The sequence below is a fragment of the Prinia subflava genome, chromosome 3, assembly GCF_021018805.1.
Source record: "Prinia subflava isolate CZ2003 ecotype Zambia chromosome 3, Cam_Psub_1.2, whole genome shotgun sequence".
NCBI classification, from domain to species: Eukaryota; Metazoa; Chordata; class Aves; order Passeriformes; family Cisticolidae; genus Prinia; species Prinia subflava.
In genome coordinates, this window is record NC_086249.1 from 44,435,991 (window position 1) to 44,491,149 (window position 55,159).

Below are 55,159 nucleotides of genomic sequence, written 5' to 3' on the forward strand. Positions count from 1 at the left end.
CCAGCCGGGACTACACGTCCCAGGATGCCTCGCGGGGCGGGGGCGGGACCGGGGCGGGAGGGGGCGGGACCGGAGCCGGGAGGCCGCGCCACGATTGGCCGGCGTCCGGCCGCCCTCCGCATCACGTGCGCTCGCGCCCCCCCGTTCTCCGCCCCCCCACCCCTCTCCCAGTCACTCAGCAACGGCGCGCGCGCGCCAGCGGCCCCCCCCTCCCCTCCCCGCCCGTTTCCCCCCCTCGCGCTCGTCACGGAGCGCGTCCCGCTTCCCTCCGCCCCTCGCGCGAGCCGCCGCCGGGAGCCGCCGGAGCCGCCTCGCAGGAGCCGCCGGGAGCCGCCATGGCCGAGAACGCCGCCGCCACCGGCCTGGAGAGCCACCGCATCAAGAGCTTCAAGAACAAGGGCCGCGACGCGGAGGTGCGTGTGGGGCCGGCGGGGCCCCGGCCGGGCCCGGCCTCCGCCTCCGCCGGCGGCCGCCAGAGGAGGGGCCGGGCCGGGCCGCGCTCGCGGCGGGAGGAGGCGGCGGGGGGAGCGCCCGAGGGGGGTTTTTTCTTCGCCGTCATGCGGGCGGGCGCGGCCGGCGGGGGGCGGAGGCAGCGGCGGGGGGAAGGGTTGGCGCGGCCGGGCCGCCCGCGGGCCCGTCCGCCGCCTGCCCGGTTCGCCGGGGTCCGGGCAGCGCCGCCGGCGTGCGGCACCTTCTCCTCCCGCGGCGCTCCCCGCTCCCACCCCGGCGGCCTCCCCGTCCTGCCGCCTTGCCGGGCCCGGGGCTCGGATGAGGCCTCGGACAATGGTGCCGGCCGCCTTTTGTGCCGCCCCCCCCGGGGCGGTGGCGGCCCTTCCGCCGGGGCTCGGGGCTGCCTGCCCTCGCCCCGCCGTGCCGCTGCCGCACACGGAGGCCTGTGCCGGTGCCGGCGACCGCTCCCGAGCTCTGGTGAGCCTTGTTACGGTGTGCTGTGCTGTCCCGTTTTGTTCTGTGTCCGACGGTGTATCAACCCCTTTTTTTCTTTTCAGTTTTGATATTCTGTTTTCAAATGCTGCTAGGCGCATCAATAATGGTCAGCTGGGCGTCTCCGTCTAAATGGGAAAGGAGTGCGGTGCTCGGTGAGGCTAATGGAGTAGTAGTTTAGTCCCCCGAATTTGAGAGTTTCAGGGTTATTGGGAGTTTACTCCCTGGAGATGTTCCAGAGGTCTTCGAATCTGTGTATCATTATCGGACACATCTTCAGTTCTACTCGCAGTTGAAAGAGGAAATCCCAAATCTCATGTTTAAGTTTCTGTAATAGGAAAGGAAGGGGGAGGGAGCTCTGAAATCAGGCTAGGATTGAAATCGGCTTAGGATTCACTAGAGTGAAAACCTAAATATGTGTCAGATTACTTTGACTTCACCTGAGGGTGTTTTCCGTGCCTCTGTTGATTTTATCACTTAACTTTTGTAATCAGTAGACTGGAATTTTAGTCCTCTGAAAGCACATTTTGTATTTTAGCAGAATTCACACTTCTGCTGCTATTGTTTGGGTGGAGACAATTTTATGCAGGTCAGGCTTAGCGGCAGCAGTGTCTTTAAGATGACATTCACAGTGTAAAGTAATTTTAATTTTTATTTAACTCTGCGGCAGTGAATCTTTCTCACAGAAAATATTGCATGTAAAGAGTATGATAACTTCAACACTCCTGGCTAACGTTAGTAAATGTTAGAAAGTAACTAAAAATTGCCCATCCTTCTGTTTAGCAGTTGCTTCTCAGGGTAAGGAGGGGGCGTGGTGCATGTCTTTCTCCCCTTCTCATCCAGTGAGGCTCTTCCTGCTGCTCCTCATTCATTTTGTCCTTGTCTCATCTCTCCGTATTGGTTCCCGGTTTTGTTGCTGCTTTCTCAGTCACTGGCCTGAATCCATCAGAGCTCTAAACAGGGAAAGGTTAGGTATGTTCATGCCTGGCGTGAACTGATCTGTCATCCACGCTTGCTTACATTATAGCACACCCAGGACTAGGGGAATTAAATATCTGCCTCCATGGGGAGGAAGGAGGGAATGGACCGTCTAAGCTTTGCTGAGATTACTTCTGCCACACCAGCTAAGGTAGTTTAACTCTCATTTCCCCCTGAAGGGGAGTAATTATTTTGGAGTAGTGTATTTGCTCTTTTGGAGAAGTATATCCCTAGGGTTGTCTTACAGTGTGCTCACTGAATTCCTTACTGTGGCTGAGCCCACGACTGGTGCAGAGCTCCAATAATGGTCCTGTGGTTAAAGCTGTCATATCTGCTTTTGAAGAGGGTTAAAATCTAAGTAACATGTATCTTTTGCACGAACAAATAGGTAAAAGGCAGAGGTATTTTAAAGTTGTCTACCCATGGAGATATGCTAAAATGAAATATAGCTTCATTTAAAGGACTTTCAAAGATCAGAAATGTGTCCGTGTCCTTCAAAACAATTAAATTTGTATTAAATATCTGAGATTTTCTACTAAACCTCCATTTTGACTCTTTTCTAATCCAGGCATTTAAAAGTTCAAGTTGGAAGTACCCTTCTGGAGTAAACTTTATCTAACTTAAGCCTCTAAAAGTAAAACAAAGTAAGTTAAGTTTAGAGTGGAGAATGAATGAGCACAGCAGAGCTGTATAATTGCTGTGCCTCTCTTGAGGAACTGGTACACAGACTGACCTGCTGATTGCACAGATTGTCTCTATGTAGTGAAAGTTATTGGCTCTTCACAAAGAATTTGTTTTCTAAATCAAATATACCTAATTCCCAACTGTCAGCAGTTAAATACACTTGGTTTGCTCCCCATAGTGCAATAAAGAGTTTTATGTAGAGATCCTGCCTCAGATTTTCTGTATTCAGCTTTCGAAATCAGGAGGCATCAGTGCTTTCTTTGGCATTGATCTACATCTTCTCATTTTGTCAAATTCCGCCAAAGAGAAATGAAGTGTTTGGAACTATGGCATAATAAATCATGGTCTGATGTCTAGGTTATATCTTCTGGAAGACTGAAAATATTCAAAGCTGTACAGTCTCAGCATCAGTTTGAAAACAGTGGCACTTGAGTCACCTTCTGCCTGGAAGCAGTCACTGCCTTTGAACACATCAGGCTTGAACACATTCCTTAGTAATCTTCCTTTGACTGGTATTAAATACTTGGGAGTTACTGTTGATCCCCTCTGGGTACAGACTTTTCTGGCAGACCAAAATACTTACTCCTTTAATTTGTAGTTAACTCATATTTGATTACTGAGTTTGCTGGGCCATTTGTCTTTGCTTTTTCTTAATACAACTTTAAGGGAAACAAAAGATGAGTAAGTACTTTTGGATTTTGTTATGTACCCCATGCAGCTTCTCACTGTGCTTTTCTAAGAGCAAAGGAACAGATCTGTTGAGCCAAAATCAAAGCTTCTGAATCTTTGACCTGCACAGGTTCATTCTCCTTTTTCTAGTGTCAGGTTTGGGTGGAAGTTCCATACCTCTTTGTTGTCTTTCTCTTTTAGGGAGGTCGAGTTGTTGATACTGAACTGGAATTCTGATTTTTGGGTATTAATACCCCAAAAAATATTTAGCCCTCAAAAGGGATAATAGCAAAATCAAATGGCAGAAATTAAGTGTTCTTCACTTAATATGAGTTTCTGTTCTTTCTTTTATTAGTGAGATTTTTCTATTTTTATAGGTACTGACATGTGATTAGCAGCAGACAAAGTTAACCTCAACCTGCAGACCTGATCAATAAGGAGCCAAGACACTCGTGGCTTCTTCTGGACAAACATCTGCCAGTTCTCTCCTCACAGCCTTCTGAATTCTGTGTTCTCCAGAGATGTGAAAGAAGTTTTTGAATTGTTATGCATAAAATGAGAAGGCTCTCCTGTGTTCATCATGGACATGAGTCTTAAATCTCAGTGATTTATTTTCTAAATATCCAGCACTGATTATTCTAGTACAGTTGAAGCTTTACAGGACAAAACTAAACAGTTGCAATCATTTAATTTGTGACACCCATTGTAACTGCAATTGTTTATATTGATACCTAAGCTAGCCCAGCTTTTAGAAAACCTAATTTCAACCTTCTGATTTTTGCACTTCTTCAGGTTCATTCTTTGCTTAGTAACATCTGTCTTAGCCTTATTTACTCCTTCAATGTCTTAGATTAGAAATGTTGCTATTTCTTCATTACAATAGCAGGCACCCATTTGTTGACTCAGTTCTGATGTTTTAGGTGATGGATCAAACAATCTCTTTCTGTCAGGATTAGTCAGCATCCCTAACTAAAACTGAGGAGAAATTCTTGGTGAGCAGAGGTGTTATAATTTGTAGGGCTGTCTGCATGACTTGCTGGTGGGTTTTGTGTGTGTTATAATGAGACTGTGTGGTCATGTAATTAGCAAAGTGCATACTAAATTAAAACTTTATGTGCACTCATTAAAAAAACAAAACAACCAGCCAGAGAAAGAAACCCAAGACCTAGGAAGGAGTTAGTGTGTTATAAACTGAATAACTTTATGTAAAAACACTTCAGTGGCTGGGATTAAAATTACCTTTTTTGTATACTTGTCATACACCTAGTCATAAGTTAAAAGAGGACAAATCCTTGATCTTCTGTTGGTTAGGCTGTAGGGTTGTCCTGCTGAAATTTGTAGAGGGCCTTTTACAAAAAGGAAGTATAGCCTCTCTGTCATCTTTCACCTACTCCTGCTCTATTTGATTTTTAGTTTCTGAAGTTCTGATCACAGATGTCCTTTCCCCCGTAAAACTCTTTATTGCACTATGGGGAGCAAACCAAGTGTATTTAACTGCTGACAGTTGGGAATTAGGTATATTTGATTTAGAAACAGGCAGTTTTATCACCTTTTAGTTTGTGTCACCTTTGGGATCAGGAACTTTGAAGGATACATTTTTTTCTCTACCTTCGGCGTCCTCACCCCAAACGAGGCAGAGAAAGAAAGTGGGCTTAGCCCAGATCTCCATCATCAGCTCTGGCAGATTCAGTGTATTTACTGCTCCTGCATTGCTAAAAGTGAGGATCTGTTTTCTGAGGATGCTTGAATTAGTTCCCATTTTTCTATCACGCTGCCATGGATTTTCTTGCAAGCAGAGGAGTGTCATTCTGGGGAGGCCAAATCTGTGCTGTCTCTGGGCGTCTGGGAAGAGGTAGAGGTTGACTTAAAGCCATGTTCATGTCAGGTGTCAAAGGCTTTTTGCAGTGGAGGCTCCATCCCTGCACGGTGTTAGCGAATGAGCACACTGCTGCTGCCAGCTCATTTCTGGATGCTCTTCTGTGCACTGAGTTTTTGCTGTCTCCCTCTATTCTCCTCCAAGACTTCATGAAACAACTAAGGGTTGTAGCAGTCCCAGAAATTCTGTTACTCCCAGCTACTTTGTACCAATGCCGTTTATTTCAAGATTTCACACTACAGGTTGATCAGTTCTCTATGCCTTTCACTTTGACACAGGAAAAGATACCAGGAGGGATTAGGGCTTAAACAGCTGCTTTGGGTCGATTATGGTACTATTGGACCTGCTGTCCTAAAAAGTTCAGTGCTTGTTGAGTGAAGACACATGTGTCAGGTAGCTTCCTGTTGGGAACGAGATGTAATACAAGATCCAGTACTCTCATGCAGAGTTTTTAATGCCAGCTGCTTCTTTATTATCCTTTAAACCTAGTGTGTGTGTATATATATATGTGTATATACACACATACATACACACTCTTGATGGAGCACAAGTGTGTTCTTGACAAAGCTGTTACCCTTGGAAAGAATTACATGGGTAGGAAGTAAGATACGGATGTGAGAAGCCTCCTTGGTTGCTATTGCTACAGAATTTTCCAAGCTTTAGTCTGCAGGTAAATGGTACAACTCTGTGAAATGTTTGTGACTCTTGGCAGAAAGAAAACACCTAATAAGTCCATTTAGATCTACTATGTAGTGTTTTCCTTGAGGTTCAAAATCAGTTAAATGCATTTCATTTGAGAATATTTAAATACACAGATACATTAGGAAATTGTTTATTTCAAAAATACCTATGGAGAAAGCAATTTGGAGATGGTATCTTGTGATGAACATAATCTTCGTAAGCTGATTGGGATCTGTGCTTGCTGTATTGAGGCCCAATTATTGCTGTTTGCTGTTGTGATATACCGAGCCTCTGGTAATCTTCCTGTAATTACAGAATTTGTTTTTCTTCATTCTTGTGTATTTCTAACACTACAGCAGTGGCACTGGTATCTCTAAAGCTGCTTTTATAAAAGGATTGATTTTTAATTTGTAGAATATTGACGTCTAGTCACAGCTGGTAGCAGTGTAACAGTCAGACTAGTTTTAAAGGGCTCTTTAGCTATTTTCTACATAAGTTCTTTGAGGCTTTTATAATTGTATAGTTCCAGCACATATCCAAGCAGGATGTTTTGTCCTCTAAAACTGTGTTATATGAAAAGACAGCAATTAGGAGGATGCACCAGCTACAAGTAACTGATCAGATTTGTATTTGTTGTGAGATTAGAAGTGGAATGAGGCATCTAATTTATAACAGGTTAGAGGAGGCAATGAACTAGTAGATAATGGGTTGTGTCATGAAGTAGCAAAGACAAATTGTCAACTGACCTGATTTGAAAAAGAAATCTAAAACCTGTATCTCTTCCAAGAATAGAGACTGTCAGTTGTTTGCAAAATACCTGCTGTGGGAAACTGATACTGAATTGATGTTCCTGATTACTAATACAATAGCAGAAACTGGGCTTTGTATTCCATATCACAAAATTTGGTGTGGGTAGTCAAAAGCACTGGTTTCTTCCAAAAAGATAGTCATGCATCAGAGCTGTCTGTGCCTTGGAGTGAACTAGTTGCAAAGCTCTTCATATTTCTTTAATTTTCTGCTCCTTAGCTTCCTGAGCCAGCCCTTCACATCTGGAGAAGACCAGTGGTGGCTCAAAGAGGTCAGTGTGAAGGGGAGTAGGTATATTTGTCTAGTGGTATTTAACTGCTGGATTGTTATCCCTTCACAATCAGATTAACACCGTTAAATCTGCTGGGGAGGCTCCTCTGGGTCAGCTGACACTTATCTCCTTTCTCAGGCTAAGCAAACGTTTAAACTTGATTTTGTGTCTGTTTAAAAGGTACAGCAAGTACAGAATAAGAGTATATAATGTACCAGTGTCTGCAGAACAGGAGACCAATTTGTATCTTCTTCATTCAAACACCTGTTACTGAACTACTCATTTCCCCCATACTCTGTCTTGTCTTATCAGCTGAGGACCTCTTCTTGAGCTTTTTTAACCTTTGTAATTGTCAGATTCAGTGACAGGTGGTCTTTGGAGATGGTGATGGAGTAAGTCATTTGCAAAATCAGTTTGGCAAAACAGCTGCCTTTCAAGACTTGAAAGTGTTGATGGACGTGTGCTCTATTGAGTGTTCAAGGCCCACTACAAACTTGCTGGTGTGGAACACAGAGCTTGTCGGCATGAGAAGGTTGTCAGTCGCACAGGGTGCTCGGCTGGGTTGTGCTCAGGTTTTCAGAGGTGCTAGCAGGGGACTCCTGACCGGGTGCAGTGTCAGATTTCAGGTCTGCAGTTCTTGGAGTCCTAGCCCTTGCCTCTTCTCAGTCAACTGCAGTGTAAGTCAGAAGCTTGATGAAGTTCTGTGGAGAGACAGTGTTGTGTCTTGCTAAGGTAACTGAAGTCTCCCTAACCAGCAGATACTCTTCATGCAGCTTTTTGGCATCAGGGCATCTCACTTCTTTTCAGGCACATGTAATGTGAGATGCAAAGTCAGTGGTAGTGATTTCTCTGCAATAAAAATCTGACTTTCAGCCAAATACAGAAGGCCTTCCTCGTCAGGAGAGGGTCCTGAAATGAGAGATGTGCTGCAATTCATCAGGATCCTGTTAACCACTGTTCACCAGGTGTGCAAGAAGAATCTGTAGTCTTCATAGCACTGATCAAACAGCACTGGGGAGCAACCTTCCAGACAAGAAGAGACATTAAAGGAGTCCTGACATGTTCAGCCAAGGTGACAGCACCTTTTTTTTAATGGGAGGATGTATAAATCGAAATTTTGAGAAACCTAAGGAATCCTCAAGGAGAGAAGTATGATACCCAAGGTGTTCAAGTAATGTAAGCACACGGATTCTATGTTTCTGTCACATTAAAAAGTGAGGTAGAAGCATCTAGAATTCAGGATACCAAAATGATTAAATCAGAAGGGCAGCTGACAAGGTTCATAAGATTGTGGGATGTTGCTAGAGTGTATTTTCTAATTCCTAATGCTCCATCTTCTTCCTGCGTTGTCAGCTGGGTTTGTTGTTTTCTCTTGCATCTTGAGCAGAATGATCTCTTCATAGATTTAATTAGGCAGCTAGCACATGTTTAATCTTTTTTTTCTTTTTTTTTTGCCTTTTGATTATATCTTTCAAAAAACAGCAAAGAAAATCTGATTTCATTTGAGCCATGTAATATTATACAAAAAAGTTTGCTGTGGTTGAATATAGCCTAGCTCTCTAGGGACTTGATTTTTTGGGTTTTTTTCATGGCACCCTGTAAATGTATGCAAATTGCAATTATTTTCCCATTTTATAGATGGAATAATGAAACTTTTTTCCCCACTTCACAGGGAGATGCATATAAATATATCATGAATTCATAGAATGATCGTCTGAGGTACTTTGGTATTACAGTTGAAGACTGTTAAAGTATCTGAAAAGGGAGTGTCTTTATTCAAACACAGATTGCACAAGAAGGTACCTGGGTAGTATTTATAGACTTGTATGTTTTCTTTTTTTTCTTCCTAAGGGAAACAAGTATAAATATTTGGCAAGCTTAAGAATCTCTGGTCTACTGATGTTGCCCCAGAAATCTGTGAAGCCTTTCTGACCAAACACTTAACTTTGTAATGAATTTCTTGAAAGTGGTGTTATCTACTGTTTCATGTAAGTTTTTACATTTGAAAGTATTTAAATCTTTATGTTGATCTGAAGATTAAAATTCTAGTCAGTTGTTTGCACCTAGTTACCACGAAAGGTCCTAATTCTGCTGTGCTGCTTTGATGTGCTGTACACCAGTGGATATGGTATTTTGTCTGTGAAATATGGTATTAGGTGGTGGGTTTGGTTTCTGGTAACATCTGTTAGTAAGAAAATGAAACTGTACCTGAGTTGGTGTTCTGCACTCTTCAGACTCTTCTAGTCTTGTGGACTGTGGAAGGGAAAAGGGCCTTCCTGTCTTTTGTGGAGGCAGTCAGGTTTTCTGCCTGACTAGACAGGTCTGCTGCTTTCCCTGCTCAATAAAGGGATGAGAGGGATGCTTGCTTAGGAGAGGACAGAGGGGGTGTCGTGTCTTGGGTGAATTGTGTAGGTACATCATTTGTTCACCCCCAAGGACAGGTTAAGCTTCTCTTTCCAGGAAACTAAAGCATTTACTGCAATGCTCATGCCTTACAGGAAAATAACTAATTACCTTTTTAGAAGTTTGTGTATTGGCAAAAGCAGATTCCTGTAATGCAAAAGTACAAAATCTCAAATCCTTGTACCTACTTAATGTGTCAAGAGGCCTTAATCTTCTAACTTGCAAAAGAAGTGTGAATAGGAATCACTTGTAATTAGACTATCTTGGTTTCCACTATTCTTGGTGTTTATGTGGTGTGTTACAGTATTCAGGTAAGGCAGAGCTGGCATCTTTGTGAAATCCAATATGCCCTTCTTTCCAAAAGATACGGGAGAAGAAAAACTCAATGCAGGTATCAGTTGCTTTTGGGCTGCAGCATAAATGATGAAACACTGCAGTAAAGTTTTTCAAGGTAGACCTTTGTCAAAATGGAGATGGTAAGTGACTGCATTGCTACTGCTTTTCGTCACATTCTGTGGAGAGTTTCCTTGCCCTGTTAGGACCACCAGTCAAAAGTAGAACTTGGAATTAGTTGGTGATCCTTGCTGCCTGCCTGTTGGTTTGTGCAGACCAGCTGTGGCGCAGTGATGAATTTATCTTGGGATGCTGGTGAATTACCTGGAAACTTGATTTTGCCTTCAGGTGGAACCCAAATGGGTGCATTGTGGTCTTTGGTCTGATGTCAGTAAAGGTGTGATAAACAGTGTTAAGATCTACATCTGAGTGGAAATGCTGTAAAACTTTTGTCAGGATATATTGTCCTTGATTCACACAACAGCAGTAACTAGCAACTGACTAGATGTTGTATTCTTTCCTGAAGTTTTGATGTTGAATAGAGAATTCCAGCTCTTTTATTCTATATCAAACCAGGAGATAACATATTCATTGTATTCCAGACTGCTTCATGTCCTTCGGTATTGGTGCAATTTGTGTTGAATGCAGCCAACTAACTTGTTTCCAGTCCAGCCTTCTGAGGGTTGTTTAATAGGTTTGTACTTGTAAACTGGGTAATTGGTATATGGGAATGAAAACATGAGGGTTCACTTCTTGCTTCTTTGCTGGTAGTAGCTCAGTAGTTCACAGGTTGAACAATTGCAGAGTGGATATCAAGACCTCGAAGAATATCCTTACAAAAGAGCTGGTAAGAAATAAACACAGCACTTGCTTTTCTGCCAAGATCTTTTGGAGTAGTAGAGGCAGACAGTGTGCATGGGCAGCTCTGTCTGCTTCCACAGGGCTTTCAGGTTAGTCAGCATCATGAGCAGGAATAATTGGAGGTTTGTGGTTTTCCATATTGGCATGGGAGTCTGACTTCAGTGAGTCATTACCCACCACTAAGTAAAAGAGTTACGGTAGATCTCTCATTCATCCAGTTTGCTGAGGCTAGCCAGGTTCACATACGTGAATTATCTTGTCACAGGCTGGTTAACAAAAGGCAGCTGGACTTGATTTCAGGGGCCCCAAACTGGGGATTAAAACAAAGTGTGGTGGCTCTAACTGCAAAAAGATCTAGTTTTCTTTTAGTGGCCTTTATTAACCCTGGGGAACATAGGTCCCAGACAGATGATGGCATAAAATACAGTAGCATAAATACTGCACTCTGCTCTTCATGTTCCTAGCACTGTGTTAAATGTTACAAGCCAAAAGGAAGCTTTAAAATATTATGGTCCTGCAGCACACAGGGAATCTTAACTAAGTTTTAATACCTTCTGCAAAATAATACAATGCTTACCTAAAAGAGGTGCAAATACCTTTTGGGTCAAATAGTAATCAAATGAAATAAAACTGTCTTGGAATATCAGATGAAGGTATAGACACACTTTAAGTTTGTTTGGCTGCTTTGGTAAATCTATTGCTTGTACTGTGGACTCCATCCCCCCACCTGCATTTTTAGCTGGGTCAGCATAATTTAATGTGGAGCTATGATAATAAAGCCAGAAGTGAAGTTGTTCTAACTTTGTAGTCTATACAGCTGGGAAAAAATCCCTTTTTTTTTTCCATAGAAGGACAATTTGAAGCTTTATATAGGCACACTTGGTAATTAGGTAATTTGGCTTGGGGAAGAAGAGTCTGCCTAGAACATACACTGGTTGGGGGGAAAAAAAGATGGGTAATAGTACATGATGCTTGTAGATAAGGGAATAAACCTAGCTGTAAGGGTTAATTTGGACTAAACATTTGGTTTACTTTGACACGGATGTCAAATCTTTTTGCACGTCGAAAAGAACTAGATGGGATTGGTGTCCAGAGCATCGTTTTTATTTCCTCCAGTTGTGATTAAGTAGTTGCATCCAGGTCATCATGATGCAGTCCCAGAATTCTTCCCTCCTGTATTAAGATATACTTGCAATTCTCAGAGTAAGGGATGTGCACTTTGAAAGTGTGAACAGGTAGAACAGCAGTGTCACCTCCTGTCAGTGTTCTTTGTCTTAGTTTTTATCTGAAGCCAGCTGTTAACCAGAACGAGTAGAACAATATCATCATTTTAAGCCTCAACTTTACACATACTAATTATATGCCTATGCAAATTAGGAGTATTTAGCTTCTGATGTTAACCAAAGACAGGCAGCTGACAATCTTAATCATCCCATCAATTGTATACAAACAAGCATTTTGATGGGGTTTTTTTCTGCCCCAAACCAGCCTGGCTCCTGAGGCTTCTGCATTTTCATGTGCATTGCAGTATTTCATACTTGTTGAGAGGTGTCAGGGAAGGAATAGGGAAAAAAGGCCAGTAAAGCAGTTTTTAGGGAAGAACATAAACATCACCTTTTATTGTCTTGCACCTGCACCTATGTTGTGAAGTATATAAATTGTACTCAAGGATATGCTCGTATCCAAGAGGGAAGGCATTATTAGTTAAATCCAATCCATCTGTTGGAACTGGGCCAGTTTTCTTCTTTCAGTTAGGCAGGTGGAAGTAGTCTAGAATTGACTTGCAAATACTGAGTTGTTTGGGCACCCTGTATGTTTAATCAAGTTGCTTTATTAACCCAGCTATGTGTTCAGGGCAGCTCTTTCCTCTAAGCATGTAACTTCTGGTTTTCTGAGACCTGTTTCTGTAATGCTGAGAAGCAAAAGCAGAAATAAAGAATTTAATGATGTTTGCAGATTCAGAGAAATTAGAATTGGTCACTGAATTTGTTCTCTCCATTTAAAAGCTGAATTTTCAACGGAATTAAATGCACATCTTCCTAAAGTTTGTGCAAACATGACTTCTGTATCCACAGAATAGCCAAAGCTGACATTGGGCTGTGGTGTTCATCTTGTCAAGATGATCCTGGATTTTCCACTTCCATGGGCTAGCTCGAGGCTGCTGTGTGCTGGCTGACCTGCAGCAGAAGTAGGCAGCTGGCTGGTCGTGGGGCAGCTGGCAGTATTGATGTGCTGTCTGCATAAAAACATCTGCTTCCTGCCTCTTCACTTCTGATGGTTTGTGGACTTGCTTGCTCAAGTTGTAATGGAAGTGATCTAAATGTGTTGATTAAAAGTTGTCACTGCTGACGTATCCCGTTTAATGAGGTAGATGCTCAGGATGAGCCCCACAGTGAGCTCCCTATCTTGTTCTTACAATGGTAGGTAGATTTTAGTTGTTAAATGCTGGTTATGCCTTTAATCTTCCTTCTGGCACAATTGGTATAGCTACAAGTAGTTAAAATTATTAAAATTCATACCACTTACTGTTGCAGCATTTGATTATTTTTTCTGTGCAGAGAATGTACATTATTAAGCACCCTGTACATGAAACTTAGTTTTTAATTTTGTTTAAGTATTCTGTATCCCACCATACAAATTGAAATGTAATGACCTAACCTTTTGACTAGTTACATCACCCACACATTTAAATAGTTTTGGTTTGCTGATTTGTACTGTAACTGGGGATGAAGTAATCTTACAAGTGGCCAGAATTCTATGACTCCAAAAGTGATATACTTTAAGGAACTTGAAAGTGTTTTTAATCAATTAAGAATGATTTTTAGATATGAAGTAGAAACTTAAAGTTAATAGAAACCCTAAGACTAGTTCTAATATTTGTGGATGAGATTGAGCTTGCTTAAAGTAGCAGCATTGTTTAAAAACATGTTTTCACAAATGGAGGACTATTCTGATTGCTTTGTCTAAGTTGTGATTTTTATCCTTTTGGATAGCTTGATTTTTTTTTTTTTTTTTTTTTTAAAATTTTTTTTTTTTTTTTTTTTTTTGTCTGCAGCCTTGTATATCTATAAGTAGGGTTTGCGTTTTTGTTCCTTCCCACTCTGGTACAACACTTTGTGTTTGCTACAGGGGATTTTGAAAAATGTTTTGTTCTTATGTACAAGTACAATTGATATGTTTTGGGGTTCCTGGAATTCCTAGTTTACAGAAGCTATATGGATTGCCTTTTCGAGTAGTTTAATGTATTATTCAGTTAAGTGTTTCTTATGTTAAACAGAGGCTCGAGAAGCTTGTTAGACTTACCTCCACAGAATCTCAGTGTTACTCAACACTTCAAAGTAATCCTTTTTTTTTTTTTCCAAGTAGGTCTGCATGGCTTGTGGTAAGGCACCAAGTGGCAGTGTGACAGTGGTGGTATTGGCTCTTCAGCACATAGTGGGCATCCTGTGATATAAACCTCATATGCAGTTTCACGAATGGGACTTGTGCAGCATGTGTGGTTCACAAAGGTTCCCAAATATTTGGTCACTGAAAAATCTTTGAATGTGCTGGCAGTACAGCTTATGCTGATAATTCAGAATTTCAGAGGCCACTGCTTTTTGATATTAAGAGTTTGATGCAGTTTTGCGTTCTGTCGTAAAACAAGTATCAACTGAAAAACAGGGAAGATATTTCCCTTTGCCTCAGGTGGCTGCAACTGAACTTTTGAGTTTCTTGTCATCTTGTTGAGAGAGATAGCACCCTTGTTGAGAGATCTGAAGCACTGATCTGATGAGGACAGCTGTATTCTGTGTTTCTTCTGTCAAAGGCAGTTTTACAGGGACTGTGGCATTCTTTTCCTCTTTTTTTTTTTTTTCCCAAGATCTAGTCTCTTAAATCTCTTGTCTTTTGTCAGCAGCTTAGCATTTTTGTGTTTTGTATCCCAGTGAAACAAAGTTCCCTTGCAGCCCTTAATACAGCAGCCCTAATCTGTACAGTCATTTTCCTCTTTGGCATATGAAATTAATTTCAGATTTGAGGGAACTAGGAATTACTTTTCCTTCAAGTGGAAGGTGATAAGGAGAGGTTCTTCATATGTAACTGTATCTGACTTTGGAAGAATGTTCAGAAATTCAGAGTAGAAGTGAAACACTGATTTATCTAACATCTAGCAGATCTTTTGGGGGTTTTTATGCTTTATTTTATGAAATAATAAAATGCTGAGGAACTTGAAATTAGAAATACTTCTCAACATCTACTTTTGACTTGTAACAAGACTTACAGTACTTGGCACATTACTGTGGTTATATCAGCCTGTCAAAAATACTGGTAAATAATTGTTCCTTACATATGGCAAACTGGGGAGAAGAAATGTCTTGTTATAAAAGCCTCATGAACTTGAGTCTGCCTTGCATCATGTGTAACAACTGAGATGTTATGTTGTAGCACAGCTTGATAAGTGTTGTGTTCTTATTTCTTAACACTGACTGGTAGTTACTAATTTTTACTGTTTGCACGTAGTGCATGGTGCATCAATACTTTGTGTTTAGGAGTGTCCTCATGGTTCAGATGCTGCAGCTGTCATAGTTTTTGTGGTTTGTAGGATTTTGCCTGTGCCATGGTTTCCCTGTCTGAGATTTGGAGACTGTCTTTTATTCAGTGAAACAGTTCAGCCTTGGCTTGGGGGTCAGGGTTGAGATGTGCTGCTTCTGTCTTCCATGAAGTTACTTGTTTGAGCACATTATGCTGAGACATGATCATAGTCAGAAGCTGTGGATGGCAAACCCTGTGTTAGATCCATTGATAACCTCTTGCTAGGCTTCAACTGTGTATAGACTTCAGCAGATGTCCTCCCAGCCTGGAAGCTGGGAATGAATCCTGAGTTAAGTCCAGAATGATTTTGTCTCTTCCCTCTGTTTTATCTGACCTATATTAGCTGGGGAAAATGTCTAGCCTTTCTACTAGTGTACGAATCCATTGTAAATGCCTGTCAGGTCCCTGCATGCTGGGTGTTGCAGGTTGTGTAAAAGCATGTTATTCTGCTTACAGTGGTAATGATTGCTTGAAGAGGGGCTAGCAGTGATAGCTAAGACTGCTTCTTTTATATTCTGTTGCATCATAATGTGTGTCTCTTCTGAGACTGTAGGAAGGTGCTGATGACCTGCTGTATTTCTAAAATTGTTCATCTGAAACACAAGCTTTAAATACTTTCCTTTCAAGAAATGCCAAAACAGGACAAAAAATTATCTGAATCATTTGTTTTTTGGGGAACAAAATTAGCTTTGCCAATCTTCCTGTCCTATCCTGTCCCACTCTCCCCACCTCACTCCATCAGATAAGATTGGAAATTGTGCCTTTTGGTCTGCAAGTTTTAAAGTAAAGCTTCCAAAAGTCCAGCAAGAGTATGCTGAATATAGAACTATATGTATACCTGCATTTCTTGTAATTAGATGAAGTTGAAACATTTTTTAGGTCTTTCAAGGCAAGGATGACTAAATTGTGGACATTCAGAGTCTTATCACAGATCAGTCTGTCACTAGTGTATCAGCTCCAGTGGTAAAGAGGAGAAAATCAAGCTGGGCAACAGTCTGGAGAAATTCTCAGAAAGCAGCATGAATAAAATTAGGTAATCAAGCCCTTGTAAAGTGCATTCATGTGTTTTTCATGTACAGTCTATAATTGCCACAATTGACAAGTATGAATTAAGTGGAATCTGTGGTCTTAAACACGCTGATGTGGAATGGTCATCTCATGTGTCAGGGACACGAAGTGTTGGATTAGAAATGGTGTCAACAGGCATCAGGCAAGGAGCGCTGACCATGATCCAGCCATGGCAACCAAGTTGAACTGCCAGAATGCAGCACAGGCTCTTTGACTTCAGTCCCGTGTGCTTGTAGGAAGCCTCTAGCCCCAGCATTGTATCACTGAGTCTTGGTGATCCTGATGACCCTGACAAACTGATTTTTTTAAAGATGCTGTGCCTGCAGGAGACCCTGTAAGACTGGGAGCCTTTAGTTTAGTGGGGGGCAGATTATACTCACTGTTTCCATGGAGTTAAGACTGATATCCCAGTTATCCACCTACTTGCTCTGTGAATGGAGAGACAGCATTGGACTTAGTGGTGAGTACTGCCTGTTCTGCCTTTTAAAGGAGGAAGGTAAAAAGAAAATGTACCAGAGCTGCCTTAATAGAGAAAGCACTCATAGTAAGTTTAAAATGAAATACAAAAGACCAGCTAAAAGAATAAAACCCAGGTAATATGGAGATTGTAATAAAGAGTATAAGAGTTGAGAAAATGTATGAAAATCTCAGAAAATCATGGTACTGGTCAGCAAAAATGTCTGCAGAGGTGATAACCTTTTTATAGATTTTTCTAAAGAGTGGTAGCTCTCTAAATGAGGAAAAGATGAGAGATTTTTGCACATTAAATGTGAAAACCATAACGGAATAGTGAAATATTTTGAAGATCAGCTTGATAAAAAACAAGGAAAAAAGTAAAAAAAAAAGTTGAGACAGAATTTAATAGGATAGAATCAGAGAGGCTGAAGTAATGGAAGTATGAAACAAAGATAAAACCCTAATGGAAAATCTGAATGAATTATTTGCCCTTAGAAAGAAGCTTGGAGTCTTCCCAGCAGAGACTTCATGGATGGCTGACTCTGAGTAACTGTCTTTAGTCAAAATATTGTTAGAGAAGGTTTTAGAGTAAATTGACGAAATGAGTAGTAAAGTCTTGCCTGAGACTGCACTGTATTTGGGTTTTATCTAAACCAAAAATATCAAGGTGCTGAACTGTTGAGCACAGCATATAGTGTTCCTTAGATCTGCCCTGCATCCAGAAGAATGGTACATGATACATGTTATCATTGTCTCCTAAAGAATTTCAGACTTATTCTGATTTTTCTGTTCAGTATAAGTGTTCTAGAGTATTCTTGCATAGATAAATGAGTAAACGGTAGGTAGGAAGCAAATCTAAAAGTGAATTGTGCCTTGCATCTGTTAAATCACTGAGACTTCAAATTTGGCACGTACAATATTGGATTTTGGAGAGGGAAATTGTAGTGGACGCTCGAGTTGATTGATTATGCTAGGGTACGCCTTAAAATTTAAGATAAATTAGGAATAAAAAATGAGGTTTTAGGGGAAAGTGGGATGGTGTTGCTAGTAAAAATTTCAGTAAAGAGTTTTGGTGTCTAGAACACAAAATAATCAAGAAGAGGAGACTTCACAGCATTGTCTAACTACATTTTTTATTGAAATGCAGAGTTACAGAATCATAGAATGATGTGAGTGGAAAGGAGTCTTAGAGATCTAGTTCTAGTTCCAACCCTCCCTCCCACCTTCCACAAGGGTAAGGGACACCTTCCACAAGACCAGGTTGCTTAAAGCCTCATCCAACTTGGTCTTGAACAATTCCAGAGTTGGAACATTCATGACGTTTCTGGGAAGCCTGTGCCAGTGCCTTACCGCCCCCATAGTAAAGAATTTCTCCTAATATCTAGTCTAAACCTGCCCTCTTTCAGTTGAAAGGCATTCCCCCTTGTCCTATCACTGCATGCTCTGGTAAAAAGTCTCTGTCCAGCTCTCTTGTATCCCCCTTTAGTACTGGAAGGCAGCTGTCGTGGGGAAGAAGTGTTGAAAGACTTCAGGCTATATGGTGTCCTTAAATTTGACACAGTTATGAAGATTATTCAAATATAAAGTTCTAATAGAACAAGAAGTTTGAATGACTGGTCCTGCTAATTGCATGTGATGACATCTTCATTTGTTCAGACAAATGAACCCACCCAATGTCCTCCCATTCCCCAGCTATCCAGTCCTTATGCTGAGCTCTTGCAGCAGGCTCAGATGGTCACAAGTAGCCAATGGTTTACCAAAATGATGAGAGGGGGAAATATGTGCAGTTCTGGTAGATGCTGTGGTGCTGGTGTTCTTTTACCTAAAGTAAGGAGGACTTTCTTAGTCTAAAGTAGTAGAATTCAAGCCTGGAGATGTAAAAGGAGAATTTTGTCCATATTTACATGAGTGAGCTGGCTAATCAAGCAGTGGGCAGGAAGACAAGCCATCCTTCTCTCCAGTGAACCCAAGGTAATGAATTTCAGAGCAGAGATGACAGCTTTAGGGAGACCTCATTGCAGCCTTCCAGTACCTTAAGAGGGCTTATAAAAAGGAGGGAGAGAGGGTTTTTATATGGGCAGATAGTGACAGGACAAGGGACAAGGTTTTTAAACTGAAGGAGAATAGGTTTAGATTAAATGTCAGGAAGAAATTCTTTACTGAGGGAGTGGTGAGGCACAGGTTGCCCTGAGAAGCTGCTGATGCCCCATCCCTGGCAGTGCTCAAGGCCAGGCTGGATGGGGCTCTGAGCAACCTGGTGTAGTGAGTGGCACCCCTGCCTGTGGCACTGCTGTGCAAACTGGCTGAGAACAATGAAGCTGTTGTAGTTATGTCCTGTGTGTATTTGTGGTGTGAAATCTGCTCATTTTTTCTACCTGTGTTTCATCTTTAGCATGTTTGGTATTTTCTTAGCTGGCTGATGGGGAGTGCTGGTGTTTACTGTATACTGCTGGTCTTCACTGGTATTTTTTTGCTCAGGGAGTTGTTTGCCCTAACTCAAGAGGAACATGATAGTGAGTGGCAGTGAAGGTCAGTAGCAAGGATAGGACATAGAAAGTATTTTAAAAGGCTAATTTTAGTTAGTGTGGGTGATCTTGCTGGGCTGCCAGCAGTCTTCCAGTCCTGTTGTCCTTTGAATTGCATTCTGATGGTTCTGATGGTGCATGTCTTTTCCAGTGATAGTTCTATGTACCTAGGGAGATTGCCTTCAGTAGGCTAAAATTCTTTTTCAGTCTTCTGGTCTTTCTTATCTAAGAGGTGCAGCAGCATTGTCAGGAATGCATCCTGAGTGCCCAGTATCTTTAAGGAGCCAAGATGCTTAAGGGCTGGTTTTCCTTTGCAGGGTTTAGGCTGTAGATCCTAAGGAGACTCAGTACCACTCTATTACTTTGTTCCCTTTTTCCACAAGCGTGATTAGTCTTGTTAAATTGAGCTCAGTCATCCTCTGTCAGTCATGACTGATTTTGGTCAGAGAACTGGTATAGGTTATGTGTTCAGGTTTTGAATGTGATTATATGGGAATACGAGATTGTCTAACCTGGATTTACTGCTGCCTTTCGTCTGCACATGTGAACACTTGGAGAGTCATGTCAGCAAAAACACCTGGAGAATCATTGTAGTGAAACTCCATGGGGAAGTGGATTATTTGTACCTTTGGGATACTTCTTGTGGTTTATGACAAAGCCTTCTGTAAGATGTATGATTTAAAAAAACAAAAAAAAAAAAAAGAGGGAAAGCAAGCCAAACAGACAAACAAAAATCCAGCCCAAGCAAAACATCACAAAAAATTACATCCTCCTAGAAACGATTGAGTTATAAATTATGCACAATTTTCCGTGTCTTGATGAATAACTGCACTTTTTACGTAGAAACAGCTGATTCCAAAACAGAACACTACTTTCTTGACATACTTTTTTTTTTTTATTTACAGACTATGAGAAGACACAGAAATGAAGTTACAATTGAATTGCGGAAGGTGAGCCTGCTTTTGTTTATCAACTGTGTTACTTTGCTAATAGTGCTCTGGTGTCTTAATTAAATATTTTTCCATAAGCTGTGCTTTATAGCCCCAAACTTGCATAGAAAAGGTGTAAATTTGTTAAATACTAATTGTGGTTTCTAGTTTATTTTTCTTCTCCAATTTGTGAAGCTCAGTATAACGGAGTAGTACTGCTTTACTCCAGTGTGTCACTTGGAAATAATCCATATTCAGTTTCTGTACCAGTTAGTACAGTGGAGCTGTCAGCTGTTCAAATGTTTAAAATCTCTGAATGGGAAAAGGGAGAGTTTTAGCATTTCGAAGTTGAGATTTTTCATTTATTTTGTTTTCTGAAAATTATTGCTTCCATGCTGTACATGGAGTTAATTTGGGGGTCAGATTTTGGCTATATTGGGTAAATGTCAGTATGATTGGGAAGATCATGAGTATGAGAGCTGATCTAATTTACTGCTCTGCCTAATTAGAGCGTTTGTTACACCCTCGGCCTTCATAACTCTTCCAACAGTCTGTCTAGGCACCTCAAAGACTTGCTTCTGAAGCATGCTTTAGAAGCTAAGAGAAAGGATAAACTTTTATTTGCCTTTGGGTACCTTTAGTGTATTTAAGGACTTCATACTGGCCCCTTTAGCTTTATCCTGTTAAAATGTCTTCAGTTCTTCACCCTTGTCTTGAACATTCTCTTTCTTAGATTTGATTTGTTGGTGCTTCTCAGGTTCAAATTGCCTGTATTTTGCTGGAAGTATGTGAGTCTGAAAGGATGCAGGCTGCAGCTAAGTTTTAAATGGAATATTGAAAAACAGTTCCTACCACAGCATTCTTTATATTAAATATGCATACTTTATATTAAGTATGTTGTTGACAGATATACAGTCTTTGTATGCTTTATACACTTCCTAGAGTACCACAAAACAAATATAGTTGCTTTGTTTGTGTAGTTAAATAAATGCAGATTTTTTTTTTTTTTTTTGCATTTGGCTTCTGTCTTCTGAATTATATCTGCTTTTTCCAGGCTTTCCCATTCTGTTCCCCCAGTATGTCTCAGGGCCTCTGCAGCTTGGTATAACCTGTATTTTCTATTATTTTCATTAATGATCTGATAGGTGTTTGTTTTGAATATTCTCAGTATAGCCCAAGCTCCTTTTGGTCTCCCATTTGACACTTATCTCCAGTTTGCCAGCTGAATCCTTGACAAGTTTGAGTGGTGCTTGCTTAGGAGTGCACATCCACCAAATTCCATCTTTTTGTTTTCATTATTTGCAAAATGAGAAGACAAAATCCTTACTAAAATCAAAGTGAAGGGTTTGTAAGTAGAAACTATGTTGGTATAAATCAGTTTGACTTGTTTTTGAGAAATTTAGTCTGCACTTATCACCTGACTGTGTAGGAGCAACCAAAAAATCTTGTGCTAGTATTTTCCTGGGATCCTTCTGTTCCTCTTGGAAAAAGCGACTGTTTTTTTCAGGTCATAGAGAAAAACTTCTCTATCTCATTGCAATATAAACAAATATTTCTAAGATTCATCCTGGGTCTATAATAATTAGTCAAAGAAATCTAATTTGACCCAGATGACTGGAAAATGATCAGCAATGGAAGTTTATGCTGACATGTTAGAGGCTCTCTTTGTTCAGAGGTGGTGTAAAACTCTCTGTGTGACTGTGAAATCTGTACTGGGAAGATTCATTCATAGTGCTTGGGCAGCCTGTGCCTGCTAGCAAAGCAAACCTGTAAAAGATGGCTTAACTAATGCAGTATATCCTTATACAGCTTGTTAAATTGAGATGGGATGAGTATTCCAGTATTCCAGTGCAATCTTTGGCGAGAAGTTTGCTGTGCAAAGTGAGAATTTTAATTTTAAATTAATTCTTATGATTGGTTTTTGTAACAGGTCACAGTTTCAAGGCCAGTTTATTACAGAAGCGTGGTGGGGAGCAAGTCAGACACTAAAGGCAAGGGATTGTCCTGTGTGGAAGGAATCCAGCATGGGCAAGTAATATGTGAGTGAAAATGAGGAGGAAGCCTATGAGCTGCCAGTGACTTCCCACTGAAGACTGTACATGCAAAGATCAGTTACACATTTAGAGGAGAAGCCTGAACACTGGATGTAGGTCAGACTGTAAATCAAGAGTGAAGCAGCTGCAGCACTCTTAAAGACAGGAATTGGTGTTCTTCTAGAGTGTTGGTTAAACATCTTCACTGCAGAGACCAGAAAAAAAATCTGCTTTAATAATAAATTCAGTGTGTGTCAACTCAGCTGGTGCTGGTGGGCAGCTGGTTTGCTGTGGTAACTCTGGCAGATGAGAATCTTCTGGTACAGAATCTGCTTCTGGTACAGAATTGAGACTGAAATGCTAAGGGATATGTTTTATCAAGTTCCAGCAATCCAATAATATCATTGCTTCAGTCTTTGCAGTTAACGCTGCTGCTCTAGCATGAGTATGCCAAATTCAGGAAATTTTTGGCATGACCTTAGTAATCCACCAGTGGCTCTTCAAAGGAAAGGGGTGTCTTCTCTTTGTCCCAACTACACAGATGCTGTGTGTACACCTGGCTTTGAAGAAAAGAGATGAGTTGAGTGTATTCTTCATCCGTACAGTTGAAGCACTACAGAGTCATGGGTTTGTCTTTTGAATCAATGTGGATATAAATATTAAATGAATGGATCTGATGAAATTGCTCACATATCTGTTTAGTAAGATGGAATAAATAAAAAATCACAGCGTTGAACAGTAGTAAACAATTTCTGCATGCATCAGTGTGAGGTGTTTATTCTCTTGAAATTACAGACATCAAGGTGCACTTGCAACACATTCTGTGTTTCAAGAACGTATCATCTCTATTCACAATCTTCACACCACAGCACTTATTCAGGAAGAAACTATTTCTTCCCTGGTTTTTATTTCCCAATAATTTATTGTTTGTTTAGGAGTTTAATTAACGAAGATTAACAAAGCTATCTGACATGAAAAGGTAGCAGTAGTCTGGCAGATTCCAGACTCCATGGGTTGGCATCATGAGCCAGTCAGATGACACTCCTCATGGTCAGGTGCCCTTTTACTGATTCTGTATTGGCTTTGTGTTCTATGCATTTTGAGAATGGATCTACTACATTTCTGGAAAGATAATTTTGGTCTCTGATTATATTGTTTGTACAGCAACAGGTCTGAGAGCCTAAACAATAGCCATCTCCCTTTCCTGACAGATAAGTGTCAGTTTTGACACTGTCACTGTCAGGTGATGGAGACTGCATCAGGATTTGGAATATAAAACTTTTCAGTGCAGCATCTTGACGAAGTCTGATGCAGTGTTTATTACTTGGTTTCAGCATCCCAGAAACCTGAAGGCTACTCTGTTAGTAACAGGGACCTTGGCATTAATTGGCTTCGTCTCAGTGTAAAGCAGCATATGGTGGATGAGCAATGGTTAGGATTCAGTTTAACGTTCTATATCTAAATGAATCCTGTAACTCCACTGCTCTGAGACATCCTTTGATTCTGGGTGCCTGGCTTTCTCTGAGGATGAAGTTTGCCTTGGGCCACTTGTGTGCCTACAGAAGGGTAGTCGTTAGCCAGGTCAGGGACACGGTCATTGAGTTCAATGTCACCCTTCAAAGGAAGCCTTAGCACTCCTAACCTCAGCAGAAACACAGCATACTGTCCTGCTAACTAGAATCCTAAGAACTTCCATGATCTCTCACAAGGTTTATTTTTGGCTTTCTTGGCAAACTCAGCTGCCCCTGAGAGCTCATAGACATGAGCTTATGAAAGCTCTAATTGCCAATTAAGTTTCGTGCAAGGCAAAGCAATTATTTGCTAAGTAAGTGGTGGATTAAAGAGTCACGGGCATATGTCTTTTTTTACCCCTTTCCGTGGCATACTGTCCTTGTTTCTACTCTGATCTTTCTTAAATAAGATTGCTTAGTTCCGTGATAGTTCCTAAATAAAGTAGAAGACTCCTTGAAGAAAGGAACCTGTCTTCATGTTGCTGGGAGTGGTAGGGTGAAAAAAATATTTTTTCTGATTCTCAATAAGTCTGAAAATTCAAAAGAAGAAGAAAATACTTAATTTCAGGATAGTAAAACTTACATCAGTTAAGTGTCTTTTCCAGTTCAGTGTGTATGTATAGCTTTTCATTCACTATAAAGAATATATTTTAGTATACCGTGTAAGTCTACCAGTTCGAAGAATGACTACAATTACAGACACTGAAGCACTATTAGTATGTTCTTCTGGAGGCTTCCCTATCAACTGTTAGTAGCACAAATTCTTGGAAAAGAATTTCCATTTACCCTGTCTGAATTGGTTCATTAAAAAAAAATACCCTAAGAGGAAAACTACATTCTTAATGGTTTCTTTTAGAGGCTTAGTTGAAAAGGACTATGAAGAAATTCTTTGGAGGCTCGCTTGAATCCATTTTGGTGAGATCTTGCTGTTCCCTGACTTAAGAGGTCTCAGTCTTTGCAATCCATGCTTAGGGCTTAGGCCATACACTGCTGTCTACTTACTTTTAGTTCATCTGCTCCTCTTCTGAGACAGATGAGCACTAACCAAACAGGAACGTGATGATTGCTTTGTTATCACAAAGGTGAATTAGCAGAACTCAAATGTAGGAAAGTTGCCTACGTCTTCTAACTCTATATCTGTAGCTATATCCTTTATCTGAAGAAGAATCTTGGAATCTGACTTGGAACCAGTGGTAGCTTAAAAGGGATGTCCAAGAAACCTGAATCTACCTCCATCACTGGCTTGAACCCTTAGTCTTTCCTTGGATGTAATTGCAGGGGCAAGACCTGCATGTTGCCATCTGTGAGTATATCTATTACTGGCTAGTGTTAGGAACTCCAATTTCTAATGCTGAAATATTCTTGAAGTTCTGCTTATTGTTCTCAGAAGACTCAGAAGTAATTAACTTTCATGCCACAAGAACTTCTACTGGCTGCTGAGCTCCTAAACTTCCCCTAACCTGAAGAAATGCCTTCTAATTGTTACCCGCAGGCAAAGATTTTCTTGGTAATTTCTTTTCCCTTTTAATCTTGAAGCCTCACAACAGCTGACACTCGTCACAGAGCTTTTCTGCATGTCCAGTGCTGAAAAATATGTAGAAATTCATATTTGACACCTTTCTCAGTTCCATTAGAGCATCCCATTGGTCATGTCCTCTAGAACTAAGTGCAGTGCAGCACAGAGCTTTTTGGATGTTTCCTTTACCCACAAGGAGTCTTCTGTTAAATCATGTTTTTGAACATTTGAAACTTGCTTGCATTGCTCTATACATTTTTTTAATCCTGTGGCCATCTTCCAAGAAGATAACCAAAAGAAGTACCAGGATCTGCAGGATTTGAATAATTACTGTTCATGTAGCTTGACCATCCCACTCTCAGTGAAGCAAATGATGGATATCTGTCATAAAAACGCGACAAGAAAGTTCACTCCTGCTATTATTACTGTTATCTATTCATTTGGCATGTTTACCAATACCTGTTGTTTGTACAGAAACCTTTGTAGGCTGCTGGAGTGCCATCTCTGCCACAATGTTGGCAATGCTCATCACCAGCGGTCAGCACCTGTTTATGAACTTCCATGCTTATTGTACATAGCACACAGGGTTTGGACCATGTTGAGGATCTTCCCTTTAGAGGGAGACCTGCTAGATTTTGTTAGTTGACAGGGTTTTACCCTTCATCAGACATTCCACTCTGATGCCTCTGCCTTTGAAGGCTTTGAACAGGACAGCTGTTTCCAGGTATGTTCAGTTGTCTTTGTTTTTGCCACAGGAGCCTGCAGAAGAGGTCGGTGCTTTGATTTAGGCAAAACCTTTTTGAGTTTGCTAAAATATGTCAAAATACAAGCATTTTAAAGCCATGGCACGCTGCAAATCATCTTCTTTCACCTTACGTAGGAGAGTGATTGGCCTGTCAAATTACTGAGGAGAGCAGTTTAGGTCCAGTAAGTTAGTTTAGTCCAGGGATTGGACTCTCTTGCAGACGGACAGAGCTATTTCAAATAGCCTAAGAGATACTATTTAGGACTGAAAGGTTTCATGAACACTTTGACTTTATAAGAAATGCTAATTAGAATAAAAACTTTTAGTACTTCTCAGTAAGTACTAGCCTCTCTGCCTCAGGCTGCTGTGGAAGGTACTCTATATTGGTTCTGACAGTTGTTTTTCAGCTCAGTCACCTGCAAACAGTGAGTAGCTACAGGAACATTCTTGCTCCTTTTTTCTTTCCTTGGCTGATTTTTTTCTGGAGCCCATCACACCATATAGCAGATGGCCTGAAGACATTGCCTGCACTCACAGAAATCTCAGCGTTGTTCTGTGGTCAGTCATGTGGAGTTTCTTTGTCTCTCCTTAGGGGATGTAATATCTTGGCCTGAGAATATGGACTGTTACTCGTACCTATTTTGGTTAAGGTTAACAGTAGGAGGCATGCTCTGAGCTGTGCTCATGGTGCCAAAGGATTGGATAGTTGTGTGTGCAGGTGTAGAAGGCTTACTGGAACAGGAGAGAGCCAGGCTCTTGTTCAGCTGGTGTGGGAAAACCACGTAAACGCTTTGTAATGGTATTTGTGCCATTGGTGCATTACAGTACATTACATCTTTGTGGTGAATCCATCAGGTAATATGCTCCTGCCTGATGCAGTTGGTCTGCATAATGCTACTTTCTCAGTGTTTAACTGGCTCCTCCTTTCCATCTTCCTCCTCTCCAGGTCCACTTGCCAAAAAACTGCCTGTGGTGCTTGTCTGTATGGATGTGATCCATGTGTGCAGCCGTTACTGCACGGCTCTGGAAAGGCTGCCACAGCCAGTCTGGGGGATCTTGTGCACTCTTGGAAGATCTGGTTTCTGTACTTAAAACCCAACTAGAATTAAACGATGCTAAGTCTGTGAGATGTTGTCTTCTGCATTAAAGGGTTATTCTCGTGCTTGTTTGTTGTTCTAGCTTTGTCTTATCGGGAAAAAGAATAATATATTGGTTGGGAGGATTTCAAACTTGTTTTAAGTTCCTTCTAAGGTGTCTGAAAGGGAAGCAAGTCCCAGAAATTTTTGACCTGGAATTGCTGGTTTTTATAACATAACATAAAATATTGGGGATCCTTCAACACATCATTTTGTTTAGAGGCTTTTTTACGTATTAAAAACAAGGTGTGATGTAATAAAATCTCATTAATGAATACTATGGTTATCAGATAGTTGAACACTTGAATTAAATCTTAATTAGCTTATAAAAAATTAAAACCAAACCTAAAAAGGTGTTCAGATATATGTACTGCATCATCATCTTCCATTGTCCCTTCTGTCTTTGTATCTCTAGACACACCAAACAAAATATTAAGTCTAAAATTTAGAAGAGACTGTTTCATAGTTTTGGTATAATACTTTTAATACATTTTAAATTTGTAAAAAATGTAAACAATTGATGATTTGTTTTCTTTCTTTTTAAATTACTGTTTTACATCTTCAAATTCATTAAATTAGGAATGTTAAAATGAAGTGTTAAATGGGTATTTTACCACTGAAAGGATAATTTTATTCTTTTGTAATTCCTTAGAGGAGCTAAGACTGGAGGGTGTCTTAAGTCAGAAATTAGGCTAAAAGTGTGTGTGGGAAATACTGGAAGTGCCGGTGTGCATGGAGCATGCTACTTGACACAGAAAATGCAAATAGATGTGACCAGGGAGCTTCAAAACAGGTTTTGCTGAAAAATAATCTTACACTGAAAAAGAATTTCTGTTATGTGTAGCTAAATGTTAATGTCATGCAGAGCTATGAGTATTGTGAATTCCTGTTAGAAAACTGATCCCCAGACTGTAAGTTTTAATTAATTCAAATGTCATGGATTGTCATAGATCTGTCTGATTAGCAAGTTGCCAGATTCTTACAGCTAAAATACTGCAAATTCTATTTGTAGTTACAAATGCCTTTAAAAAAAGGCAGCCTTATCTATACTTACATGTTGAAAAGGTCCACTGTGTATCACCACCCTGTACTAATAAGCATTAAAAGTGGCTTTATTTTTTGTCTGTTCTTTACAGAACAAAAGAGATGAACATCTTTTGAAAAAAAGAAATGTTCCTCAAGAGGAAAGCTTAGAAGATTCTGATGTTGATGCTGATTTCAAAGCAGTAAGTTCCTTAATTCTGGAATTACTTCTAAAACTTCGGTGATGTCTCTAAACAATGTATTTTGTTATCTTGCAGTTATTTGAGAGCAGATTTATGAACTGATACACTGTTAAAATAAGTTTGGTTGTATTAAATGTTAAGTAGGCTGTAATTTAACAGCAAAATTACTAAAACTTTTTTTTTTTTTTACTTTTCAAGCAAAATGTAACACTAGAAGCTATACTTCAGGTATGTTACCTTTAACTTTTTTTTTGGCTAAACTAGAAGGGTGTGTTCTGTGCATTTTAAATTTTTACTGGGTTTTTAAATTATTTTTTTCAGAACGCCACAAGTGACAACCCAGTGATCCAGCTGAGTGCTGTCCAAGCTGCAAGGTAAAGATAAATAAAGATATAGAAACATAATTTATACTTTTTTTTTTTTTGTCATGAAAGTTACTTACTTTTGCTTTTGATTTCACAGGAAACTCCTATCCAGTGACAGAAATCCACCTATTGATGACTTAATAAAATCTGGAATTTTACCAATTCTGGTAAAATGCCTAGAAAGGGATGATAAGTAAGTATTCTTCTAAAAATCTTCACTGTTACTGGAAATTTGTATAAAAAAAAAAATCAGTTTTTGAAATGAAACTGAGGATTTCAGCACCATATAATCTGACACAATGTGGATCCCGTTCCATGAGAGTAAATCACAAGTTCTCCAGGAATATTTATTCTGCCACTGAATTGTCATTTAATTTTTTAGAGCTTGTTTGAACATATCCAGCTGACAGAGAAAACCTTACTACATTTCTCATTGGTTTATAATATTTCAGCTTTTTGCCAGCTTTTTAAGAAGCCTGCCAGAGACTTGATGTGTCTATTAGTGTGAAGGCAGAGAACATGCCTAGTTGTGAACATTGATCTTTTCCAGAATGCATTTGTCTTTTCCATTAAGATTATTAGTTAAATTTCTGATTTCATCTTACTGCAAGGTGTGTTTGCTTCTGGCTCTCTGCTGCTCTCTTATGTGATGGTAGAACATGGTGAGCATGCTCACCGAGTCTTTATTGGAAAATAAAGAGCTTCAGTAAAGAAGGCAGAGAGCACTGAGCATATAGCTGCAAGCATTTAATGACATGTAAGAAGCAGAACATGCCATATTAAAATCTGGAGGCCCTGATTCAGATAGATGAGGATTAACACAATTGAGGTAAATATTTTTGGCTGTCTTTGGCATCAGGCAGACATGAACGTATTTATAGTATTTCTTTCAATGTTATTTCTGCAGCTATGAGAGCTAAGAACTTCAAAAATATGGTTTGGTATTTTCAATGTATTTGGATGGCTGCAAAACTACAAACTGCAAGTAGGGTTTTTTTCTTCCTAGCTTGTTTAACAAAACAGTTGCTTAGAAAGCAGCTGACAATAACATTCAAATCAGGAAAGCATTGTAAAATGGGTCATGAACGCTTGTCTGCTCTAGAAGTAGATGGTTCAGTGCTTTGAAAATTCTTTTAATTTGAATCTTCTACTAGTTTTTGTACGATTTACCCTTGTAAATGTTTAATAAGTCTTTCAAATTTGAACTCAACATTTTTAAGCAATCCTTTTAATCATGATTGCTATATAATATTTAGCAGAGTTAAACTCTAAAAAGACTTTGCATAACAAATGATTAAAGCTGTTCATGTTATACTTGAAAGCTTATCATGAGAGAAAGAAGGGACTAACCTAAAACTAGAGTTTCAGTGCAGTTGATCCTAAAATTTTAAGGTTGATAGGTAGCTGCTGACAAGTACGATTTGTTTTTACCTCCTGTTTAATTCTTTTGCAATCCCATCCCTAATAAAACCTGAAATTGCTTTGGAAATTAATACACAAAAAAGTTTAAGAGAAGCAGGTACTTATGACCGTATATGAAACATGACTGATAAAGACACAAAACCCATGGAAATGGAACAGTCACCTAACAGTAAATACTCTCTGTTCTGCCTAAATCCAGACACTTATGGTTGTGCTAATGACCGTGGGCTGTAAACTCTTCTGTAGATTGTAGACCTCCTAACTTCTAGTATTTGTTTGAACAACAGTTTTCATGCAAGCTGTTTTACTAAACTACTCTTGGCATAGACAACAGTTGACAGACATCTTGGAGGAGATGTTCTCCCAGCTTTCATGCCATTTCTAACTAATTTTATCCGTGTTTAATAAGTCAGGTGTGATGCTGTCTTACCTGATTCTAGATTTTTCCCCTGTCTGTGATGGTGCAGAAAAGTGTCTGTATCCAAGTATACCAGCTTGCACTTGGTCTGGAATGTAATGTTGGAAGAATCAAGTTTAATTGGCTGTTTGGATTTTTTTTGTTACTAATATTAATTCAGAGTGATGGATGATTTACAAAAGGTCACAGAATGCAAGACCTCTTTTTTCTTACAGCTTTTCCCCTGAAAAGTCCAGGCTTAAATGTTGGGATTTTTAAAATTTTAGCCCAGTGGTACTGCCTAAATGTAGAATATTTTAGATGAATGTAGCTAGTAATATTGAAATGAGCCATAAACTAGTCTTCAGATCATGTTTCAACTTACTGGTATAAAATTCTCTCACTACAGTCCTTCACTACAATTTGAAGCTGCATGGGCATTGACCAACATAGCGTCAGGCACTTCTGCACAGACTCAGGCTGTTGTACAGTCGAGTAAGTATTACAGCTTTGGGGTTTGGGGGAGGGGCAGTGAGGGTGGCTACTGTGGGAAAAAGAAAGTATTTGGATAACGAATGCCATTTCTTATCAATACCATTAAAGTAATAAATACATGTTTGTCCTAAAGATTTGTCAAGGATTTCGGAAAAATGTCTACATTTGCTCTTAAACATTAATCTACTGTCACTAACAATTAATGTTAAGGATCCCAGACAGGATTTTCCCATAAAGAAGATAGAGAATGACAGCTGATACAATAACTATGACAACAATCTAAGTCCTTTCTCATTCTTGGTTTGATTTCTGAAATCATGTACCATTAATTGCTCTGTCACTAACACTTAAGTTAGGAATTAATTCTTTCTGCCTCAAAGATGTGTTCATAAATCTTGTTAAGGATGTTAAATACATACAGTTATGTAAGGTTGCACATTTAAATACATTGTTAAGAAAATTACCATCTCTTCCTTGTCTGTATGATCAGTATCTCCTGTACACAAAAGTTGGTTGTGCTGCTTTCATTTCTTGTTTAACCAGACAGTTAGAAAGGAAGGAAACTCCAAAGTCAATTGAAGATAAATTCATCAAATAATTTGTTCAGTATTATATATATAGCTTTTATGGATCAGCATAATTATCTTAAAACAATCACCTTTATGGTAAATACAAAGTGTCGTCATTAAACTGTAGATTATAGATAAACAAGTATGTAATAAACTGTGTTGACTTACTCATATTCTTATTTTTATATGGGGAAAATGATGACCTAGTTATGAGCTTTGGATAAAAATCCAAAGGCTTTGAAAAAAAGAAAATCAATATCTTGAATGTGTTTCAAAAATTCCTGAGTGATTTGGGCACCTCTGTTTTTAGATTGCTTTTCTGGTGTCTAAGTACCTTTGAAAATCTACTCCCAAGTTTTTTCTTTCTTCTCAACTTGTTCATTGGTTAGTCACTGTTTTATTTCTTTTTCATATCCCACAATGTTGTCCTGTTTGAGTGAAGCTAACAGAAAAGATGTTTTTCTGTTCTAGTTTTTCTAGTACTAACTTTACAGGAAAAAAATCTCAAAGTAAAAACTAAAAGTAGGATAAAAGTATGAATAAAAGTATGTATAGCACAACTAAAAGCGTTGTTATCTGAACAATTGCTAGAAGTTCAAGTTGGGACATGTCTCTCCCATGAACTGTTTAGTTAATGGTTGAAAAGAAGAAAATTTGCTAAGTTATTTCAGAGACTCAAAAGGCATTTTACTCATGAAGTCTTGCTGCTTTGACTGTGAGATGACCAAGGGAAAACGGTCTCACAGCTCTTCTCTCTTTAGACAAGGAAGGATTTGAGGAAACAAAGCAATAGGTTCTTGCAGCTACAGAAGAGGCTGATGTAGCCTTAATACAAAAGAAGGCAGCCTCCTGCAATCAGGAGGGACAGATGGTACTTGGAAGGCCCAGCAGAAGAGAAGTACTATATGCACAAAATAGCTCTTGGCAGGAGCCAATTTGGAGCAGGAGTAATTAATTTTTTGAGAGTGGTAGGTCAGATAACCTCAACTCATGCTCTTTCAGGTTGTCCTCCTGCCTGAGTGCTATTATGAAATAACTTCATTCCTGGTTTTGAAAGCATACCAGGATTGCAGTGTAATATAAACTCCATAGTTGACCCTCTTCTCTGAAAAATGTTAAATGCATATATGGCTGAATTGTAATCTCAGTAATTGCTGAGAAGGAAGCTAAAATATTCCACTTGAGCTAATGGAAGTGGGATGATTATTACAATAGTGAGTGTTCTTAAGCAAGTATGCTGCTGTCCTTGCTTGTCAGTTACAGGCAATGGCTGAATCACTCATCTGGAGTGGGGAAGGAATTCTAGGTTGTCTTTATTCTTCATTGCTCTGTATTTTTAAGAAAAATACATCAGAGTTTGGCTTATTATCACTTTATATTATCAACACAATATTGATTCACAGTTGCTCACAAACTGTTGCGCTTTTTAAAAATTTGTGAAGCTATTTCTGCAAGAAAAAATACTGCTTAATGGCATATAAATGGATCTAGTTTATTCAGACTATAGGATGAGAATGATCATATATAGATTTAAAAAATTGCTGCAAGAATTACTGTCTTTCAAACAGTGTGGGTTGTCTGAAGGAAAACAGTGCATGGGAATAGTAGTGGGATGATTTCTTAGCTCTATCACATATATTTAATTCCACGGAGAATGATATCTAAAATCAGTACCATTTCCTTAATTTGGTATGTTGCTGGCATTATATAAGAGCAAATAAAAATGTGTCTTGGGGCTGGCAGATGGATGTAAATCTTCACTGCATATGGAAACTAACTATAGCCACCTCTTGGGAGGAAGCTATTTTCTTAAAGTCAAGATATGAAGCATGTTTGCACAAGTAGGCATGTCATTCTCCTTGGTGTGTGTTGTGATCCTGGGTAACTGGAAAATCTGAATTACCGGGACATGAAAGCTCACACCTGCATACTGGAGGGTCTGCCTATCACTTTGAGAAATATGGGGAAATGTTTAAATGTGGGGAGCACTGTTAATAATTCTGTTCTCAAGTTCAATTTTCTGTTCTCTGTTTTTCCCTTTCTCTAGATACATATAGAAATAAATGTTCAACTCAGGTTTTTTGCACCCTTAACAATAGAAACATGTGTAAGGCATAGTGGAGAATATGTTTTGTGTAAATCAGTGAAAATGTTGCTCATATACCAAGATCCAGTATTAAACAAATCCAATCTTTGCACTCTGCAGATGCAGTACCCCTCTTCTTGAGACTACTTCATTCACCACATCAGAATGTTTGTGAGCAAGCTGTCTGGGCTCTCGGAAATATTATAGGTAACTTGTTGTTTGAATGATTTGAATTCAGGGAGCATTTCATTTTAGAACTTGACTTTTTGAACATTGGCATTATCATAAGAGACTATGTTTCCTCTGAATTGTGTCTTGATACAATTTTTTTAAAAGTATATAATATGGCCAGAATTACATATGTACCTCCTGGGTTTTTTTCTAAATAATAGTATCACTTGTTGCACAAAATATTAACAGAATAAATTTTGTATTTCGTAAAATATACATACATAATTTTACGTATGTATATTTAATTAAATATGACCTTTTAGTAGTAGAGTATTGGTGAGGAAACATAGAATTTCAGTATCCCAACATGTCATTGCATACATTTCAAGATTTTCCATTTTTAATGTAATTTCTTTTGCAACAATTTTCATTTCTGTAGGTGATGGTCCTCAGTGTAGAGATTATGTCATATCACTGGGAGTTGTCAAACCTCTTCTGTCCTTCATCAATCCCTCCATTCCCATCACCTTCCTTCGGAACGTCACATGGGTCATTGTAAATCTCTGCAGGAATAAGGACCCCCCACCGCCTATGGAGACAGTTCAGGAGGTAAATAAAGAATTATGAGACAGATAATGTTTTATACTCTGGGCTGGAGGCCAAATATTTTACATTGTCATACTATGAATTTTTGCATGTCTTTTGTCACTGCACATGTGGTATGCCACTCTGCCATTTGTTAGATGAAACAATTTGACCAATTCGGTGGTTCTTGCTACAGCTGTAATAAAGGTATTTGTAACATCTGAAACGGAGTAAGACTAAAGTGATGAGCTATACAACAAAAAATTAACACACTAGAAAGCATTAAAATACTAAGCATTAGGTTTTCACTAAAAAAAGCTACAGTCTGATTCTGTATGTAGAATAATTCAAATGTGATTTTTTTCAGCAAGAGGAAGTGTAAGTGAACACTGGCATGTAGTGTGGTTTGTCTTTGGACTCAGTGTGCACATGCAGTCAATACCAAGTCCCAACCTGAGCAGAAATCCTGAAAATCCTTTTAAACTGGTAAACAGAGCAAATGCTCAGTTGATAGGGTTGGCACAGGTAGTAAAATGGAGCTATTTGACTAGGACTGTAATTGTAAGTAAAGGTCTTGATTTAAGATAAATTCAAAAGTGTAGATACAGTTTTTGAATCCATGTGAAGTATATTACTGTTAACAACTAAACTTTAATGGAATTTTTAAAATGAAGCAGAGAAACAGGAAAACTTTTACTAGTCTGTTCAAAGCAGTTTTATCACAGCCCAGTTTTATATTTTCTCCATAAGTGATTATAAAAAATTAAGCTTTAATCCAAAAGGTTTATATATTGATATTAGGCTAACATTTTTTATTGTGTGTGATAACAAAGCTTTTAAAATAGCAGCAAGGTATCTTATCTCTGTTATTTGCTTGTTTTCCCTCAAAATACAGTCTGCATTCTGTATCTGGAATGTGGTACTGTCTCACATTTTCATGAATTTGAAATACAGATAATACAGATATTTTATACATATTTTGAGGGAAATGACCAGCTGCTGGAAAGTGTGTGATTACAATATACTAAAGCAGACTCAAGTTAAGCTCTGTGACTGCAGTACTTGGATTCATAATTTTACTACCAATTTTCTTCTACTGTAATGACTGATGAACTTCTTTTCAGATTTTGCCAGCATTGTGTGTTCTCATTTACCATACAGATATAAACGTAAGTAATTTCTAAAGTTTTAGATATTTAGATTCTTTGTTTTCTCTAGAAAGATAATACTGTAAGATTATGTTAAAGTAGTAAACTTGGCTTTGTGTGTTAATTTATGTATAATTAAGTCATAAATGCATAATTAAATACAAAGACTAATGTGACTGTAGTTCTTCAGAGCATGGAAGATAAAGTGCAAATATCATTTCTGAAATACCTCTTGTAAAAGATGGCACTTTTTGTCCTGCACATTTGAAATAGCTTTAAAAAAAATCTTAGCTTTAATTGAGCACTAGAAAATTGAAGTGCCAGCTTTGCCATCACCTGTATGTTAATTCTGCCGCAATTCATAATTTTGCACAGATGATGTGTAATATGTGTAAAAAAAATTACGTGTAATTCTATGTATCAGTCCAGTCAAATATTGTGTTCATAAGGGTAAACCTGACTTCTGTAACCTGTTGGGTGCCTGACTTCGCAACATTTAATTAGAGAAATTGCATATGAAAATACATTTAAACAAACAGCAATAAACTATTGTTTTGTGGCACCTTTGACAACCTTCATGTTTTTAATACTAAACCTTCAGTACATCCCACATTCCTAAGTTTACCTGTATTTTTCCAAGTAATGTCCTAGGGAGTGGAATTTACCTCATGTAGCCTTGTGTATTGGGACTTCAGAACAGAGATCTGTGTAACTGAGGGACATTGAGCTGCTTTTCTCCTCCTTCTGTCAGGTCTTTGTAATCCCTATAGTGATCCTTTAGTTTAGGGAAGAAGGAATTGAACTCTTGTGTTGGGTTTGAGGATAAAATAAGGCATAAGATCGGTGGGACTGTCATTTGTTAGTTCAATGCTGTAGTAGCTGTTTCTGCTGCTTTTTTAATAGTGAAGTGGGCTTGTCTCCACAAAATATTTGTACAGTTTAAGCTGGGATTTTGCCAGGGTTTTCCCAGTGTAATGTGAGTGGGAGACAGCACATGGTGACTTTTCAATGAGTAATTTGGACAAAGCTGAAAAGAATTCAGTGCAAAACCAAATATACTTCTAACCTGTAGGCTCTTTTTCCCTGCCCAATTTTAAAGCTTTTACAAGCGATGATTGTATGAGAGCTTATTGATGCAGATATGAGACTGTGATGCCAGGTTTTGACTGATCTCAACTAGGGTGTTCATCATTTTGATCCTGAGAGTCAGGTGCTAGTTTGGAGGTGCCAGTCTGGTCCCAGCCTCTCCATACTGGAGCAGCAAACCTCTCTTTGGAGATGAGTCAGTGATGCAGGTAGGTCGGCCCACAGCCCTGTGAGCTTCTGGCGGCTGCTGCTCTCGTCACTAGCAGGGCTGTGGGGCAGCAAACTGGTGAGGCACCATCTCTCACTGCTTCTGCTGCCATAGTGGCTCCACTGCAGCACGTTCTGCTGTCCCTGCAGCACAGGAGGTGAGGGCAGCAGCAGGCTGTGGCAGGAGAGCCTTTGGGCTGTACTGGCTGGTATCCGGAGCTGAGTGGCAGCAGCCTGTGGGTCAGGACTGTAAATCCTTCCTATGTTGTAGTACTGCAGTGTTCAGCTGTTCTCATAGCTGGAAATTTTAAATGGTTATCTGTTTTAAAAGTAGGCTAGGTCTAGGTACCTCAACAGATTATGTCCTTAGTGGGGTCCAGATTTCTCTTCCTGCAGTTCCTAACATCATCTCTCTGTGATGTGATATCACTCTCTGCTGGCTTTATTTCTGCTTCAGGTACTACATTTTCAGTGACTAAATTTTCTACCTGTCTATTTCTGGGGGCTTTCTAATCATCCTTATCAAGTCATCAGTGACTTTCTTTTTTCTCTTCTAAGATTCTCAGATGGCCCAGCATGATAGGCATTTCTCTGTGGGTTTTGCCTTGCTTGAACACTTCAACAGTTGCCACATTACAATAGTTGCTAGTCCTTCCATTGGTATAAAAGCTCCTTTCCTTTACTTGTGTTTTTTATCCTTAATACGAAGGCAGGAAATGACATACATCCAAGAACTGTTGGCAGTTTCACTTCAGAACTACACTATGGATCAGAAATGCTAAAGTGTCAGATGGATTAGAGACTTAAGGGAATTTATGTATTCCATAATCATAAGATAGCACAGCTAACAAATTACAGCTATGCTAAGGGGGCTGTATTGATATTTGCTTCAGAAAGCTACTAGCATAACTACTTACCCGAGCTGGTTGTCTATCTTGGAAATGCAAATCAAGCCCAACAATTTACCTTTGTGAGATTGTGTGCTGTCACTTTAATTAAAAAGGAATTCAAGAGGACATACAGAAATTACTCTGATGGAACAAATGGCCCTGGTTTTCATAGTTCTCCGTAATAATCTAACATTACTGATTAGGTCTCATCTAATCAGTTTTAGTGTGGGTGATAGTTTTAGTGATTTTAAAACAATCATGTTTTAGTTTTTCCTATAACTAAATTGCATGTTTTCCCCTCTCCACCCCCGGATAAGTGGAATGTTGTTCACTAAATTAAGCCTTCATTATACAGATTTTTCTGTTCAATGTGTAAACCATGTTCTCTTCAATTTGTAGATTCTTGTGGACACTGTTTGGGCTTTGTCCTACTTAACAGATGGTGGAAATGAACAGATACAAATGGTGATTGATTCGGGAGTTGTACCTTTTCTAGTTCCCCTTCTGAGTCATCAGGAGGTTAAAGTTCAAGTAAGTGTGATTCAGTTGTGTTTGAATAGTCCTTTGTATGCTGTTTGCTAAAAAATGTGCCTCACAGTGTTTATTAGTAGAGTTAGTGAGATGAACATTTATAGCTACATTTTGTGCAGGTAAAACTGAGGAAAAATGTTACCTACACTGGGAAAAAATATTAAAAAGAAAGAAAACTTAAGCAAAGCAGTACTAGCACAGTTTTAAATAAAGTGACAGGTTAAACATTAACTTCCATTATGTGATTACCAGGGGTGCCTTCCTTTTGTAGTCCTAAAATATTTAATGAGAATGGATTTTACATTTTCCAGAATTCAAGTAATATACACTCTTTCTGGTACTGCCTGCATGGTTCTGCATATTCTGTCTGAATAGCTCATGGAAAATCTGTATTTTGCAATCTTTAGAGTATGGAAATACCTGCAAATGCTGAGTCCTTTTAATAAAGTAAATTTGTAATTAGCTGTGAAAGGTTAACTGATCTTAGCTGATAAATTTTAAAGACAATGTGAAACTAAAAGTTAGTTAATGTGTACTGGGTTTTTTATGAACCATCCGCTGTAATATGGAGCTCTTCTGTGTGTCTGTGCATTTGACATGTTCGTTTAGTTTGTACTTTGGATGAGATTTGGCCGTCTTGAAATTTGTCAAGAGTAGTTCACTTGATGAAAGAAGTCTCTCCAGTATTCTGTAAAAGCAGTAAAAGCATTTACTGACCAATACATAAAGATGTAAAGTCCATTTCTGAAATCACCTGAGACTCTGTAGTTGTGAGGTTTTGAATGCCCTAGTGAAGCTGAATGGAGAAGTGAGCAGCCTCAGCAGACATAGAGCCTAGAAGCTGTTGTTGGAATTGTAACACAGATCAGGTACATGATGAACTAATCTTCTAAGGTTCTAATATTCTTTTCATTTGTAATCTTTGTGCTTTTTGAGTTGAGCTGCAATGCATTTATTCTGTGATGTATTGTGTCTTTTGATGAAACAGTATCCATTTTTCTGATGTAGCTCAGAGGATGAAGTGCTAAATTGTATTTTGCAAAGTGTTTTTATAAAGAGACATCTTAAAATGATCTTTGTTATAGCGTAAGTAACAGCAATGTCTTTAACATGGAATTTTTTTTCCTTCCCACTTTGGATATTCAGACAGCAGCACTGAGAGCAGTAGGCAACATAGTAACTGGTACTGATGAGCAGACACAAGTTGTTCTCAATTGTGATGTTTTGTCTTATTTCCCACATCTCCTGACGCATCCAAAAGAGAAGATAAACAAGGTATGATTTGCTTCTTCCTAACTTTTCCTAAGTATTTTTTTAAGAAATGAAACAGTAGCCTGTGGAATATTACAGAGGAGTTTCCTACAGCTGTTATTTTTGGCATGTGAGCAATTTTGTATAAAGATGCAGCCTTTGAGGCTGGTGCTTAATTAGCACTGAAACCAAACAGCCATAATGAGTGTCCCTGCATTGGTGCTGATGCCTCATGCTTTCTGGGAGGACTGAAGGGTTTTGCTTTGGAGTGAGATACTTTTTCTTTTCATTTTCAAAGTGAGTAACTGGCTAACTTCAGTTACAGTTTTTCATAATTTTAATTGAGTCCAGTGAGTTGCATAAAACTGATGCAGTTTTCCCACTCCACCTTTTCATAGTGAAGTTTGTTCACTTGTTCACCTTCAAGGAAGGAGTGTGTATTATTGTCCTTTCCTGAAAATTGTCTCTGCATTTCATCTCCTTCCTTTTGGCAGAAACAACTTCACTGCTGCAAGGACTGGTGGAATAGGGAGAGTTTGATGAAAGTGATCAGTGCCTCCTTTTACAGAGCTGTATTTCATGTTATCTGGGTTTTTTTTAGTCATTGTGCTGTCTTCCATTGCAAAGATGGTCTGGCTGAGGAGAAGGCTTTTTTGTTTAGATTGTGTGATTCCCCCATATAGTGTATCACTAAGGAGAAATCTATTTGTGAGGAATCTGTTTCTTCAGGCCCTGTCAGCTGTGAAGATCTCTGAAGAAGTTATCTTTGACAGTCAAACTGATGTGATTTATTTTTGCCTGCCCTCTTAACTCTTAGTAAAGAATGATGAAGAGCTCTTTTGAATGCTAAGGAATTATTTTTGTAAAAAAATATTGTCCAGAAATGCTTTGAGTTTTGTTTCAAGGCTGTATTGTGAGAGGCAAATGGAAAATAGAGCAAGATACACAGCCCTAAACAAGTGGGAACCCATGTTCCTCTCCTGCAGTGCTTCATAACTGCCTGCTTGCCACGTCTTTTACTTAAGATTGGAGCATTTTTAAGATGTTCTGGATTGTCTTGACCAGTATCCCCCTTTGTAACTGGGAATTTATAACTGCCATAAGATAGGTGGTAGCTATGTGGATGAACCTCCTGAAGGAGTAACTGCTGAGCAAAGTCACAGGATAGAGGGTCATGTGTGATACTTAAATGAGATTTGTGGACAACACTTCATGTTACACAAAGAAAATGAGAGAAAGGTTTTATCATAGAAAGGTACTATTGAGCTGCCAATAATAGAATTACAGGACAAGTCCTTTTTTTATGATGCTTTACCAGTTTTCCTATTTTCCTTATAAAACTGGAAGTTTAAAGCCTATCTTTAAAGCCTGTGACTCCAGCAGTGCAAAGTGGATATAAGGTTTACATCAGTATTCCTCCTGATGTATGGAGACACTCCTTGTGTGAGAGAGAATCTGGCCCTGTGAATCAATCATATGAATTTTGTATTGATTCCCTGTTGTCTTTCACAGTGCAGTAAAGTTTGTGTGCTAGAAGTGCTACTGAGGAGGAGGCCTGTTTAGTGATTGCTCATGGTATGATTTTACGTTTTGAGATGGTCAGGTTTGGTTGAGTTTTTTTTCATCTGCTGACTAGTTTTTAAAAGTGCTTTGCTTTTTTGCTTTATCCCATTGTAGGAAGCAGTTTGGTTCCTTTCCAATATCACAGCAGGAAACCAGCAACAAGTTCAGGCTGTAATAGATGCTGGGCTAATCCCCATGATCATACACCAGCTGGCTAAGGTCAGTCAAGCTATCAGCTATGCAAGTTGTCATCCTCTTTTTATAAATCTGACATGAAGAGTTTGTGATTTAATAAGTTTGACCGATGTTTCCATGCTGATTTTAATGAGCTAATTATTTTATTTTTCAGGGGGACTTCGGGACACAAAAGGAAGCTGCTTGGGCAATTAGCAATTTGACAATAAGTGGGAGAAAAGATCAGGTATGTGCAGTGGGATTTCAAGCTGTCACTAAAATGTTGCACATGCAACTATTTGTGAAAGAAGCACAATGTTGAAAGCATTTTTTTTTGGTTTTGTAATTATTTAGGTTGAATACCTCGTACAACAAAATGTAATCCCACCATTCTGCAATCTACTCTCAGTAAAGGATTCTCAAGTGGTACAGGTGGTGCTGGATGGCCTAAAAAACATCCTGATAATGGCTGGTGATGAGGCTAGCACAATAGCTGAAATTATAGAAGAGTGTGGAGGTAAGAGCTTACTAGGCTTTTAAAAAACTTAATTGGCTGGATGTTATTCTGTTTTCCCCTTGTTGCTGTTGTTGTTTACTGGAGTGTTGTTTAACATGGGCTATTTGGGTAAACAAGGGAGACTTTTTAATGAGAGACATTACTTTTTTTCCTGTTTATTTCAGTTTGGAGATGGCTGTGTAGAGGCAGTTGTTGAAGGAGCTTTCTGTAGTTCAGGTTATTTTTTAGGTTTCAATGAGAATTGTAATTCTTTTCATTTGATAATTGCACATACTTTGTCCTGCAGCAAAACATGCAATTCTTGCTCTAGTTCATTGCCTTGGAATCAGTTTTAGGATATAATTTCATTACAGACCAAAGCAGGATGAGGAGTCTTTTCACTATCACAGTCCAACATGTGCTAATTAATGTATTATAATAAAGACACACTGAATAACATAATGCACTGGAACCTTTTCCCTTGTGTTATTCCATACCCAGTTTGAAAATGGGACTGCTGTTTTAGCTGCTTTGTCACCTTGCTGGTTTAAACTTACAGGCAACACACAAATGTAGCCGCTTCTTTCTGAGGATACGTAGAAAGCAGAATGACTAACCCAAAAGTTATATAGTAGACAGAAGTTTTAAAAAAGAAGAGTTTTATCTAAACAAAGAGAAGACTTCATTGTTCATAAAACAGAATATTCCATGGCATATAAAGTTCACTAGCTATTTCTCTTTCCTCTTAGAGACAAAGATAGGTGCTGTATAGATCATATTTTCAAACTGAGCTACATCTTTTCTAGTGTGTTTCAGTAGTAATGTTTAATCATTTTTCAGGGTTTTTTTTAAGTAGTCAGTAACTCTGGATTAATCTTACAAAACTCTTCTCCATTTTCTTTTATTCAGGGTTAGAGAAAATTGAAGCCTTGCAACAGCACGAGAATGAAGACATTTATAAACTAGCATTTGAAATTATAGATCAATATTTCTCTGGTGATGATGTAAGTATGCTGAAGATGGAAAAGTATATGCACTGTGCTCTTAGCTTAGTAAGTACATTGTCCCTGTTCCTCAGCTCCAGTGGTCACAAACGTACATTATCTCCAAAGTTAGTTCTCCTGATCCTTGTTCAGTATAGTTTCCCTCAATTTAAAGTCTTTGAAGAGTTTCTCAATACCCGGACTTTTCTTCATCAAAATCAAGAGGACTACTCTAGTTCTGCCTAAGAAATTGATCAATGCTCACGTAATTTTGTCAGATTGATGTGCAATTACTTGTGATTAGAATCTAAACAGTTCTCTGGCTCTCCTTTTTATTTTTTCTGCTTTTTATTTTCTCGTACATCAGTCTTTGAAAGGGGCAGCAGATCTTTACTTTCAGATTTTTGTATTTTAACTTGTATTTGCTCAGTCTGGATTCTGCAATGAAAAGAGTTGTCAAAACTATGGGCACTTTCTGCAACTCTTTGATCTAGACCATCCAATATTTTGTTGCACCCAGATTAGGTATTTTGACTCTCTGGTCCTAGCTCCTCCTGCTACTGGCTGCATGTTCCTGAGGAGTGCTTCAACATGCAGTTCGAAGACAAATTATCTTTCCTAGGCTGTCCAGGGTGTCTGTAGTTCTACCGCCTAGCAGAACTATTTTTTCAGTTCTTCTCCTAAACTGAACTCTCCAAATGCCAGCTCGAACTTCAGGAGTCAATACATTCAATTCATGGGCCCATCAAGTGACTGGAAAGTTAGACACCAGAGGTTAAGATATGTGAAAAGTTCCCTATGCCTGTGGTGGTTCTGTGAGTAGTGTCTGAGAGTCTCCATAGAAACGCTAAAACTTCTGTGTCTAATTAAACAGCACAGTCTGGTTGATGTGGGTGAAAAAATATCCCTGTTGAGGTTAGTACTCCCTTTTGTGCACTTACTTTTTACATTAACAGAATTTAATCTATGCCTCATGGGCTGAATATGCCTTCTTTACTCAAGAGCAGGACTTTCCTTCAGATTATTATATTGTTACTATGTTTTCTGGAGCTTCCAAAACTCAAAATTGTAGAAATTCCGTAATTGCTCTAGGGAGACGAGATTGGCTGTGGTAGCCTGATTGGCTGTGTTAAGGTGGACTGTCCAGGCATGTTCTTGCCTTTTGTCACTTTAGGATCTTCTGTGTTCTCATGAGGTTTTGCTGGCTGCCCAATGTCCCTTCACTGCTAATCCCATCTGTCCCTTTGAGCCCTGTAAAGTGCACAGCCTGTACTTTAGGATCTGCACTAACAGCTTCCTGTCTTCAGTTTCTGTGTTAAAGGCAGGTGAGCTTAGGTGGGGTTACTTCATAGTATCCCTGCAGAAGGCAGAAGTGCTGGTTTATCAAAACAAAAAGGTTTTGCAGAACATTCCAAAACAGATTTGGTCTTGATGTGGGCCTGACGTACAGATATTGCTGTCAACAAAAGGCCTCAATCTCTTCCCCTCGGTTTAGACAGTGTCACCCAAAGTAAGGAGAAAGATTTTAGGTGAGTCAGTTCTGATGTGTGCACTACTGCAGCTCCAGGTCTCAGCAGGCTGTTCAGACCCCACACACAAGGGCTCTTTCCTGCTTCAGAATGACACACGATCTCAGATGAGGCTCAGATATCAGTGCAGCTGGTGATTTTCAGGAGGATGAGTAGGGCTTGAAGTTGTGCATTTTGTTGCTGCTGACCATGTTATTTGCTATTCCTTGAGGCTGTAAATACCTAAGTTCTAACAGCTCTGAGGAAGCTGGGTGAGGTTGGCTGCCGATTCCTTTCACTCTGTCCATAGAGCAATGAAGTACTTCTGGTTTAAAACCAAATTCAGATTGTGCTTATGAGACCTTTATAAAACTGCTCTGAAATGAGTAGTTCTAAATCCCTGAGATTCTGATAGGAGATACTAAGAGCTCTTTTAAGCTTCATGTAAGTATTTCTATGAGCTGCTGATAAAAATGTATTTTCATGTTGAAAGAAAATGGGAGAAAGTACAAAACTAATTTTGGAATCCACAACTAGTGATTAGCAACTTCAGAAGTACTAAAAATTGGCACTTATTAAAATTAAAATGCACAGCTAAAATAGCAACTGTTTTGACCAAACAGCAGCACTGTCCCTAACCATTACAATTTTCTGTTTCCCTAATGGTATCAGAACAGAGTTGATGTGTTGTTCTTTTTAAACATATTTGGGGAATTGAATTGGAAAAATGGATCTAATTTTACTGCAATAATGTTAAAAAAAACCAAAAAAGGCACATTTGTGAATTTCTTCTCTGTGTAGCCAATGATGCAGGAAATCAGCCTCTCACGTGTTTCTGCTGCTGTGTTTTGTAGATCGATGAAGATCCCAGTCTCATTCCTGAAGCCACTCAAGGAGGTACTTACAACTTCGACCCAACGGCCAACCTTCAAACAAAAGAATTTAATTTTTAAGTTCAAAAAAAGTGCAGCTTCTCTTGTCCCACACCAGTACGAAGCACCACCAGATGGCTACCAAGTGAAGAAACAAAAGGCTCCAAGACACACATGCCTCTTCGTTTTGATGCTTCTAAAGCAAGCCATGTATTGGTCACTTTGCAGTTGCCAAACATCACTATCACATGGACTGTAAATGCATATGCATGATCTCTTAAACTGTTTCAGAATTCTTTTTAACAGTCCCAACTACCTTTTTTTGCCTTTTTCCTGGTGCCACATGCTGACAACCGCAGTCTGCAGTTTTGTTAAGAATATTCCATAGTGGTGGCACATTGGCTTTCCACGGAAAAGTAGTTTATTTGGAAAATGGTGCGCTGTGGATCAAGACACTTTGGTATGATGCATACATTTTGGAAGACTTTACAGGGGCCCAGTTTGCTCTGAGCCTCCATCATCGTCCTCCACAAACATATTTTCATAAACTTTATGTGGAAGAATAGATTCAAAAATGCAAGCCAAATGAATTTCATTGGTGAAACTGAAATAAAAGTAACTTATAAAAACACAACACTTGGCAATTGATTAAACACTTAAGTTTAAAACAAACAAAAAAAACCTACTTCAGCTATCAGTAATTGATGTGTGTTCATTAACTGCCTCAGAAACCAGGGTTGGAGAATGAACTGTAGATTTGGACTGGTAAAGCTTTTGCCATTATACCTAATTTTTGAGAACAGCGAGCCCTATTTGACCACTCACTTCAGCCTGTGTGTTCCTGCTGTTTTGAAGTAATCAAATGCTGTGCATGGTATTTTACCTGAGCTACAACCTGTTATGGACTTGAACTTCTGTTTAAGCTGAAAGCAAGAGTCCCAGACTGTAGAAAAAAAATTCTGTCCAAAAATGTATTAGTTAAAAAGAATCTTGCTTTCAACTTTCAGTAGTCAATATCTTCTGTTTTAAATTGATAATTGGATATGGTTGATTTATATTGGGTTTAAACTGTGGAGCTTTCATGTTTACTGTAATTTAGTCTTAAACTATTTTTTACTTAGTAACCAGTGCTTATGATGATGTGGTTGGCAACAAACCAGCAACTACTTAGAAGCGTCATAAAAGCTTCATTCTTGGAGTATTGGAAGAATAATTCACAAGTTAGTCTCAAATCTTATTCATGTGATTAAACCATACAAACTGGTTGATGTGTGAGGCTGTATGGAAGCTGCCGTTACTCAGCGTAAACCTGATGTGCAGCGCACATTAAATAACTTTATATAAGGTATGTGAAGTCATTGCTTTTGGAAAATCGCCTGACCCAGTCGCTTTCAAAGGGATTTTCGTATTGCTGGGGCGAAGATGGGTAATTTTGAAATTCTGTAAGCTATCACACAAACTGGTTTTGTTGCTGTTGTTTACTGGGTGTAATTTCCCAATGCATTGATGTGAAGGGATAGAAAAATCTAAACTAATTTAGTTATTGGATGTGGGTTGTATTTACTGTGATGAGGATAAGGACAGATGCCATCAGAGCTTTGTGGATCAGCTGTTTTTCCACTGATGAACAACACATAGCAGGTGTGCATTCATTAAATATATATCTGCCAAGGTGGAGCCACTTTAAAGAGTGAGTTGTCTTGTATCTCAGCTGGATACAAGCGTATGTTTAAACTGCAAGATTTTTACTTGCTAGATAATCTGTTTTAATATAGTGGTTTGGCCTCTGATTATTTATAGGTTTTATAAATTTTAGAATCAATTTCTCTTTAAGGTGGCTCAGATTTTTCAACTCTTGTGCACATAAAATTGAGTTGAAGTTCATTGTGCCTTTTTTCTTTTCCCTGAAGTTGAGTTGAAGCTTCATATGGTAACTGCATCCTATTCACACACTATAGTCTAAAATCTTGAAACTGTGTGGTGTTCGCTAAAAAACTAAACAATAAAAAGTCAAAGTTAGGTAAGGTCACAAAGTTTTTGTGAAATTAGAGTTCCAGCAGATGTTATTGTGAACAAATATTTCCCCCCTTCTAATTCAGTCTAGTCTCCTGTACGCCATATAGACTGATGCATACCCAGTCCAGCCTACACTCAGTTATTCTGGAGATTACTGCAAATTGATACCGAACAAGTTTTCCTCTACTGTAAAGATTCGATCCTTTTCTTGCACTCGATGCATTACAATAAAAGTGAACATCGGAGAACTGGGTAAGGCAGGACGAAGTGCTTGCTCAGTTCTTTCTGCTGTGACCTTATCAGCTTTTGATTGGGATTGCACCATTTCATAGTTAATAAAGGAAACAAAGTATATTGCTGCACTTTTATGTTTTCAGAACAGTGTTTAAAATTGCATTGTTTTTATTATTTTTTTAAACTATCAGTTAAAATAGACTAAAACGTTCTTTCAAAGAGGCATCTAAATGTGTTCCTAATTTTGTATATGGGCTTAGGTTTTGTAACCAATAAAAAGCTGCTATCAAATACTATAAAACATTCAAGAACTTATTTTGAAGGTTATGGAACTGCTTAGTCTTGATGGATTGACTTAGGGGTTTTTGTCTTTGACTAGATATTAGTTAGCAGAACTCCGCATCAAAGTTGGAAGTATGTTACAAGTATGAATAAAGTAAGCTGATGCAGTCATCTCTGAAACTTTGGATACGGAGTTTTATACTTTCTATGGAGATGTTTCCCAGGTGTGTACAGGGGATGTGGTAAGTGGGCTGCAGCTGTTGCATGTTATGATTGAAACAGCAACTTCAGTTCAAAGGCTTGAAGGTGGACCGAGTCAAGGAACTTCCACAGTTGTCTTCTACCTCTGGACACAGCCTTCCAGGCTCCTGGTGTGAGGCTGATTGCTGACTCAGCATTAATTTAAGCTCAGGATGGGGCCCAACTCCTGCCCAGTGTGGGTTGGGAGGGAGTGTGCACCAAAGCTGGCCTTGGGCCAGACAGCCTTTCATGGCCAGTGTCCCTCCCCCTGGCACAAGTGACCCCATTGGGATGCTGCCTGGGAACAGCTGGGAACTGTCAGACACTTTGTTGGACACATTGTCCAGCAGCCTCCTCATTAGTGCAGTCCTGCTTTAATTATGGGACAACAGCAGTGGAAGGAGAGCACTTGAACTGTTTGAAAGGTGCCTGTGACTGCAGCTGTGGCTTTGCCATCCTTCCTCTGTGTCAGTTGGCTGAGCCACCTGGAGAAACCCCTCTCCCCGTGGCTGGGAGACGGAGAGGAGCTTCCAGTGCTGCATTTAAATCTTTACAAATGCTCGTCCATGGGGATATAAAGGACAAAGATTTCATAAGAACCTACTTCCAATTTCTAAGAGGTGTTTAATCCCTTTGGTTTCTTCAGCTTTCAGTTGACCCCGCTGAACTGTGTTGGGTTTTTGCAACCTGTTAATTGTCCTCTAGATCGTACCTGGTGGACTTGGAAGATACTACATTGGAATAAATAATGCATTAAGATATGTCTAATTTAGAAAGAGTAAAACCTAGATGATATCTTAATGTTCCCCATATTTGTAAGAGTACCGACACTTCCATTTAGCTTGACCTGCTAAACAGAAATGAGTAAGAAGAGCCACTGACAGGCAGAGGTTTAATTGATTTTTTTTTTATCTCAATGGGCTCAGTGATAGTTGAGGCCCACTTTGTTATTCTGCTCTTGTGTAATGCCCTCTGGATTCTGAATGTCTTTCAAACTAGTCCTTTCCACCACATGCAGTGTGTTGTGTTCCTTCTATTTTGTTGCATAAAAAGTACTCCTTTTTGTGACATAGTTATACTTCTATTCAAACATATGTAGGACAACAAATTATGCCAAGCCATTAGGAAGCCCTTTTTAGGAAGAAAATGAAAAAAAACCAATCAGTAGAAAACTGTGGGCTCCAACAGGCAAAGCCTTGGGAGATTTTGCTGCAGGGGCTTGTTAGGATTGTCACTGTCACCTTGACAGCAGCGGGAGCTGGGGCTGCCTGAACTGCACAGCTCTGCTTCAGGCTGGGACATCACTTCAGGCTGCTCAGGAAAACTGCCTCGTGTTAAGATGCAGAGTTAGGAGCTAGAGCAGCTTTCTGCTTCCTGCTCGTGGTTTGTGTGTGCATCATCCTGCCACAGAAACAGCAATGGACAGGTCTGCTCCGTGCTGCTGGCGTGGCCCCGGAGCTCTCCAGCTGCTGCTGCAGGCACACGAGCAGCTTCGTGTTCAAATGCACTCATGATACAGCTTTCGTGAGCAGCGTCCCAGTTTGTAAGGGAACGTAAGAGCTGATTTTTTTCCAACCTCAGTTGTAAGGTTTTAATGTCGGAGAGATCTCAACCTTGTCTATCACACCTAAGACTGTTAATAACACGATTCTTTTGTTTTAAAATGAAGGTTGGAGCCTTTAGGCTGCTCTCTGCCTTCATCTATAGCAGCAGAATAGGTGAATGTCACCACACACCCTCAGAGGAAAACTGGCAAATTGTGTGAAGCAGTTAGATACCTTGCAGGGAGACTCTTCCCTGGACACAGTGGAGGAGCTGCAGGAGGAAGTTGGTTGTCCATTTGCTCTGCACATTAAAAAGGTTCCAGGGACACACAAGGTGTGGAACATGGATTAACTATCCTCTTTCCTAAGTAGGGTCCTGTGGAAAACTTTTGGTGGGATTTTTTTAATGTGCTGAAATGAAGTGTAAGGGAGCTCGTCTGCATCTGCTGTTTGCAGGCTGATCATCTTTAGTGGTTTTATTTGCTTGTTTTTGACCCTAATTCATGGAGCCAGATGATGAGCCCATACAAAATTGTTTGTACATGAAGAGGGAGGATAAAATTGAAATATTTTGCCAGTGGGCTCCAGCAAGTTCAGTTCTAGGTTTGTGGAGAGAAATGCTTAGGAGAAGCTGTGAGATTAGACCCATCATTGTTCCTATCTGTTTGATGCAGTTCGCAACTAGTTTCCCCTGCATTTCATACTTGAATATCCTGGTAGAGCTCCCTGAAATCTGCATACTGCCTGCATGTTATAACATTGAAAACAAGGGATAAATTCCTTCTGTTCTTGCCATGATGATCCCAGCCTGCAGGAGGTCTGGTCCAGTAGTTGTAAGAGTATTTATTTGACATTGGTTCTCTAGGAGTGGTTTGCCTGGTGTTAGATTTTGTCATGTCAAGCACGGCAGCATATAAATCTCAGGAGGTGATAGGTGTAGAGGGAGCATTTGGACTTGTCAAATTCTCATGTTCAAGTCAAATATGTAGCAAATTTTAAAAAAATGTGTTGGTTGTCAAAAGGAAAGTGCTCTTTCAGTTGTTTCAGATCTCTCAGTCACTGCCTTTACCATCTTTTAGAACAAATATTAAAAAATTTTTTTACAAAGGGGGGGGCGCTAACTCCCCCACCTTTTAAATGTGTATTTGTTTCAACTGCTGTTAAAATGTTGCATCTTACATGGAAAAATTTCTGGCTCATTTGTGAACGCTTACAGGGAGCTGGATGTGCTGGACACTTAGCCATAGTACTTCCAGCTCTGTAATCTCAGTCTCAGATTCTCAGATTTCAGGGCTCTGTAGTGAAATATTTAACCCTTTGGTGAGAAAAGGGCTCAGTCCAAGGGGAGTAATTAACAAGGTGGCACCTTGCTCCTGCAGCAGCATGTTCCTTTCTCCCTGCTATGGAGCTGCTGGCGTTTTAAATGCAACCTCATTGTCAGCCGCACACAGCCAAGTGTTCCCGCTGAGCTTTGCGTGGCTATCGGTATCTAGGGAGGTGGTTCTATGTGAACTCAACCAGAGGTCTGATCTTGAAATATTAAAAAAAGATGGAAAGGGAAGAAATCACTTCTTGTAAAGGTCACAGTTTTCTCTGTATTTGATATTTTAGTCAACATCTAAACTTTTGAATTTTTCCAGGAGTTTTGCTTGCCTCAGTTATGTATTAGTTTAATAGAAGGAAGACTTGGCCCCTAAAGATGGGAAAGAAAGTTTGCAAATGTGAGTCCTGCGTGTTTAGAAATGAAAGTTTACTGAGGTCCATGATTTTTCTTGATTTAATCTGAGGATTGCTTTTCGTGCTTCCAGTTGCAAGAACACAACAGGTATTCCTCAGAGCCTGTGTTTGCTCTTAACGCAGTCCCAGTCACCTACTCAACGAGTAGCACTGCAAGCACTAAGGTGTTTACACTGAGGACTTGGAGGCTCTCTTCTCCCTGCTTGGAAATCAGCAGACAACAGGCTGCTGAACTGCATCCATGTTCCTTCCAGCCTAAGATGGTGCGAGAACCAGAAGTGGTGGCAGAGAAGCAAAAGCTCCTTGCTAGGTGGGTGTCAGTGCCAGCTGCAAGCTCCATGCCTGGGGACTTCCCAAGTCAGGCTGTCCCCCTCCATTACACCAGAGAAAGTTGGTGTGCACATAGTTTGCTGCTTACTCAGTGTGTAGTTGCTCAGGGTTATAATGAACAACTGACTGGAGGCTGCCTAGATTTTATTTTCAACTGAAATTTCCCACACTGTCCCTTGTTTTTAGGGCATGGGTGTTTGTTTTGGTGGGGTTTTTTGTTTGTTTGTTTGGGGTTTTTTAACAGCTGTATTATTTATATTGCTATTTTATCGTGGGTATTTCATGCAGTCTCAAAGCTCACAGCAGGCATGTCATCGAAAGCTCTTTCCTGGGGCACATTACCTTCAGGAAAGTGGCAAGCAGATCCATTGAGTTCCAGCACCGAAGAGACGGAAGGAATTTGGTGAGGGTGCACCTCCTGTGAGGAAGGTGGCAGAGCCTGTGAGATGCTCCCGTGTGGCAGTGGCCTGGGCGGTCGGGGGGCTGCATTTCCCCTGGCTGCTGATCCAAGTGCCAGGCAAAAGCAGCGCCAGCCAGGGCCAGCCCTGAGGGCATGGGAAGGCACAGCCTCAGAAGCCATTCTGTGCTGTTTATGGCCTCTCTCGCTGGTTGAGGCCCTCATCTTTCCCAGAGAATTAAATCTCCGAGGATCCATTTTCCAGCAATTTTCCTGCCATGCAGCGGTGGAGGCGGCCAGTGGAGCCTTCAGCTCTGCCGGGGGGGCTACAACAAGGCCATTTGTTACCTCTGCTGATGGTGCTGGGGGAACAGAGAGCAATGTGAGTGTTTTTATGATGTGGAAGAGAGGTAGGGGGCAGAAAAGAGCAACAAAATGTTGAGTCTGAATTTTTTGTTTAAGATAGAGTGGCATCTCATTGAAGTAAATCACAAGCGCTTCTTTCCAGGGAGGAAATACAGGAGAATAAAGGTCTCTCCAAGGAAGAAAACCTGGGGGAACCAAGGTGCCAGTCAGCACCTTCCTGCCAAGTTAAGGTACCTGTATCACCTGAAGGTCTGGGGTTGCCTGCAGCCATCTCCAGCAGGACATGTCCCCCACCCTCCCAGTCACTCCCAGGCACTGTTTTTGCAGAGCTGCTTTTTCTTGGAAGCATGGTGGACATCGCACCCATTCTTCCCAAGGCAGCTCTGGAGACTCAGGATTGTTTTCCCATTTTTTTGCAGCCCAAAAACCCCCTGCTCTTCCTGGCTGAGCTTCCCTTGCTTTGCTAGTGAAGGGTCCACCCCATCATGCAGAAGTGGAACATCCTCAGGAATTGTCTGTCATGTTTTGCCTCTGTGTTGGCCTCCTCCAAGGAACAGGGAGAAGCTACTTCTCCATCCTTGTGCAAGCTCCACCCTGAGGCACGCTGTGCAGACACCTGACTGCTGGTGCCGTGCTCCAGCCATGTACTGACACAAACCTCATGTCTCTGAAAGCAGTGCCAGCGTTGAAGGACTTCTAGCATTGGTCTTCATTACACCATTATTAAGCAAAAGCACTAATGTTAAGTGTTGTCAAAAGCCAGAAAATCATGAGGTGTAAATTCTGTGCGTTTATGAGCGGAACAGACTCTCCCTTCATCCCCCAGGAAATGAGGGTCCCAACTCTCAGCTGATATTGTTCTTCCCCAGGAAACCCCCAGTTTAGTCTCTCCAAAGTCATTTCCCACCATTATCAAACCTCACGTGGGCCCATGTGACTTTGTTCTGCACTCTCTGCAGAAACCAATGGCTTTGTAACCCCACCACTGTTTGGTTAAAAAGCAAATATTTCTCCTATCTGGTGTTGCTGCAGAGCCACTGATCAGCAAGCAGGAGTTTTTTGGGCAAGTGGTTGTGGCCTGTTGGAAAAAAACCCTCATTGCCACATCCAAATGTGTTAAGCCAGCACAGGCCAATAAAAACCTAATAAAAATCTGAGGGGTAAGGGAGAATTAAAGAACAGTTTGTCAGCTCTAGGAGAGATCTGCAGGGAGATTGTTTCTCACAGCAATTAGCAGACAAGACATTGATGGTGCTGGTCTGGTTTAATGCACTAAAACTTTGGAGGGGAAAAGTGTCCAGGTGGGGTTGGAGCAGAGGTTTGTGCTCCTGGTCTGACCACAGAGAGGCAGGTGGAACACAGCCAGAGGGGAACACACTTCTCAGGTCTGGGTCATAGCAGTTGGTTAAATTATCTTTTTTTTCCCCCTTTTGGCAGGAATTTTATGGAAGTCATACTGTGTAAAGTATGACATGTGGGGGTGATGCCCTCCTGGCCATGGATGAGTTCCTAACCCAAATCCCAGCCTTCACCTGGCATTTTTAACAACATCCAGATGGCAGGCTCAGGGCTTTGACTCAAGGAAATGCATCATGAAAAAGTCAAGTGTGGGAAAGCTTACATGAAGGCCAGTTAATTAACCCTTTGAAGCCTGTGATGTATTGAACAGTTATTTGTCATTTGTCGTAATCATTATTGCACGACTGGCTTTTAATACCATTTGGCACTAGTTTTGATTTTTTTAAGAGATGGCGTCACACATGGTTTTGGTCCTTGCTTTTTGTTGGTGAGTTACCTGTGGAGAATCTTTATAGGTAGTGTTTCAGAGTTTTGAAAGAGGAAGAAATTACAGCTGTTACGTGTATTAAGGAAAAATTAAGACATTTCACTGCATTATACAGCCTGTCTCCTAACAAAAAAGGGAGGATTGGAATTTTTTTTTTCCTATTTTATTTGAAAAGAAAGTTCTTCTTAGCCTTTAAAAAAATTCTTACTGACCTTTCTTCCCCCGAGCATTTTCCAGGTCTTTGGCTGCTGCCCAAACACTCTCCTCCTGATGTTACATCCGGTCACAGATCCTCTCATGCACCCTGTGCCCGCCTGTTCCCCTTTACTTTTGGCAACTGTCCGTGCCCTCACCCTGCCCTGGGATCTCAGGCCCTTCAGCAATACTGAAACCCATCAGGGAAGCTCCACCAGAAACTGCAGGACAAAAGGCACGTAGCTCCATCTGAAAATAAAGCAACAATGCCAACAGCAGAAATCAGCTACTGTGCAAGTAGAAACTGTTTGGTGTCGTGGACTGGCTGAAAATGGAAGCTGTGAAGAGAGCAGGGAAAGGGTGAGTCACCCTTCCTGTGCTGGTGAAGAGGAAAAGGTGAATTGTCAGTCCTGGCTTTAATGTTGGTTGTTTGGGTTTTTTTCTCCCAGTTTGCTGCTTTCCTGCTCTCTGGAGGTGGATGGAAAACTTCTTGACAAGAATTAAAAAATAAATCTGTGCTGGGTTCATACACAGGACATTGCTTTAAAACCACAGAAGTCCCACAGAAAAGCCAGTAAATCAGTGAGGAATAAGCTATGTCCTTTTGTAAATAGTGTGAAAGAGCAATGAAGTGTCTTGGTGTCCTTGAGTAAACAGCAAGACATGGTGGCAGCTCCCACTGCAGTGATCCCTGCAGAACCCCTGGGAGGCCCAGGGGCTGGAATTGCTAATAGGCCTGGGCAGGGAGGCTGCTGTGACAGCTCCAAGCAAGGGTAGGTAATTATCTGCATCTCAGTGGAGGGGTGCCTGGGAAGATTAATGCACAATTATGGATTCTGGTCATGTCACTGTAAAGGTTAATACCCATCCAGAAAAAAAAACCCCACATCTAAAAAAGGATCTTGAGCAACCAGAGTGGGCTGTGGGACAAATAACCTGAAGGATGCTTCAAATTTGTGAGGAACCTGAAACAAAGTTCTAAGGATTTTTCTTTACCTGCTATTCAGAGAG

At 39.9% G+C, this 55,159-nt stretch overlaps 1 protein-coding gene across 2 annotated transcripts; it reads left to right on the top strand.

Annotated features, from left to right (window-relative positions):
- The first annotated feature begins 215 nt into the window (after positions 1-215).
- KPNA3 (karyopherin subunit alpha 3) lies at positions 216-47,572 on the top strand. Of its 2 annotated transcripts, none has more exons than XM_063392061.1 (17): positions 216-413; positions 20,032-20,076; positions 28,133-28,222; positions 28,421-28,450; positions 28,544-28,596; positions 28,685-28,780; positions 30,816-30,901; positions 33,677-33,763; positions 34,167-34,336; positions 35,437-35,481; positions 38,043-38,174; positions 39,321-39,449; positions 41,103-41,207; positions 41,338-41,409; positions 41,517-41,679; positions 42,568-42,662; positions 45,004-47,572. In XM_063392061.1, exons 1-17 carry the CDS (start codon positions 336-338, stop codon positions 45,100-45,102), a joined length of 1,575 nt encoding a protein of 524 aa, XP_063248131.1. In that variant the 5' UTR covers positions 216-335; the 3' UTR covers positions 45,103-47,572. The 2 variants fall into 2 exon arrangements, with proteins under 2 accessions (XP_063248131.1, XP_063248130.1); XM_063392060.1 differs by lacking the exon at positions 216-413 and adding an exon at positions 619-927.
- Positions 47,573-55,159: the final 7,587 nt, after the last annotated feature.

Bases quoted from the DNA above. Each gene is read 5' to 3' on its own strand.
- KPNA3 (XM_063392060.1), top strand. From the start codon at position 769: ATGAGGCCTCGGACAATGGTGCCGGCCGCCTTTTGTGCCGCCCCCCCC. The intron at 20,077-28,132 runs GTGAGCCTGCTT...TGTTCTTTACAG, and splicing joins TTACAATTGAATTGCGGAAG to AACAAAAGAGATGAACATCT. The intron at 28,223-28,420 runs GTAAGTTCCTTA...TTACTTTTCAAG, and splicing joins TTGATGCTGATTTCAAAGCA to CAAAATGTAACACTAGAAGC.